Below are 72,089 nucleotides of genomic sequence, written 5' to 3'. Positions count from 1 at the left end.
AACAATAGATTCAAAGATGATAGATGGGGTTAATGTAAGTATCTTTCACACTGTTTTTTGAGCAACATGTCTTTGAGTTTTCACAACAACTACTGCACTATCATCAAATTTTATAATCATTTCATTTCTTCGTTTTAACTCCCTACGAGTACGAACTATCAGTGCCCTAAAACAACTTTCAATTTTTTAAGAGACATGTTGGGTGTACAATTTCCAACTTATTACAATTTTCCTCGCAGTGCCAAGATTACCCCGATTCATACACATGGTGGATAATAGAGAGATGTATTGAGTTGATTTTGGATAGGGCAATCACGCCAGTTGACCCCGACTCCCCTCCACTAAAATCCTCAACTAAGAGTGAGGGTAAGGCGAAGAGCAAGTCATCTGGAAAGACAAGTAAGGTAAACTCCAAAAAGAAAGAAATGCCAACATCCATCTCCTCATCAACCTAAAGAGAAGAGACCCCCCTGTCCAAGTCAAATTCTTCGAGCAACCAAAGAAAAAAGCCACTATAATGAGATTAGATATCTTTGCAGAAAGTGATGAAGAAGTTACAAAGCTAAAAGAAGACAAATAGATTCAAATGAAGTAATATCCTTGTATATTTACACTTCAATTTTGTAACTCTTGATTCAATGAAAAGCTTTTTGTCAAATGTAAATGTCATCAATGTTTTCATATTTATGGCTCGAAGCTTACAATTTTGGGAGGCAAGCAACTCATACAAGAGAAATAGCATTTAGCTCTTTTCCCAACTGTTTTACCATTTACTTTGAACTTATATTCAGGGGATGTACAGTCTAGCATCTCCAAGGTATCCCTTAAATCTTTAAGACTCCAATTGGAAGTGATATTTACCTCCTTTTCTATAACTTGCACCTTAAGTTTGAAGGGCATGCAATCTATATCAGAATCCAATGGAATCCAGATGCCTAGTTTAAGTTTGTATCTCCTATAATCAAAGCCCAAAGCAAGAGTTTGTCGTGCTATATTATAACACACAGACAAGGACCGGGGGCATACAATACATCTCATGGTGTTGCCTTTATGGTCAATCTCTCTAGATTTCCAAAGCCTTCCTATAATGTTATCTAGTTTTTCTTCTGCAAAATTTCTAGTTAGCCAAGATACTTTTGTTCTTTATAAGTTTGCTATTTTGAAGTAGCCACAAAGATATGTAAGGGGATAAACCATGACAGCCGTATTCTTCTTGAGATCCTTCCAGCTGTCATGGACTTTTAAATATCTTGACATATTTTAAATTTCAAACTATGCATCATTGCCTTATCAAGAACTTCCCAAATTAGATATGAGAGACTTGGCAATGGCAAATCCTCGATATGTCCATATGTACCCTCTCTAGACGAAACCACATACTATGCATAATATATAAAAATTCTTCTCTCACTAAAAGAACCGATGGTCTCATCAACATAGATAATTTTTTGTAAATGCCTTATAAATCGCATTGAAAGTTCCATTCAAGCTCTCCACAGGTTGTCGTTCAATACTTGTTGACGAAAATATATCTACAGCCGAGAATTCAATATTAATACTTGCTAAATGAAAAAAATATCACATATGTTATCAACTTAAGACTTACAATGTGTCTGCTGGCAAACACATTCTTTAGGAGACAAGTGCATATCCTTGGCCATGTAAACATGTTGCACTTTGACCAACCACCCTTCATGTGTAATTTTGAAAGCAATGATATGCCCCTTCCAGTGATGTTTTATATTCTCTATTTTTTTTCTTTTCACCTTGTAAGAGCCTTTGCAAGAGGGCAACATGATAACCCAATCATTTATGAAAAAGGTTTTGGGCTCACAATTTCTATCTACTCCTTGGCTATAGATAGTGCAAGAGTTTATTAAACAAGAAGGGTTCCTTTTGGATGCCATACTTAGATTGAATTAGTAGAGAAAAGCATTCATTGAGAAAGGAAAATGAGGAAAGAAAGAAGCTCACCAACAAAGGAGAATGAACTAAAAAGGAATATTAAGAAGAGTAATGAAAATATATTGGGGATGCCAAAAGCTCCTGACTTTTAAAAAAGCCATTATTAACTTCACAACATCTTTATCATGTCCTTTGTCAGATTTTATAAGTAAATAAAGACTTTGGAACTACCAAAACATGTCAGAATTTGGAGATTTTGGCTAAAAGAGAGAAGAGAATCACGAAGTGGACTCTATTATCTCCAAAAAGAAGGAGACAAGAATACCATATTTTTACATACGTGGCAAACTCTCTTTGGCCCTTTTCTTAATCCCTGATTACCAAAAGTGCATTTTTTGAAGTGTTTTTGGCCCTAATGTGCACTTTTTAGGGTCTTCAAATCACCTACTAGATGCCACTCTACTTTGAATCTTCCAAATCCTTCCATGTTCAAGATTCTCTTATTCCTTTGCTCATAATTATTTGGGGTATATTTTTCTTGTGGAAAATCCAATGCAAGGTTTCAAAATTCTTGGATATAACTTGGAATATACACATAGTATAGGCATGTGACACAAACAATAGTATTAGCATAAGTAAACTTCCAATTTAAAATGTATTGCTCACCTCAAAGGACCCCAAGGATAATATATTATTCTCAAACTAGACGCTAAACCATTTTGGATTGTGGATTGAGACATCAAGCTTGAGTAAAAATTTTAGGAGACTATCACATTCATCAGGAGTCACCTCAAATAATTGAATAGTATGATCATAGGACCTCCAAGCTATAAAATATATTGTTGTATTTATTGTAAACTATCACCTCCCTTGGTGTCAAATGATATGTATCTTTGATATGAAATGGAGCTTCGTGAGTTGTAAAACTTGATCATTCACTTGTTTTCACATTGTTTTGAGTGATGTTGGCAATATCGATCCTTGCAGGTTGGACTCCTTTATCTTCCTGAAAAGAGACTTGTAAAATAGTTGTGTGTCCCTTGCTAGATATATCTACCTTATCAAACAAAGCTTGCATATCACTTGAACTAAGTTGACTCCCTCTTAGGAAAATCTCAATCTCCTGTTTTGCAAGATTTTGGTACTTTGGATATTTCAAGATTGCTTTGATAGCTTCCTTATTTAGAAGCATTTTAAAGTGTTCAATTGATGCTCCCATGCTTGAAGTTGTTTTTTCATTGGGCTATAGGATATCACTGTATTCACAATAAAAAATATTCAGCTATCATAAATTACTTTATAAATGCTTTATGAGATGGTGAAAAAAGTAAGAAAGAGCTTACTTACTTCACTACATGTATTCTTTTCTTAATATCACCTCTTTGTAGCTTCACGTCTTGAATATTTTGAAGTTGCTTGCAACCTCGATACAATTTGTTTAAGCCTCGATTGATCTCTCTATTTCTCTAGCTCTAAAATAGTCTCCTTGTTCTATAGTAATTTGTGCTTACATTGCTCTAATGTTTGCCTCAAAGAGGCTTTCTCCTTCTCTAACAAATCTTTTTCTAACTTGTGTACATTGCTGATGGCATCCAAATGTTGAGTGTATCCTAAGAGGCAATTATAGCAATTTTCAATGAAGCTTACTAAGGATGCAATATCTTTAAACATAGGCACATAGTTATGCAAAGGATATTTTGGATACAGTTTTCCACCAATCCATAGATCTATACTCCTCTTTTCTTGCAACCTATAAAGTTCATTGGATGTAGAAGACATAAGATAGGGTTTGTTTTTCTTACTTAATGGCTCATACTCACAATCAATCTCGACATGGAGGTGATATGCCTCTCTCCTATATCTCTTTGATTATGATTTCGACATCGTTGTCTCCCTTTGTGATGTTGATTCCACCCCATCCATCTCCATTCGTGGTGTTGATTCTACCCTAGCTATCCATGTTCATTCCACCCCATCCATCTCCATGTGTGATGTTGATTCAACTTCATCCATCCTTGTTTGTGATGTTTGTGAATTTTCTTTCAAAAAAATGAGAGAGAATATATGAAAATCTTCCAAACGTAATGTGGCGGCACAACTCAAGGCTTCACATAGCCTTTTGGCTCGTCTTTTGATAAAAGAGACTATGTCATTAATTCCAATCGATTCAGATATGAGCCAACAAGTTTTGAGCACTGGGCACTTAATTCCAAAAATTGATCTCTAAACTCTTAATTAAGGCTAATTGACAAGTTAAAGGCTACGGGCTAATTTGTGTATTTTAGAAAAAAGAAAAAAATCTTGAAATTTTAATTGATTCTTGAATTACCTCTTTCTATGCTAAGGTGGAATATCTTACAAGGCCCAAACTTGAGTCCAAATCTCCCCTAATGGATACATTTGGACCCAAGTGGTTGGGGTATTTTGGGGTCACTATCAGAGCTCATCACCTTTGACTCGAACTTGTACTCATCATCCTCACTAGAAGAGGCTATCTCCCCTAGTGGTAGCAATCTGAGGCTAATTCCACTCCAAATAATCGTGTGATGCAAGGCTGAACTAATCCTACTTGCTCATAATCTACCACCTCTAGGCATTCTAGCCAAGCTCAATCACAATCTACCTTGGAAACTCCTTTATTCACTCTAAATATGTTGACCTCTCAGGGTTTAGTGTTTGTTATGATTTTCTCAATCACTCTTTCATCTGTGTCATATTCTATGGTTTCTACTTCCTCTTTGCTTCCCTCATTGATGAAACCACAGTCTTTGTACTCATTTTTGGAATCCTCATACTTGGACTGTGTCATTTTTAGGGTTCCTATTCTCAAGATTTTTCTCACTTGTCATGAGAGTCCAGCTATATGACATGTTTAAGTCGTGCACCTTAGTCCATTGCCACTCCTTGCTTTCCACGAGATCCTTGAGGAACTTTAAGTTTGCAGCTGGGTTGCTAGCTAGCTCACTTGAGAGATACTCAAGGATTTTATGGAGTTCCAATTTGTTAGTTGGAACATGATAGGTTATTGGTATTGGTTGGTTGATGGAACTCTTGGCCATCATGCATCGGGGCATTGTGATGGGTAGGTTTGAGGTTGTCGCTTTGTTGGACTTACTAGTTGAGTCCACACCTTGCCTATATTCATCCTCATCATTCGAGAATGGGAGGTCAATGGTTTCCAACACATGCATCCGGTGGTGCTCATCCTCAGGACAAGGGATGTACTTTGTTATAGGTCCATTCTCGCTTCTAGCCTTTGAGTCACCTGTTTTAGTATGGCAGAGATGGCACATCTAGGTCCACTGGTGAGGTTTTCCAAGTGTCCATCGCTACTTGGATTTCTTTCGAAATATTGCCTAAGAATATTAGGCCATTATCCCAATCCTCTATTCCTCAGCATTCCTCATCTAAGGTCTACCTAGCAAGATATCATAATACACTCACTTCATGACTATGAAGCTCACAAAGAATTGGATTCCCACTATCTTTAAGGGCCAATTCTTTAGGATTCTTAAAGGTCTAACCTTCTTCCATTCACTAGAGTGACATTGACTCATGAAGTTTCTACCACTGGGTTTCATCGAGCTTGTAGGACTACATGACTAAGTACACTAGCTCCTGTTCATGTGTCTATTACCCCCTTTTGCATAGTATCTCCTAGGTCAATGATAAGTAAGACTGCATGCATCTCAGTGCCTTCCCAAAAGGCATTTACTTGTGGGGACTTAGATGTTGGATTCAATGTTAGGCTTGGTATGGGAGTTACAGCATCATGATTAGGCAGGCCTTGCAGTTTATATTTATCAATTTGTTCTACCCATCACTTCAACCCTTGCCATAGTGTAGGGTTTTTCCTAAAGGATTCCCCCAATGAAAACGTCACAAGATTTGATATTAGTATAGTTAGCAAGTCATCAACTATCTTTCCCTCCTTTGCTTCATGAGTTTCTTTCCAATGATCTTAGATGGCCTATCTATTCATGGTATCCATGCTTTGCCTATGCAAGTGTGTATGTGGTGGTGTTGCATCTCTTACTCTCAAGTATGTGTGGGAGAGACTGGTGGGCTCATGGTTGAGAGTTAATTGATCTCATCCTCAATGATAGGTTTTGTATCTTGCAAGTGAGCTTATGTTTTCTTTGTCCATTCCTTAATCTTATCCATAGCCTTTAGTTGTTGGTTGGGGTCAAACCTTAGCACTTCCATTCTTCCTCGTCTTCAGAGTAGATGTTTTTGCTTCTATATTTGTAACATTCTTTCCCTTTGTTAAGTTGGTCACACTTTTTTTTAAGTGTCATTTTTGCCTCAAACCTCTTTCTTCTCCTTCATCGTCTCTTCTTTCCTACAAAGAATGCATCTAGGTTGCTAGATCCAGGCAATGAGATATCAACTTGCTTTGTTTGGGCTCATGTCATGCCATTTATGGGGGAATGGGTGTGGTGTTGTTGTCAAGTGACTCAATATAAAAGAGTTTGAGGGACACTGATGGTATGATTGCCAAAGTAGTGGAAGGTTTCCACGTAGGACAATTGACAAAAAAGTGTGTAACTCAGCATTCAAGGCACCTCAAGTTGGCCTTCTCTCTATTTGCTTGCTCCTTTTGAGGGAAATGAGATGAGATATGCCATGGATCGTCCAACACGCTATGGGATCATGGTTCTGACCTCCTCCTAGGACTCTATCGCTTGCTTCGCCTAGAGCCATGATCAGTACATGCCTAAAGTCCATCACTATGGGATTACCCTCCCTGTCATAAGAGAGATAAGGGTTCACAAATGAGTCTTCCTCCAATGGTTCCTCTATGAAGTACAGTGGAGTGTGGTGCTTTTGTTGGATGGGTTACTATAGGTCTTGGTAGTCTAGGGATTCTTGTTAGGTTGATGTTGATCCTTGGAGTGGCTAGCTTTGAATCATTAGATGCAGGTAGGGCCAAAGCAGCCCCCCTTCCTAACTAAGGTTTCTTAGCTCCTGGATAGTATGGCTAAGGTTGCTGGTATGGAAACAATCTTGGAAATTGGCAATGCATAGCATCATGCCCGAATCTTCCATAGTTGGGACAAGGTAAAGATCTAGGATTAGGACATTTGTATAGCAGGTGGTTCCCTCCATAGTGCATACATTGCACATGAGGTCATATTGGCCTTTGTCTTGACTCTTACAGTTTGGTTAACTTAGACTTGAGCTCTCTACTATCGCTTGGGTCTAGTCAACATTCTTTTCTTTATCTTGATTGTTGAGGGCTATGCATTCCCTAAGTGCTACAATTCTCTTGGCATTTCTAAACGTGTTGCTCCCTTGTTACATAGCCCTAGAGCTTCTATGGGTATCTTTGTTTGTCTCCTCGCATTTGGGATGACTCCTAGCTAGCTAGCAATGATGCTGCAAAGGCTATGCATTCCCTAAGTGCTACGATTCTCTTGGCATTTCTAAACGTGTTGCTCCCTTGTTACATAGCCCTAGAGCTTCTATGGGTATCTTTGTTTGTCTCCTCACATTTGGGATGACTCCTAGCTAGCTAGCAATGATGCTGCAAAGGCTGCCCCACTTTACTCAATGCCGATGTTGTCCAACAATGGTTGTGAGTAGCTCACTCACTGTAAGATCGGCTTCTAAGGCTCTCTTCTTATTGATCGGCATTTCCTCCTCGGGTAAGTTACTCACATGAATATATGTGTGCATCACCTAGGTTCAAAACAATGTATTTTTTAAATACTAGTTTTGTACTTTTTTTACATACAGAAGGGTGTAATATTAAGGGGTGATTTATAAATTGAATAGAAAAGGGTTATGTTTTATTGAGGAAAAATTCATAGACAATGATATTTATAAATAGGCTTTGAACACACATGATGTAGAGGATATACATATAGTAACTTCCCCAAGATTGCCTCCCATTCTATTTCTACCTGGGATGGCTAGGATTTTATGAACCTTGTTGAGCTCTCTCTCTCTTGTCAAAACATTTGAGCCCTTTGCTCCTAGCTATAGCTCACTATGCACTGCAACGTGATCCATCCTAGCCTCCTCTCCTCCTCAAGGTCGGCTATGGTATTAGTTGTTAATGGTCTTTCATGATGTGATATCCTTGTCTGCTAGTTATATTGTGTGATAAGTCACCGGATCTTGTATGGGTACCCTGCCACGTTAAGGTCAAGATCAAGATCCAAGGTCAAGATTGACTTCATTCTCATTCAAGCTGGCACCATTTCCATTCTAGCCCCAGGAGGAACACAAAGAAAAACATGGAATCTACTGCAAGAAAATATATCTTGTATCATCAACAAGCATGTTCTTCATAGTTTAATCAACCACAATAAGAAAAACAACATCAATCTTCTCAAATCTTCATGCATCATTATATAGCGGTTCTCCCACGGATTTATTATTCATATTATTCATAGAAACCATCAAAAGAATCAAAATGACACAAAAGAAAGATCAAATTTGATTGGAAATCATCGCATAGTATTCATGTTTTATCATCTTCATAGTCTTCGTAGTCTCTCTCTCTCATGTAGATACAATGTTTCTCATAGAAAATTGGTTCTCTCTCTCTCTCTCTCTCTCTCTCTCTCTCTCTCTCTCTCTCTCTCTCTCTCTCTCTCTCTCTCTCTCTCTCTCTCTCTCTCTCTCTCTCTCTCTCTCTCTCTCTCTCTCTCTCTCTCTCTCTCTCTCTCTCTCTCTCTCTCTCATATGCTTTCTCACAATAATACATTGGAATAATGAAGAATAACCATCCATAATCCTTCTTTGGTCATGGATACCCCAGGTATGTCTGATATGAAGAGTCACCAAAGCTACTACAGTATCCTTTTGTAGTTCAACAATGTCACCATCACTTTAGTCTTTACTTGAGTCTTCAATAGCCACCTCTTCCACTTCTTTGAGTTATTTTGAACTTGTATTAATCTCTCCCAAGACTAGAAAACTTTTCCAAGCTACATATTCATCCCACAGAATACTTGCAGAGGCATACAGGACAAAAACAGAATAGAGATAGAGGCTACAGAAGGTCTATAGTACCATATAGAAGGTCACATTCAATCTTCACTTGAGTCTTTAACAATTACCTCTTCTTTGAGTTATTTTGAACTTGTATTAGTCTCTTCCCAAGACTAGCAAACTTTTCCAAGCTACACATTCATCCCACAGAATACTTGGAGAGGCATACATGACAAAAACATAATAGAGATAGAGGCTCTACATAAGGTCTACAGTACCATATAGAAGGTCAAAGATGTAATATCTCCGCACAGTAAAAGTTAGTAATCACTTTGACCTTATGGTTAGTTCAAAATATTAGATTAATATAGCGGAGATATTACATTAATACTAGTGATTAATATAGCGGAGATATTACATCTTTGAGTCACCAAAGCTACTACAGTATCCTTTTGTAGTTCAACAATGTCACCATCACTTTAGTCTTTACTTGAGTCTTCAATAGCCACCTCTTCCACTTCTTTGAGTTATTTTGAACTTGTATTAATCTCTCCCAAGACTAGAAAACTTTTCCAAGCTACATATTCATCCCACAGAATACTTGCAGAGGCATACAGGACAAAAACAGAATAGAGATAGAGGCTACAGAAGGTCTATAGTACCATATAGAAGGTCACATTCAATCTTCACTTGAGTCTTTAACAATTACCTCTTCTTTGAGTTATTTTGAACTTGTATTAGTCTCTTCCCAAGACTAGCAAACTTTTCCAAGCTACACATTCATCCCACAGAATACTTGGAGAGGCATACATGACAAAAACATAATAGAGATAGAGGCTCTACATAAGGTCTACAGTACCATATAGAAGGTCAAAGATGTAATATCTCCGCTATATTAATCACTAGTGATTAATACACCTTATGGTTAGTTCGAAAGTTAGTTAGTCAATTAATAAGTTAGTAAGGTTACTAACTAAAGACTAATTAAGGTAAAAACTAATTAATGTTAATAAGTAAGGATTTTTATTTAATTAAAAATATTTTATTTAAAAAATCAAGAGTCGTAAATCCAATATTTTTCTCGGATTGATAAGGACCGTAGCCACCCTTCACGTAAGTTATAACGTGGACGAGACTTATGAGCTATATTAATCACTAGTATTAATGTGTATAGTTTGGGATGATCCAAAAATATTAGATTTTGGGTCAAACTAGTTTATTTTAGATATTTTAGATATTATCCAAAAAAAAGATATGGAGATTTCTAGAACTAGATGTCATTTAAAAGAAAAAGCAAGTGATGTTTTAGTTAGTTTGGAAATTTTATAAAAAGAAAAAAAATAAAGAGAGGATTTGTGAAATCGCGCGCGCCACGATCGCAGTACACAGGAAGTAGACATCACTTTGAACAGAGAAAAGCAGGAGTGAACTAAGAGCTTTCTAATCAAGTATCTTGGAGTTTTACCCCCCTTTTGGAGCCAATGCAACCATCAGATTTATGATCTGAGCATCAAATCACTGAGTCTTCTAAGAGCCCCTCTATCTTGTTCTCAGACTTATCCCCTCCTCTCTAATTCATTATAAATATGAGGCATGGGGAGGCACAAGGGAGCATAAGGAGACCCCAAAAGGCTGCAAGGGAGAGGGAGAGAAAGAGTATACCCCTCCAAGAGATTGTGAGAGAGAGCTTGAGAGAGAGAGAGAAGAGTTACCCCAAGAGGCTGCACAATTTCCCTCTATCTCGATCCTCGATTTAGCCATCTTCTCTTTCGCTCTCCCATCTCGAATCTATTCCACCTTCTTAATCTCTTGAGTCTACTTGCAACGATGGCCTCCAAGCGAAGAATGTTGCATGCGGATGACAATCCTACAACCAGCAACAGAGCTTCGGGCGAAGGCATCACTATCAATCCAATTGCGGTACTTGTCATAAGTAATGTATTTTCAAATTGATAGATGCTTGTTTTAATGCTCGCAAGAGATGCATTAGGCTTCGTACATTATGGTGCTAGAATAGGTCATTAAAAAGGATAAATCGCATCTCAAATATTCAAAGATGAAGTTTGTGAAGTGCTTGTATCAAAGGGAGTTAAATTGCACCTAGTTGCTATGTGATGAATCCATGCATAGCATAAGCAACATATGGGACACTAAAGTATTGAGCATCAATGAGTCTTTGATTAATCTTTACCGAGGATAATATTGTTTAAAGTTTGCAAATGCATATACATGGTACATACATGGGAGAGATTATGTAAACTTTACATCGATGACATGCGACTCCTTGCCTTAGGAGAAAGGAAGATAAAGTCAAGAAAAAATGTTGCATAGTAGGAAAATACTAAAAGTTAATTGTCACTTAGAGAAGAGGCATAAATGCTCTTGCTAGATTGATTAATTTGCATTGGAATGATAGGACTTACGTCATGTATAGTATTGGAACCTTTAGCATATGCCTTAGGCTAAAGGAGGGAATATTAAGTAAATTCTACTCTTTGGCCCAAGGGGGAGAGCGAATATGAGATGGAATTATTGTCGCGTCTATTACTGTATTGTTTGGGAAAAATACAATTAGTTTTGTTGGTCGATTGAACAACACCCTAAATGTTTTTCTTTCAATCAAGGGATTGTTGTCATTTTTAGGAGTTTAATGTGTGTGGAGTCCTTTCCTTTTAGCATGTTCATTTGTGACAGTGGGTATATTTTATTAAACAAATTAAAAATGTGTGTGTAGTGTACACAAGCGTATGCTTCATGAACGTCTGGTTCATTTTAATTAAGTTATATGTGTATAACATGGATGGCATGAAAAATGTGGTCAAATGGTTCCTTTTACAATTAATTGTGATGTTTGGTGCAAGTTTTAAAAAAAAAGAAAAAAAAAGAGATATTTGGAGGGGGTGTGAATGCAAGTATATCTGAATGCGCACACAAAAAATCAACTAATATGGCAAGGAAGGATCATGACCATGATGCAATATAAAATACACTCCAACTAGCTGAATTTTTATAGCATAAGGGAAAATACCACAACACCACGTGTATTTTGTTCGATTTATTTTAGTCTTTTTTTAATTTTCAAAAAATATTTGATTACATTAGATTTGGGATTTTTAAAAAATGTATATGCTATTCAATCATGAAAGCAAAGGTTGAAAATTGATCATGAGAATTGACTAGATTTTTTCAAAATTTTAGGTGATTTTTTACTACTTTTGAATTTTTAATAAAAATTTTGGACTTTTGTGAGGATTTTATTTTTAATATATTGTTTATTTTTATTTTTCAATTGATATGCATGGTCAAAATTTTTAAGAATTTTTAGATTTTGTTTGCTATTTTTTGTAATTTTTCTTATTTAATTTGAATTTTTATGTTTGTTTAACATTTAATTTTTAAAATATTTTTGCAATTTAAATTTACCAAAATGCGTGTACCCGGGGTTGGGGATTGCATGTGAATCAGCACAACTAGCCCACCATCGCATGGACAAGACCATACAGGCATCTTCCATGTGAACGACTGTGAAACGGCACACATGGTGAAACCTACATGAAATTTACTACAATCCCATGTGAATAGCAACTTTGGAGGTGAAAAACAACACACGCTTCAGTGCACGATGGGGGGGCTACACTGAAAGTGTGTGGGGGGGGGTTGATTTTTTTAAAAAAAGTGGAGGTTGGGACTATGGTTTGGGTGGGGATCGTGGGTAATAAAAATTGGGGGGGGTTAAAGGGATGGGCGGGGGGAACAAAGGGATGGGGGGTGGCATGCATTAGGGGAGGGAGGACAGTTCGAAGGGGTGAGTAAGCGGCTTATGGATGGCTAGGGGGAGGAGAAGACAATGCCGGCGGCGAGCACATGACAGAAAGGCGGCGCAAATGTCTTTGCCTGGCAGGGCGACGGAGAAGGCGTAGGGTGCGGGCGAACGGTTAGTGGGATTGGTGAGCAACAAGCGGGGAGGGCGGAGAGAAGTAGGTGATCGTTAGGGCGGCTAGGCGGCGAGGAGGGGGATGAGGTCGAGGAGCTCCCGATCGTGTGGGTTGTCGAAGAAGGGGGAGACTGGGAGGGTGTTGCAGGGGTGGAGGCGGGGAAGGAGCGAAGGGAGGGAGGGCTTGCGAGGTGAGGTGGGTGCGGAGGAGGAGGGGGAGGAGGAAGAAAGGAGGAAAAGGAGGAGGACGGGAAAGAGAAGGAGGTGGGAGAGGAGGAAGGAGGAGAAAGAAAGGAGGAGGAGGAAAGAGAGAGAAAGGGAAGGGAGTAGGAGGAGATCGTAGAAAGAGAGAGAGGGAAGGGAGTGGAAGCTGGAGGGTAGGGGGGATGGTAGGAGAGAGAAAGAGGGAAAAGAGAGAGAGGAAATGGGGGGAGGGTAGGCGGGACGGTTGGGGAGGGGGAAAATTTGAGGTTTTTTTGTTTTTAAAATTGTGTGGTGTTTTTTTAAAAAATCATGTGTAAGAAAAAGAAGTGTGCCTCAGTTCCGTGCATCGTAAGGTGGGGGTAAAAAAAATTACCATGATGGGATCAAATAGGACCAACGGAAGCATGCATGGACCAAATGTGACAGATTGAAGCTCCAACACGCACGATGAGGTAAAAATTGATATTCACACAGAAAAAGAACAAAACATGAATGAAAATACATGTAAAAATTAATTATAAAAAATCTATTGATCAAAGCAAAGTGTGGAAAGAAGAAAAAATATCTAAGATGAGACATTGCATAGGCCTAACAAGTCAGAATATAGTCTCGACACGAAGAGGACTTGTTCGCATGGAAGAAATGAAAAAATAAAACCCAAAACTGTTATAAAATTTTTATTAAAAAAATAAAAAAGTCAAAATGGAATGCAATAAGAAGGAAAAATGTTTGGGTTGATGAGTTGGATAGAGCTATCAAGTCAAAGTATGGTTCTGATGACACATGGGGTGGTTCGTATGGAAAAAATGATAAAAATACACATAGAAATTCGAATAAAAATTAATTCCAAACAATCCATCAAGAATAACAAGGGGAAGCAAAAAGGAAAAATATCCAAGGAATTGTGGACAATAGGGTTGTCAGGTCAAAATGTGATTTTGGTGGAAGAAATGCACATTCACATGGAAAAAGGGGCAAAAATACACAATTAAAATTTAATAACAAAAAATGGGTAGGTCGAAAGGAGGGGGAGAGAAAAGGAAAAATAGCCAAGGCGACAAATAGCTTGAGGCTATCCAAACTTGATGCCTTTCGGACAAGAAAAGAGGACGTTCACATGGAAAAAATGCAAAAACTACATAAAAATAAACCCGCAATACGTAAAAATAAATGTTCACCAATCTTGGCATAAAAAAGATGGGCTATAAAAAGTAAAAGTACTTAAAATAAGGGGAAGATTTGAGTTATCACATCAAATTATAGTTCTAGCGCAAAAAATGTACATTCGTATGGAAACACGTCTTATTCGTGAAGTGTTCTTTAAAAATTAATAACTCGTGAACCATTGCTCGTAACAGAGGGACATAAAAGGGAAAAGTGGCCAATTGAAAGGGATGAACAGGGCTATAAGGGAAAATTGCAATTTCAGTGAACATAGAGTGTGTTCACATGGAGGATAAGCCAAATAGTGAAACAATCAGAAGGGCAAGAGAAGACCGCAAGAACATGATAAAATAGACCGCATGGGTGGGAAAGGGATCCCAATAGGGCATAAAGAGAATACAATATCCCTGTAAGGATCAATTACCAAGGTGTTCATAAATGTATATATCAAGAGGCGCAAGGATATGTCCCCACACTTAAAATGAGAACAGATCGATTTGACTAATCAACAGGGGCCTAATATGTGACCATAACCCATGCCCATATGTCTCCACACTTAAGACATGATATACACACAAATGAACGCAAGGGGTAGGGTTAGAAATCCTTGGCACATTTAGTTGATCGATGTAGATTGTCATCGACATGCGTTGTTGGGAGTCAAAGTCATCCACAGGAGGTATTAAGGCTTGCCACAATACGCTTTCAAAAGGGCAAGGATATATAGTAGTACCCAAGGAAGTAGCGTTGTTGATGAAAACCTGTAAAGAAGCTACTTTCCATAGCAAGCCTTTAAACTAAAAATATAAGAGGTAGACATAAAATGCCAAGAAACCATAGCCAAGGTGGCTAGGCATGAAATGGTATTACCGATATTGGTTGAGAATCAAATGATGAGTGGCTGCAGCAAGGCATGCACCCCAAGCTATGGTGGCCAAGAGTATTCACCCTCTTAGATGGTGGGAGATTGAGACCTCAAACAAGTAATGTTTGTAAAATGGCAAAAAGATGCCCCACATGTTACATCTCCACCTTTTATACTTAACCCTAGCCTACTCTAGACTAAAGTGACTTATGGTTTATTACAAGCCATCCTAGCCTAAAAGAGCTTTGTCCTCAAAGCTGAAATTACATTGAGTACAAGGATGGAAACAAGCAAGAAGGTAGAGTAGAGGTTGCATAATCCATGATAAACTCCAAAAGATGATCTTCAATAAATGGTCTTCATAGGGTAGGAGTAACTATCATGAAACAAAGAGCAGGGTTGAATAGGGTAACTGAAGTAAAAATGCCCATAACTGCAAGCTGAAGTGTCCAAATTCAGTGTTTGAGGTGTAGATACAAAATACATAACCCAAAGCATCAACCTATACCTTCAAACCCATATTTTGATTGCGTCAGGACAATTTAATTCATCACAGAATTTCTATACATCAAGCTGTCTCATGTTCCAAGACACATGAAATCATCCCAAAATCAACCCGGATCATAAGGAATCCCCAAAAAATGGTTGTCATCCATCAAAGCACTACTAACCTCACCCGAAAAAAATGATAAACCATCATCAAATCTTTCATAAGTGAGGTATTCTACATAATAGTTATTATCACCTCCAGGATCAAAAGGATGTGATAAATCCCATCCATAATCCATAGATGCATCCATGTAAATCCCTAGATCATATGGGAATGAAAAATCATCAGCATTATCGTCAACACCTCCATAATCCAAGGTATCATCCCCATAATCATGAAGATAGCCTGTTGAATCATTATCATAATCAATACGCTACTAAAAGTCATCATCTACATGAGGTATGAGCTGCTAAAAATCATCATGTAATGATTTCATATCCTCAATGCTTGTTTGGTCAATTGAATCTTCTTCAGCCCTTTCATCTTCAGCATTATATTCATTGTCATATGCATCATCTTGGTTGATTGCATAGTCCTCTTGATCCTCACTGACATATACATGCTCTTGCTCTTCATTTACAATTGCATCTCTTGGTTCTTCATCTTGGTCACTAAAAACATTTTCTTCTTCTTGTTCTTCTATACATCATTGATCATCAACTACATGTGTTACATGTATGGCATTTAGAGCAATTCGCCCTTGCTTCCCATTTACATCTTCAGCATGATTTTCAGTATAGGCATCATCTTCTTGCTGCCCATGACTATCATGTCCTTGCCCCACATATACATCTTCCATAGGGTCTTCCAAGACAAGAGCTGTAGCAAAATGTTTGTTCCTACAATAACCCTCATGATTAGGTGACCAATGCTCATTACACTTGTAGCATATAAGTTGCCTTTGCATTTCCTTCAATTGTTGATGAATAATAAGCTTGCTTCTAATGCCATGAGGAGTATGGAACTCAAGAACAACTGATACATTAATATGCTTTGCCTTGCATACATTGTCATGCCCAAGAGTGTTTTGCATTTATAACATAGGCCCTTAGAAGTTATGATGTCCAAGATATGACTTGACAAGTAGATGCCATGTACAACATTGAAAGAAAATTGACAGACATTTTTCCCATCTATCAAATGATAACCATAACCATGAGCTTGCTGTCCATGGTTTACTGCATAAGGCTACACATAAGCATTTCCAATCCTTTGTGGCTGATGATAAAACACTTGTGGTTGAGAAGAAGAAGTATCCATAACATAGGCATACTCATATACTTCTTGTCTATTCATAGGGACCTGAATTTCTATAGGAGCATTTGATTGCAGCTGCTTCCCACTCATTGGATGAAGGCAAGATTGATTTGAATGGAGGCTTTCCCCAAATGGTTGATCATAAACATGACTATGATTAACATGCTATTGTTGCCCAAAAGAATTAAGGTCTGAATTGGCATAATCATCATGGTCATAACCATATAAAGAATGTTGCTTGTAAGAACTATGCCCATACATTCCATCTTGTGCTACATATTCATGTCTAATCATGCCACCGTAATCATATCCATAACAATTCATTGGAGTAGCAACTGATCCCAACATATGCTGTCCATAGACAATACTTCTACTTGCATTAAAGTCTCCAATGCATGAGTTTGATGGTTCCCAACATTGCTACATAAGGTACAAGCACCATGTTGTCCATAAGACCCAAGACATGCATGATTTTCCATGCAACCATCAAAATTTTCATGTTTGTCACCCCTGTAGTACATGTTGTCCATAGTGACCTGCTGAGCCCAGCTCTGGCCTCACTTGCAGCTATGGCAATTTTCTTCTAATGCTCCAAGCATGAATAAGTGTACCAGCAATTACCCTCAGGGTTGTGAGATTCATGCATGAATCTAGCAATGTTGCCCATGCCAAGGCCTCCATTGATCACATGGTATTGGACGAGGTCCCTTTAGTGGCATCCTGGTAGGACCTCCAAATTTTCGCCCAAGATCTTGTGAAAATGGAGCCCAAGGCTCACAAATGTGTAGCTCAATATGCTTTGACACAGATTCAACTTCGTGTTATTTCTTTTTCTCATTAGAATGAAGCAAAAGAGTGTAGTTTATGCCATCCCACCACTTGAAGCAGTTCTAATAAGCTGCAGTAAAGCTAATCCAATAACCACAAAGATGAAGAAGCCGAGCATAATGGAACTGACAAGGTACTAGCTGCACTCCTCTAGCGGCTCAAGAGGGCAAATAGGAAGAAAGCTGTTCTGATACAACAATTTTTAAAAAAAAGAACTTGATCCAGAACTTGTTCATGATCCTGAATTGATTACTACAGAATAACTTCAGGTTTTGAAGAAGGTTGGGTATGAAAACAAAAATTATAAGCAGCCCAAGATGCAAGTGACACCAGAAAATACTCTCACAAAAAGAAAGACTCTGTTCAAGTCAAAGTATCTTCAGTCTCAATGGAATCAATTAATGAGCACATTGAGAATCTGCATACTGAACTATGAACATTGTGAAGAAAACAAGAAGTGGTTGGATTGCTGAGTAATCTTGACTCTTTTAAAAAAAAGGAAGTCAACAAGCCAGATATGAGTAGCACATCTCAAATAGAAGTTGAGCAAGCTACTATCCAGAACACACCTATGGAAGAATTTACTGAGGTGTCATCAAGTGGGGAGGAGGATGGTACTTTTGACTGGGCGTCAGATAGTGTGGACGAAGATGAAAAAGCTGAGCTATGCTTTTTTGAGAATGCAACTAGCATAGACAATAAAATACATTGGCATATCTGCTTTAAAACTCAATCATAAGTCAAGTGTAGAGCACACATTCCCTCCTGATGCCCTCCCTTAAAGTTGACTGCAATAGTTGCTACTTGCAATGTATCTTCATGATTCAAGAGTGAAGATTAACTCCAAATGAACAAGCAGTGACTCTATTTTATGATTTCCCTGTAGCGAAAGTCATTTTTCTTAGAGTAGAAATCAGTGCAAAATGCGCTGAGTGGAGCTACAGATCTATTGCACTGAAGCCTGTCCAATCATATTTGCCCTTCCCCTTGACATATAGCTACACAAAGATACCCAAATCCACTCCCATCAAGTACCAAGAGGATGAGTTCTCTCCATTTGGCCACTTTAAACCAAACAAAAGTCCTCTGAAATATGGTTTGTTTAGATGTACTGAGTGATTAATATTGATCCAGCTTTGCTCAAAACTCAATCAAAGGTCATTGTCAATCCCTCACCCTGCTGCAATCCTCAAGAGGCAGCAGCTGATCCACCATCACCATTTACTCCAAAGATAAAGTGGCCTGATCTGCTGTTATCATTCTCCTAGCAAAAAGAAGATGAAGGGAGAGGCAAAGCTTACCATGGATCAAAATCCATGCTCTGATACCAATGTAAAGAAGTTAATTCCCACAGCAAGCATTTAAACTGAAAATACAAGAAATAAACATAAAATGCCAAGAAACCATAGCCAAGGTGGCTAGGCATGAAATGGTATTACCAATGTTGGTTGAGAATCAAATGATGAGTGACTGCAGCAAAAGGTATGCATCCATTAAACACTCAATCTTGATAGTCACTCATGTTGGATGATAGATCAGTCACTTGCCCCATAACTCACATCACTCAAGGAGAATGATTGGAACCTATATCTCACGCTCAATTTGAAAATTGACAAGAGGGATAGTTCAAAAAGAGTATGCGAGTGTGCGTAGTTGATAGTGTATCAGTGCACTCCAACCCATCTGGCATAAGTGCAAGAAAGAAGGCCAAGGAGCCTTGTAGTGTAGTGCAGTGAATAGAGTGATGTGTGTGTAGTGATGGTGGAGGCTCATTCCATATGTGCATAGGAAAACAAAAATGTACCCGATGCCAATTGTTGTAACATCCCTCGATCCTCATCTCTCAATTGATGAAAGGGAAATCAATCACGCTCAGCCTCCCCTCTATATCACACTCTATTGATAGATATAGGAAGGCAACTAAGTTTCTCACACCCATTGTTGTAGTCCTCACTGCCACTTGTGTATAGGTTATATGCTTGTACACAATTGATGGTGCAACATTGCATCCTACCCTGTACCACCATAGGGTATGAGAAGGAAGGTCAGGGAGTCTTATAGTCTTGTACACATGAACAGATTATGCGTTGTGCATTGAGAGACCCAACCTATGCATATAGCACTCCATTCATACCTCTCATCTCTCTTTTGAAATTAAAGAGTAAAGATTGGTCACTCACCCCACCCTCTGTCTCACACACGTCTGATAAATACAGAGTAGCCCATACTCATATCCCCATCTGATTAGGATGAAAGTTCACATCACTCGAGGGGTTGTCGATGAGGATCGGCTTTGTTAGGTTGATGATGGCGAATAATTTTTGTTAATGAAGAGATGTACCCAAAAAGGAAGCCAATAGATCTGAAACTTCAATTTGCTAGTGAGAGATGCCATTTGTTGTAGGAGTCAGATACACTGATGGAGTTGCAGTATATAGTGCACCAAGGGAGGTGGCTTTAGAACTACATCTTGGAAGGTGGACTAAGAAATCAACTGATCTGGACTATGGGGTGTTGCCACCTTTTCTTGGAATGATGCGTGTTATGATAGGGAATTTCTTCCTTTACTTCCATAATAGATTTGATTTTTTTTCTTTTTTTGTTTCTTTTCTTCCCCTATTCCGGAGGATATTTCAACCTTTTCTAGAAGAACAGGTCGGCATAGGGAGCAAAGTCATTTTCTCCCATGATTGATATATATTTATATTTATTCTTTTTAAAATAAAATTCCAAGAGCAAAATGGCAGGAATACCATGTATATCACAACCATCCTCTGTTAGAAGTTAAGCTCTCCCGTCTTTATGTATGACCGACATCTGTGGCAGCTAGTGTGCAGCTGTCTGCATGTGACTACATTGAATAAGTCAGTTTAGCTAGTCGGTGACATGACTAGAGTTAGTCAGTGAGTTAGTCAGTCTAGTTACACTTACACTAGGTTACTCTTTGTAGTGTGGGTATTTACTCTAGTGTTGAATAATGAAAGAGAAGAAGAAGAACCTGATGGTTCTCTATTAGCTCCATCCCTGTCTCTCTCTCCCCTCTTTAAACATGGTATCAGAGCGGGACTTGGTGGACTCCGTGAAGCTGGAGGAAGTGAAGAGGACCTGACTTAGGTTTTTCCCTGCATTAAACAAGCTGCCATTGTGGGCTGCATGTGAGCATTTGTTCATTGCATACTCTAGGGTGAAGATCAGTGCTTGTGCCTTGTTGGAAGCCTTGAGGAGGCCAAGAAGACCACATCAGAGTGTGTATCACTCAGTACCATCATCATCATCTTCAGAAGCGTGCTGAAATCTAGGTTTGCAGGTAGTGTGAACTGCGCCTGTTTGTTGTCATCATTTGTTGGGCTACACTTCATCAAATCTAGTGTCTTTGGTCATCAAATGCTTGGTTATGTCATGTATGAAGTGATTTGAGATTGCAAGAAGCAAATGCTTGACTTTGAGCTCTGACATGAGTTGAGATCAGAGTGAGCAGATCTGAAAAAAAAAGGCATGCACTGTTGTATACATAGCATACATGGTATATGCAACACATTGAAGAGCTTTGGAAGCTCTTTGACAAGCCCAGAAGCACTTTTGGAGCATAGGTATATGCTGGAGGTCATATGTACGTGTTGTGATCCACTGCAAGCTAATTTTGGCAACTGAAATAATCAGATGTGGAGCATTTCAGACAGGCTAAAAACTATCATTTAACATGGACAACAAGCATTTGTTCTTTACTGAAGCATAGTGTGACATTTGGTGACATCTATGAGATGTATGTACTGACATATGTATGTCAGAATGTTCATGGGTTGAGAAAAGCATTAAGTGCTACTGAATGCTGAAATTTTTGGAGTTGAAGCAAATGTAATCTTGTTTTTTTTTTTTGGCTGAATACAAATTGCAGAAGTAATGTATGACTTTGCTCATTAGAGATAGACAATCTATGGTCACTACATAGTCATGCATTGACCTTGTCATACTGGAGCAAATGTATGGTTTGGTTTGAAGACACTTTGAAGTGGTTTGAAGCTGGTTATGCTGTTTTTTAGTTGACTGCAACCTACAAACAAAACTGTTGATGCTTGTACTTGCTGATTATGCACTGTTTCGTGTTTCTATGCTCATGTCTGGAGTGACATATGTACTTGCAGTCATCTGAGAAGACTTGGGACATATATGACATGTGTGCATGTTGTTTTTGGCATTGAAAGTGCTGTTGTTAATCACAGTTTACAGGTTTAGACTGCATGTTTTTCGACCCTGGCAGTGGATTTGCAGGAGTTCATTCTGAAGCAAGTACACGACATATGTATTGACAGTTATTCCTACGAGCTGGACCACTTGATTGTGGACTATTTTGGGCTAATACTGAGCTGTGGTTTTTTTACTGCAATTAATTGCAGAAAACTATCATCAACTGTAGTGGACTGAACTTAGTCAGTCGGACTTATTGACTTGTAGGGAGTCAGGCATTTGACATACAGTCTGTTGCATCATGGCTAATGCACATGGGACTGATAATATCACGCAAATAGTTGGAGAAAAGCTAGACAACAAAAACTTTGCATTATGGAAATTCAGAATGAAAAATTTTCTGGTTGGTAGAGGATATTGGGACTTATGCACAGGAGATGAAGCAGCTCCTAAATTGCATGAAGCAAATGCAACAAATGAACAGAAGAGAGCTCATAGGTTATGGACTGAAAGAGCATGTAAGGTACTGCATTGGTTTTCACTATGTATATCCGATGCTATGGCTATTCAGATCACTGCCTGTGAGTCTCCGAAGGATGCTTGGGATATACTGATGAGAAATTATGGAACCATGACACATGCACGGAAGATCCAGTTGAAACAGCAGTTCAATAATATGTTTAGAAATGGCAGGAGCATCCAGGTGTATACCACGGAGATCAAGACCATAGCTGATCAGTTAGCTACCATTGGTTCAAGGGTATCAGAAGATGATATGATTGCTGTTGCATTGAATGGTTTAGGGAAAGAATACAAAGCATTTGACACTTCCATCTCAGTTAGAGCAGATCCCCCTGAATGGGAAGAACTGGTTGCATTGTTGCTGCATGAGGAGGTCAAACTTGGCCTAAATATAGGTTCCAGTGCCTCTCAGAGCAAAGACACTGTGTTATACTCTAGCCAGCATGGCAGAGGAGGCAGAGGCCGTGGTTCATATCGAGGTCGTGGCGACACTCGTAATGCCTATGGACAGCAGCATCAGCAGTAGGGAAATTGGCATGGTGCCAATACATAGGGCCAGCGAGGATCTGGTGGTTTTAGAGGTAGGGGGAGATCACCTTGAGGAAGAGGAGGTGGATCTGGATCTTGGCAGTCTTTTGATCAGTCCAACAGGGACAAAGATTGCCATTATTGTGGCAGGTATGGGCACATAGCGAAGGAATGTTACAAAAAGCAGAATGACATGAAGGAAAAAGGGAAACAGCATGGGCATTATGCATCCTCTAGTGGTGGTCAGGATGATCATGTTGATAGACTCTTTGCCATGCAGCATGTGTCCAAGTCTGCGTCAAGGCAGAAAGAGATGACAGGTGGTACATTGACTCTGGTGCGTCAAACCACATGACTCTGCATGGAGAGTGGTTTGATGAGATGGTTGCAGGTACACATGGTCATGTATGTACTGGGGATGACACCCAACATGACATAAAGCATAAAGGGATTGTTCCATTGATGATGCCTGATGGCAAGAAGAAAGGCCTATATGATGTCTTACATGTACCATAATGAAGAATTTGTTGTCTGTGGGTCAAATGGTAGAACAGAATCTGCAAGTGAGGTTGGAAGCGACCATTCCTGAACTTAAAGCAGCTATGTTTGCTCATGACGAGAGTGCCATCAGAGATGTAGAGATTTGGCACAAGAGAATTGGACATGTCAATGTACAGAAGCTGAAATCCATGCAGCAGAAGGCAATCATACTTGGATTACCGAAATTCAAGTATAATGACTTTGGGCATGTGTGTCCTGCATGTCAGTTTGGGAAGCAGGCACGATTTCCTTTCATGAGACATGTACAAAACAACACTAGGCCTTTGCAGTTGATGCACTCTGATGTCTGGGGACCATCGCATAATGCGTCTTTTGGAGGTGCACGGTACTATGTCTCATTTATTGATGATTTCAACAGGTACACTTGGCTGTACATTTTGAAGCATAAAGATGAGGTGTTTGAAGTCTTTAGAGACTTTAAAAAACATGCTCAAAATGAACTTGGCTGCTACATATCATGCTTGAGATCAGATGGAGGAGGTGAATATGTATCCAAAGAATTTGATAGATATCTTGCCAAGTATGGGATCAGAAGGCAGCTCACATGTAGCTATACACCGCAGCAGAATGGTGTTGCAGAACGGAAGAACAGAGTCTTAATGGAGTTAGCAAGAGCTATGCTAAATGAGAAGTGTTTGCCTAATGCCTATTGGGCTGAAGCAGTAATGACTATAGTTTATGTGCTGAATCGCACTCCTACAGCAGGAATACATGCAGTCACCCCTTATGAGAAACTGTATGGTCATAGACCTGACATCAGGCACTTGAAAGTCTTTGGATGTATTGTGTATGTGCATATACTGGATGAGAAGAGGAAGAAATTGGATCCTAAGGCAGTGAAGAGTGTATTTTTGGATATGCACAGGAACGGAAAGCATACAAGTGTTATGTACCTTCTATGCATGAGACACTCATCAGCAGAGATGTAGTCTTTGATGAGTTAGCATCGTGGTATGGGAATCTGGTTGTGGTGCCTACTGATGGAGCACCTAGTATGAATCATGCTGAAAATACTCCTGTAGAGAGTACTTCTATGAGTGGTCAGACAACAGATGTATCTTCTGCAGTGAGTCCTTGGTCAGGACGCTTACGGAACCGTAATTCTACGTCCCCACTGACACGGACATGTCAGTGAGGGGGAGAAATGACAAGGCAAAAGGAAAAGAAAAGGTTTTTGAGGATGTGACAAGACCACTCACAGCAGGCTATGAGTCATCGAGCAGTGACAGCTTAGACAGCGAACTAGGGATTCTGTCTGTTATGACGCTAGGTGCTAGGCAGAGCCGTTATGTGCCGCCTCATGAGAGGCAAGCTCAGAGTGAGCCACAACTCAGGAGATCAGAGAGGATCAGGAGACCTGTTGACAGGTTTACATACACTGGTTATGCTGCAAAGCACTATGCTTACATGACAAAAGTGATGGAGATCAAAGAACCAGGTACTTATGCTGAAGCAGTAAAGGATGAAAATTGGTGCAATGCTATGGACGAAGAGATGAATGCCTTGGCTAAAAATCAGACTTGGGATCTGATGCCACTACCTAATGGGAAAAAGACCATTGGCTGCAAATGGGTCCATAAAATCAAATGTAAGTCTGATGGCAGTGTGGAAAGATACAAAGCCAGGCTGGTTGCTAAAGGATATGCTCAACAGTATGGATTGGATTATGATGAAACATTCAGCCCGGTTGCAAAGATGGCAACCATACATACAGTAATTGCCTTGGTTGCTGCAAAAGGCTAGTAATTGCAGCAGATGGATGTCAAGAATGCATTCCTCAATGGTGATTTAGTAGAGGATGTATATATGGTTCAATCGAAAGGGTATGAGCACCCTGATTTTCAGCATTATGTGTGCAGGCTGAAAAAGGCACTATATGGGTTGAAGCAGGCTTCGAGAGCCTAGCATGCTAGGATCAGTAGCTACTTCCATAGCCTTGGATTTGTTGTTGGCAAGGCTAATCACAGCCTATTCACAAAGAAGACTGACAGTGGCTTGGTAGTGCTATGTTGATGACCTGATAATTACTGGAGATGATGACATGGGAATTCAGCATGCAATGAAGATGCTGAAATCTGAATTTGACATGAAATATCTAGGAGATCTGAAGTATTTCTTAGGTATTGAAGTTGTACCAGCTGAAAATGGTTTATGGCTGATGCAGAAGCACTATGCCATGGAAATGCTTAAGAAGTATGGCATGGCTGAATGCAAACCACTGGATACACCTCTGGATCAAAATGTAAAGCTAGACATGAAAACTGGGGCTGAAGTTGAAGATGTGACTATGTAGAGGCAGATGGTTGGCAGTCTGATTTACTTAACCATCACTAGGCCTGACTTGAGCTATGTTGTAGGGCTGATAAGCCAGTTTATGCAGAAGCCGAGGAAGCCGCACTTGGATGCAGTTAGACGCATCATGAGGTATGTTAAGTCCACTGTAGACTATGGGCCGTTCTATGTCAGAGATAAGCCCTTGACACTGATTGGATACACAGATGCAGATTGGGTAGGATGCTCATTTGACAGACGGTCTACGAGTGGCTATGCTTTTGGCTTTGGTAGCGGCATGATCAGCTGGAGCAACAAGAAGCAGCCTACGGTTGCTTTATCCAGTACTGAGGTTGAGTACAGAGGAGCTGCATTGGCAGCATGTGAGATTGCATGGCTGCTCAAGCTTATGGCTGACTTGGATATACAGGTTGATGCTCCAGTGACACTGTTATGCGACAATCTCAGTAGTGTACTCCTGGCCATGAATCCAGTTTACCATGCCAGGACAAAACACATAGAGGTACACTACCACTTCATTCGAGAGATGGTTCTTACAGGAAAGGTTGATCTCATGCATGTGAGGACTGATGAGCAAGTTGCAGATATCTTTACCAAGTCTCTAGGAAAAGATAAGTTTTGTGGTTTTAGACAGCTACTTGGTGTGCAGATGATGTCTTGAGCTTGAGGGGGAGTGTTAGAAGTCAAGCTCTCCCGTCTATCCGGTCTTTATGTATGACCGACATCTGTGACAGCTAGTGTGCAGCTGTCTGCATGTGATTACATTGAATAAGTCGGTTTAGCTAGTCGGTGACCTGACTAGAGTTAGTCAGTGAGTTAGTCAGTCTAGTTACACTTACACTAGGTTACTCTTTGTAGTGTGGGTATTTACTCTAGTGTTGAATAATGAAAGAGAAGAAGAAGAACCTGATGGTTCTCTGTTAGCTCCATCCCTGTCTCTCTCTCCCCTATTTAAACATCCTTGCCATTGGATTAGCCGAGAAGGGAGAAAACTAGGGGTGGAAGGTGACTGTGAGGGGCTAGAAGAACGAGGCCACCTCAACAAGATGAGTATGACGGCTATTAGTAGTAGCATGAGAAAGAATATAGTGTGATGCCCAAAAGGAAAGGTATTGGTCGATTGTGACTGTCACGATCCCCAAGGAGAAAAATACTTCTTGAGGTGATAACCATTAATTAGAAAGGGATCATTAGAAGCATTGATTGCCTATAGAGCTGAAGGGTTGACAACAAGTACCTTATAGAGGCCCATCCAAAGTTGTTGTAATTTTCTTGGAAACTTGCTAAATCATGAATCATAGGCTAGGACTAGATCACCTTCTTTAAATTCCTCATGCTTGATGAAGTTGTCATGGTAAGCCTTCCATCGAGCCTGGGTTGCCTCCATATACTATAAAGCCATCTTGTGAGTCTCATCTCTAGACATTCCAAGTGCAGGAGATGGAATTCTTTACAGAAAGGTAGTTCCAGCTCTAAAAGGAAAATGGATTTTGTACCATACGCTAGTTTGGAAGGGTGTCTATCCTATAACAGCCAGGTTTTGTATGCTCAGAGGGCCTCTGTAAGTCAATCATCATCCAAATCATGGTGATGTACAGTAATCGTCCTGGTCAACATTGAACAGAGGATGCGATTGGTAACTTTGACCTAGTTGTTGGCCCTAGGATAGTAAGGTGTAGACTTACAATGGTGTATCTTGTATAGCTCTATCAGCTCTTCCATAATCTTGTTGAGAAAGTGAGTGCCTCTATCATTGACTAGCTCTAAAGGAATACCAAGGCAAGTGATGATATTCTTGTATAGAAACAGGGCCACACTATTGCTAGCATCCCTCTTCAGAGCTTTGGCTTCACATCACTTTGTCACATAGTTTGTATAGACCAAAATGTATCTATTCTGCTTCCTTCTGGTTGGTGGATTGATGGGGTCAATGAAGTTGATACCGCACTTCTCGAACAACTTTAGAGAAAGGATGGATTGTAGTGGCATAGCACTAGTTTTGGTAGGCTTTTCCATCTGCTGATAAGCATCACAACGTTTGCAGTAGTCGTAAGCATCATTGTGGAGGGTCGGTCACTAGTAGCCTGCGAGCATAGCATTTCTGGCTATTGTTTCTCCTATAAAGTGTCCTCCACAGGGCTTGTCATGGAATTCTTTTAGAACTATCCTGATCTTGTCTCTTGTAACACATATATGCAATAGTTCATCTTTGTCTCTCTTGTACAGAGCACCACCTACTAACAAGATGTAGGGAGGTGATTCCAATAGAAGCTTCTTTTTCTCACAGTTGGAGATACCAGGAGGATACTGTTGAGTCGCCAAGAGGTTGGCTATGTCTACATACCATGGGGTTACAATCTTGACTAGAAATAGAGAAGCACTAGGGAGGTCTAGGTTATCTTGCTCCTCTTTGTTGCTCTGAGGGATACACGGAACATGATCAACTAGGACATGGGAGCGACCAAGTTTGGTAACCACTTCAAAGTTGAACTCCTGTAATAGAAGGAGCCATCTCATGATTTGGCCTTTCACATCTGTCTTATTCATCAAGAAGGATAGTGTCTTATGGTCCACATAAAATTTGAATTGCATCGATAGGAGGTAGTATCAAAATTTCTCCAAGGCAAACACCATTGTGAGGCATTCGAGCTCCATCACTATGTAGTTCCTTTCTCGATCTATGACCTTATGGCTTGCATAGTAAATGGGTTGGTCTAACTTTGAGGAGCCTTTTTAACATAAGACCACTCCTAAGCCTTCAAGATATGCATTAGTGTGCACATGGAATTCCTTCTTCTAATCAGGAGGTTGCAAGATAGGTGCTTCAATCAGACACTACTTCAAAGTGTTGAAGATTTTGTCGCAATCAGTAGTCCATGTAAACTTTATATCTTTCCTCAAGAGCTTATATAAGGGGATTAGCTGCCTTTTTTGCAAAATGTGCAATGAACCATCTGTAACAGTCCACATGGCCCAAAAATCCCATGAACTATTTGAGGTTGGTTGGTGTGGTTAGAGTTGCAATCTTCTCAATCTTGGAAGGGTTTGTTGCTATCCTTTGTGCAGAGACAATGTAGCCTAAAAGAACTCCTAATGAGACTGCAAAGACACATTTTTTGGGGTTGATGAGAGAAATCCCATACTCTTGACGTCTGCACTGCTCCAAGTGTACCTAATGCTCATAGATTAGGCTATAGACACAAAAGTCATCCATGTATATCTCAATGAAATCATGCAGGTGATTTTGGAATGTAGCCATCATCACTCTTTGAAAGGTGGCAAGGGCGTTATAGAGCCCAAACAACATCACTCTATAAGCATAGGTTCCCCATTCTGTTATGAAGGTTGTTTTGGATTGAGCTTATTCTATTATCTGCACTTGGTTTATCCACCGAATCCATCCAATAGGGAATGGAGCTCATGGCCTACTATTGTGTCTAATAATTGGTTTGTGAAAGGAATGGGGAAATGATCCTTCTTTGTCTTGGAATTTAACTTTCGGAAGTCCACACATATTCGTAGCTTTCCGTTCTTCTTGGGTGTCAAGATTGTGGGAGAGAAGGAAGGAGTCTCACTTGTAGCTTTCTTGCTTGCACAATGGGGGAATACACACAAGGGTGGAGGCTGAAAAACAGTTTTCCTCTTCTTAGTTGTGTAAGCCAAAAGAACTCTAGTACAAAGAAATAGAAGAACCCTATATATGGGTCTCAAACCAAACTCAACTAACTAAGGTGGCATACTAACTGAGCCACGAACTAGAGTAGATAAGGATAGCTATCATGTAGCTATTATTCATGGGCGGTGTACCAACCGCGTCTGCAACTGACAAGTCGGTGACATAAATACACAACGGTCACCCTGGCGTATCACGAGTGGAGCTCGATATCTCAACACTCCCCCTCGAGTTCAATCCCAATTCCTGCACACCAAGCAGGTCTCTGAACTTGCGCAGCTTCTCTGCGCCCAATGCCTTCGTGAATATGTCAGCTACCTGATCCTCTGTGCTGACATAAACTAGATCAATAAGACCTAGTAAAACCCTCTCTCGCACATAGTGATAATGCACCTCAATGTGCTTTGTTCTAGCATGATAGACTGGGTTATTTGCTAAGTGTATACTACTCATGTTGTCACAATAAATGACAACTGGTCCATCTGTAGACTGATGCATATCATAAAGTAGCTTATGCAACCAAGCTACCTCACATGCAGCCATTGCTGCACCCCTGTACTCAGCCTCTGTGCTCAACAAGGCAACTGTAGGCTGTTTCTTGCTGCTCCACGTGACTGCAGCACTCCCAAAAGAGAACACATATCCACTGGTAGATCGTCTATCAGAAATACTACCAGCCCAATCAGCATCAGTGTATCCATGCAACTGTATTTGAACCCCAGTCTCATAAAATAGTCCATACTGCAATGTGGACTTCACATACCTGAGTATGCGTCTAGCCGCATCCAAATGTTGTTTCCTTGGAGCCTGCATAAACTGACTTACCAATCCAACAGCATAGCTCAAATCTGGCCTGGTAATAGTCATATAAATCAAACTTCCTACTATGCGTCTGTACATAGTAGGGTCTTCTAGAAGCTCACCTGTATCTGCGCTCAGCTTCACATTCTGCTCCAAAGGAACTGAAATGGGCTTACAGCCTGTCATCCCATATTTGGACAGCATGTCCAATCCATACTGCCTCTGCAAGAGCTGTATCCCACCTGGTGATCTAATCGCCTCAATGCCCAAGAAATAACGCAGCTCTCCCAAATCCTTCATCTCAAACTTCTGCTTCAATAGCATTTTCACATGAAGGATATCTTCATCACTGTCACCTGTCATAATCAAATCATCAACATAAATGACAAGTAGCATAATACATTTCTCTGTTTTTCTCACATAAAGTGAGAAATCTGCCTTGAAAATCTGAAAGCCAATAGTGACAAGATACTGTCCTATCTTGTCAGACCATGCTCTAGGTGCTTGCTTCAAGCCATACAAGGCTTTCTTCAACCTGCAAACAAATCAGGATGAACAGCATGCACATAACCTGGTGGCTGCTCCATATAGACCTCTTCTTGCAAATCACCATGCAAGAAGGCATTCTTTACATCCATCTGATGTAAAGACCATCCCTTTGATGCAGCCATAGCAATGACTGCTCTTACGGTTGCCATCCTTGCAACCGGACTGAATGTTTCTTCATAGTCAATGCCATATGTTTGTGCATACCCCTTGACTACTAATCTTGCCTTGTATCTGTTCACAGAACCATCTGCATTGTGCTTCACCTTATAAACCCACTTACAGCCAATTGCATTCTTACCTTTAGGCAAAGGTACCAATTCCCATGTAGCATTTACTTCCAAGGCATCCATTTCTTCATCCATGGCTTTCTCCCATTTTTCTTTTCCCATGGCTTGCTCAAAAGAAGTGGGTTCTGGTTCCTGTATCACTTTGACCATATATGCATAGTGGATGGCTGTAAATCCATCATATTTCAGCCTATCCACAGGATACCTAGCTCTAGTAGACCTACGCAAAGTAGGCTCACTTCCAGGTGCTCTCAAAACATCCCTGGTCTTCCTTACTCCAGGTGTAACAATAGAGGGGATACCCAACTCATCATCAATGCTCTGTTCTGAGCCACTGGATTCATTATCCACATAAGAGTGACTTGCATTCACATCAAACATGGGCTGATCAACCTTCTCTTTTCCTTTTCGTGATACCTGCATACCACTATCTGCATTGCTTTGAGAAGATTCTCCTGATCTCAATCTGCCTGTCCATGGTGAAGAATGTGAACCACTACTAGAAGACGCTCCAGGTCCACTAATATTTTGTGACTCCTGCTGTGAATTCTGTGCAGCATTACCATTTTGTGCATCTACATCATCAATCACATTTACTGGTTTATAGCAGCTACTCATCTCATCAAAAACAACATCTCTGCTCACTGTAAACTTACGAGTAGAAGGGTTATAGCATCTATACCCTTTTTGCTGCAGAGAGTAACCAATAAAGATGCACTTCTCAGCTTTTGGATCCAACTTGGATCTCAACTCATCTGGCACATGTACATAGGCAATGCAACCAAAAATTTTCAAATGAGAAATATCTGGTTTCCTACCAGTATACCTCTCCTCTGGAGTCATTCCATGTATTGCTGCAGTGGGAGTCCTGTTCATTATGTAGACTGCTGTAGCAACTGCTTCAGCCCAATAAAAATATGGCAAGTCTTTTTCATTGAGCATGGCACGAGATACCTCTCCAATATGCCTGTTTTTCCTTTCTGCAATTCCATTTTGTTGTGGGGTATGACTGCATGAATATTGCTCCTTTATGCCATGCTCCTGCAGGAACCTTGCAAACTCATTTGAGAGGTACTCTCCCCCTCCATCTGACCTTAGGCATTTTATTTGCAGACCTGTTTATTTTTCAACCATGGCTTTAAGAGTTTTGAAATGCCCAAAAATTTCACTTTTGTTTTTCATAAAATACACCCAAACTTTTCTGCTATAGTCATCAATAAAAGTGACAAAATAATGACAGCCTCCAAGAGATGCAGCTTTAGTAGTCCACACATCAGAGTGGATTAATTCCAATGGCTTCTTACTCTCTTGAACATGTCTAGGAAATGGTTTCCTTGCCTGTTTTCCAAACTGACAGGCTTCACATACCTTATGCATTTCTGCAACCTTGAATTTAGGCAATCCTGCAACAATGTTTTGGGCCTGCATTGATTTAAGTCATTGTACATTAACATGACCAATGCGTTTATGCCAGATATCAATATCTGCAACTACACCGGTCCCATGTGCAAACATTGCTGCACTCAATTCAGACATGTCTGCATCCAATGTAAACATTCTGCCCTTCTTCTTTCCTTTTGCTATCAAGCGACCTTTATTTTTCATATCCTCAACAAAGCATCCATGAGGATTAAATCTGACCTGCAAGCCCTGTTCAACCATTTGACCAACAGAAACTAGATTCTTGGTGATATTCGGGACATGAAATACATCGGACAGGTATTTCTTTTTCCCATCCTGCATAGACAAAGGAATTTTTCCAATCTGCACAATAGGATGTGCAGTATCATCACCAGTCTCCACAAATCCTGGTTTTTCCATTTTCCTTGCATCCTCCATCCATTCTGCATGACCTGTCATGTGGTTTGATGCACCTGAGTCAACATACCATACATCGGTGCTTTCTTCTGCACTTGTCACAGAATTATTCATGTGCTGCACCATAAACAAATGCTCATTTCTATCATCTCCCTGTCTACTAGAAGATGCATAATTCCCTTGTTGCAGTTTTCCATTCATGATGTCATTTTGCTTTTTATAGCAGTCTTTAGCCATATGACCCATTTTACCACAATAGTAGCATTCAACATTACTGTTTGCATTTTGGCCTCTTTGCCATCCACCACGACCTCTTTGGCTCCCCCTGCCTCTAGAGTTACCATGTCCTCCTCCATAGGACTGGTTTTCTTGAGTTTGCTGCATATTCTGATTTCTACCACGGCCTCCTCTACCTCTACCTCTACCTCTTCCAGCATTTGAGTAGAAGACAGCTTCTTTTGAAGTTCCTCCTGAAGAAGATGCACCACCATTTCTCTGCTCCTCAGAAATTAGAAGAGCAAACAACTCCTCAAAATCAGAAAATCTTTCATGAACTGAAATGGATGTCCGAAACTGTGCATAATCCTTTCCTAGACCATTCAAGGTCACTGAGACTAAATCATCATCTTCCACTGGCGACCCAATGGAAGCAAGTGCATCTGTAATCTTCTTCACCTTCATGTGGTAGTCATTGATGCTCATACTTTCTCTTTGCACATTATGCAACTCTTGCTTGAGCTGCATTTTCCTGGCTTGAGTATTTGTGCTATACATTTTTGACAAAGTATCCCATGCCTCCTTTGGCGTACTTGCATCCTGAATATGCACAATCATAGAGTCTGAAATACTGATAGACAGCCAGTACATAACTTTCCTGGCTCTCTCATGCCATGCTTTAAATGCCTGCATTTGCTGTTGATTGGGAACATCAGGAAGAACTGGTTCTTCTTCATTTCCTGCAACAAATTCCCAATATCCTTTTCCCATAAGGAAATTCGTCATTCTGAACTTCCATGCTTGGAAGTTGTTCTTGTCAAGCTTTTCAGTGACAATCTGTGAAAGAGAATCGGATCCCATTACAAAACACTGCAAAAAATTCTGTCACTGCAAAAAACACAGCTTCAGCCTCACAAGGGCTAATCTGCAAAACTGATGAAAGTGGTATTTGACCACACAGTCACTTCCTAGTGACGATTTTGCATCAACAGGCAACAGGGATGATTCTGTAACTCCCAATGTCTCTGCGCACAAGCATACGATGCAATTTCTATAGTAACTTTTCATCGACCTGTAGAACAGTGGCTGCACAGCATAAAACTGGGCCTTTTCCTGAGTGCGTGCAGAAAACTTCCGCCTCCAAAACAGGCCCCGAAATGGCCTCAAATCAAAAAAACAGGCCCCGCAGCATATACTGCCCTCTTGCTTCACCGCGAAGGGCGTCTCAACCTGAGACAATGCACTCTTGCAATTTCCGACTGTGCTACCTGCAGAGATCTGCTCCCAAAACAGAAAAATGAAAGCAACACTGCTCCTCTTACCAGAACACCGCGAGCTTGGCTTGCTTTCTTGAGCTCCTTACCACGAACAAGGCTCTGATACTATGTCAAGATTGTGGGAGAGAAGGAAGGAGTCTCACTTGTAGCTTTCTTGCTTGCACAATGGGGGAATACACACAAGGGTGGAGGCTGAAAAACAGTTTTCCTCTTCTTAGTTGTGTAAGCCAAAAGAACTCTAGTACAAAGAAATAGAAGAACCCTATATATGGGTCTCAAACCAAACTCAACTAACTAAGGTGGCATACTAACTGAGCCACGAACTAGAGTATATAAGGATAGCTATCATGTAGCTATTATTCATGGGCGGTGTACCAACCGCGTCTGCAACTGACAAGTCGGTGACATAAATACACAACGGTCACCCTGGCGTATCACGAGTGGAGCTCGATATCTCAACATTGGGTACCACCACGATGGGTAAAACCCATTCACTATTGGCCAATAAATAGATAAACTCAGCTTTAAGGAGCTTCAACAATTCTCCTTTTAGTAGAGTAGAGTAATTTGGATTCATATGTCTCTATCTTTGCCTCATAGGTCTAGCATCAGGCTCTATGTGATGTTGACACACTGTGGGATCAATCTTCTTCAAATCTTTATATGGCCATACAAACATGTCCAAGTTCTCCTTCAATAGGTAATGCAAGATCAATAGCTCCTCTTTTGGTAGGCTACTACCCACCTTCAGATGACGTTCAGTGCTATTAGCATCCAGGAAAGTTAACTACTTTTCACTTTTCACTTTGTGAATGAAGGTCCCATGGTGGTCTGCTTCTGGATATAGAACTGGCTTCTTCAAGAGAGTGGTCTCATCTTCTGATGCTCCACTAGAAGCAAATTTTTCTTTCCATGAGGACAAGGCTTGCTCCTTGGGATGCTGAAATGGTATTAGGATTGTTTCACATTTAGTTTGGGAATAAGTTACCTCTTGGCTCAAGGACTCATCTTCTAAGGATGCCTCTAAGAATGTCACACAACAAAAACCTTCCGAGTTCTACTTGGGCAGTAGGATTGTATTTATTGGCAAGGTACATCATCATCATCCTTTCTTAAGAAGCGTAGATTAGGGTGATAAGAGTACTATTGAAAGAAGGCTTATTTTGCTTAATCCATTTCTTATGGAGGTTTTTCATATGATGCAATTCATTTACTAATCCAAAGGGTACCAGAGTCATTATGTCCAGCAGCATGGGATCTTTAGCTTTTGTAGCCTTTGGAACATCCTCATTTGTATTCTCTTCAAGTTGGATAGATTCATCCAATTATTTGATTTCATAATCGTCTTTTGCACTATCATCATTGTCCTCTACGGACTCTGTCTCTGTGCGTCGGTAGGGGCTCTATAAGAGAAGAATAGATTCTCTGTTGTATCCTCTACTTTTGCTTCTTCATTTGGCTCTACTCCTGTGTCAGTCTCTATTCTATGCTTTTGTCTCTGACTGTGTTATGGCCATGTAATATAAAGAACAATACATCCAAGCCTCTATCTCACTATCAGAGGTGATTTCAAAAGTCTAATCTTGGGTTAGGCAGCACGTATTCACCCACCATCCACAAGGACCTCGCTTCTTTCGGGAGTTGGCTTACAATGCCCACTGTTAGGGACTGTGTCTCTATTTTCTTGGGAAAGATCTGTTTGACAACCTCTTTGTCTATTGATGTACCATTTGTAACTTCGTTGGGGGAGTCCATTAAGACTTCAATGGAGGTGGATCCATTAAATTTTTGTAAGTTGTACAACTTCAATACCACTTTGTGATGTCCTCTACCTAGGGTTAGGGTTTCCTTGAACCAATTCGTCCATGCTCTTGCTTCAAAAAGCCATGGTCTTCCTAGAAGTAGAGGCTATAAGGTCTTGTAGAAATTAGTTTTTACTACCAAACACGTTAGCCAAGTCTCTCTTGTGAGAGTTGTCTTCGCATATGGGAGAATGCCTAACGGCTTAATTCGACTTTGGTCTACCAGTCTTATTAGCTATTGTGTAGGCTGCATAGCTTGTAACCCTAAATCCTTCATTGTCACATACATAATTATATTAACTGATGAATCTCTATCAATCAATGCATTTGCTATAAAACATCCTTCAATCCAAATGCTAATCTCTGGAGTACCAGGATCCAAGAAGGTGTTAGCAATGTCCACTTCTTTCACAGACTCTAGGGCTTTATTGGACTTAGGGGCAGCCATAGGAGCAATCCTTAGGCCACATTTTCTTGCTAGTATGCTTTTAAATTTCTTTCGACAACTAGGGGACAACATTAGCAACTGTTGGAATGTTAGGTTTGGTTTGAAGGTGTCTAGGTCTTTAACCAAGTCATACTCTTTGATAGGATCCACTAGCTTCTCCAATCGGCTAGGGAATGGGGGAACACCCACTTTTATTTTTCCTGTTTTTTCTAACCATGGCAACACCTACACTTATTATATCACTAGGGGTACTTTTACATCCTCTATCTCCTTGACCTTTGGTCCTATCTATGCAACTGTCAATGTATCCTTCTATACTACTAGACTGCTCTGCATTGTATTATTCTATCCTATATTATTCTATTTCTCTTTCAAAAGATTGAACTTCACTATTCTGGTAGAGAAAAAGTTCTCTTTTGGAATTATGGATTCTCCATTCTTGGCACATGTTATTGCAACAACTTCTAATTCCACCAAGTTGGAGGTAGGTACTTAGATCTTCTATTGGATATCAATGGTGTTGGCTTTCAAAAGAGTTGGATTGGGATAGTCTTTTGCAGTGTGGGCTTTTTCTTTGGGTCTACTGCATAAGGGTTTGTAGTCCATGGACCTTCTAGGGTTTATACAATTTGGTGAGATATGTCTCTTTTCTGTAGCACTTGACTTCTGATCTCTAGCCACCACGAGATTGTCATCCTCTGTAACTTTGAGATCCTTGGACCAAAATTAGGACCGAACTCTCTTGGCTTTGGTCCGATATCTTGGGTGGTCATCTTGGATTTCAACAAGTTGAATCTTGCTTCTTCATCTTTCTTCCTTCTTTTATGCATCTCCTTCTAGAGAGCAGGTACCCCTGGAATGATCTTCCTTAAACAATACGAATAGAAGGTTCCAACGATAGTTAGTTTTCAGGTACATTTAGCTAAATGTCCTTCTTGATGGCACTTTCTACACCATGTATTAGATCGCATCACATCTCTTCCATCTCTTGCAGGACTAGCATGTTGATAGTATTCACCTTCAAAGTTTGTAGCTATTTTATAATCAGATCTATCACAGTTGTTTCTTGATGCTTACAACTAAATTGAACAAATAGTCCTTCAAATTTTCTCCTCCTAGAGTAGTCATAGTAGGATTTTGGAAACCCTCCGTAATCACTGCATAGACTAGTTGGGTTGATCTTAAGGGTCCTCTATCGTTCTGATTCTGATTCACAGCTCCTGTTGAGATGGGTGATTGTTGGTTCCAGTTGATAGGGTTCCACTATTGTTGAATGGCCATTGGGGAAACTGTTTGAGGCCAATGTTGTTGTAGTTGAACCATAATTTGAGGTGCTATTATATGTAACCACTCTAGATTTTGTGCATTGTACTATGGCACTATTTGCATCTGAGGGTAGGGATAGGAAACAATTCTTGGGACTGCATTCGGTGGGTAAACACCGTTCCTAGCATGGGAGGAGGTAAGACTTCTTTTTTTGAGGTCATTGATAGCTTGCTTCAACTTCATCATACAATATTGCACCTTCCACTACATCTTGCAGGTTGACTGGTCTTCTCAACTCTACAAAATTATGAACTTCTAATTGTAGGCCTCTAAGAAAAACTCCCTTTTGGATCCCTTCATCCAAATGATGGTTGGTCCATCTCTTCAGTATGGATTCCATTCTAGAGACATATACTTCCACCCATTCATCAAGAGGGCTACTGACTTAAGTTCATAAACTTCTCTCACATCACCTCTTCAAAATCTTCATGCCTAAATTTAGAAAAGGAAGGCCGACTTCAAGTTTTCCCATGTGCCAAAAGGTTTTGCTACTTATCTCTCATACCATTGAAATGCCGCACCTTTGAAAGTGGCAGGGAATATTGCCAACCAATGCTCGGGGGTTTTGGCATTGTTGGCTACACACGCTACTATGAACTTAGCTACATGAAGATTAGGGTCCTCATTGTACTCTCCCTTCAAGATGGGTAACGAGACTACATTCTTTAGCATGTCATCAATATTTCTAGGATGCATTTGACTCGCAAGGGGACCTTGAGTCGCCATGGGGACTTCTGTAAAGAGTGTTGCAAGGGTGTCAAAGGAGGCTTCTGCTACTAGCTTGTTCTTAGCTTTGATTTTTTTCTTCTCTCTTCTCATGTACCTTTGGACTCATTCTAGTGCTTGCCTCTTGATTGCATCATTCATAAGGAAATTAGCTCCACCTATTTTGTTTGTACTCAACAAAACAGAATCAGAAGGGCTTCAGTATCTAGAGGACTCTCTTGCCAATATTTTTTCTACTTCCTTCTTCTCAACGTCTCCAAATTTGGCTTTCATTCCACTAGAGAGGAGAAGATATTCAATTTTAAATGTATTAAAATTCATTATTTTAAGGATCACCATAGTGCCATTGTCTTGATAATACCAACTTTGAGGGTTCCAATAGCATAGGTTGTGAAGAATACTATGTCTACTAACTTTCAGTGGGTTGCCAATTGGACAAATAGAAGGTTTTCAGTGCACCAAGCATTCCATGTATCTTTCTATTGAGCATTTACGAACAAATTTCAACTCTTTTCCTTCTTGTTCTTGTGAACTTCGACTGAGTACAAATCCTAAAGCTTCTTCACGATCTCCCACTTGATGATGTCTGGAAATTATTCAATGAAGGTTGAATCTTCCAGGGATTGTAATTCTATCCATTTTTACTTTGCTTTTCAAATTTGTGAAAACCAATTGACTATTGTGATACCACTTTCTGTAGCTTCGGAAAACATTGGGATCAGTCTATCACATAGAGCCTGCATCAATATAATGACATGCTTCTGCCACCACTAAGGGACACACTCCTTGTAAAAAGTGGCTTTGGTCATGAAAATCTCCAATTCTTCAACAGTTGCAATGATTCTCCAATTTTCCATTACTTTTATTCCTCTTCAATAGTGCCACTTCTTCCATTTTCAGCCTCTGTTAGTGCTTATTGATGGAATTTTTCCCTGCATGTGTGCATTCTCATTCCAACCCCAAGAGGAACACAAAGAAAAATGGGGAATTTACTACAAGAAAATCTATCTTGTATCACCAACAAGCATGTTCTTCATAGTTTAATCAACCACAATAAGAAAAACAACACCAATTTTCTCAAATATTTATGCAACATCATATAGCAATTCTCCCACGGATTTATCACAACAAAACTTCAATAAATTCTTCATATTCTTCATATAAACTATCAAAAGAATCACAATCACAAAAAAAAAGGATCAACTTTGAATAAAAATCATCACATGGTATTCATCTTTTATCATCTTCATAGTCTTCATAGTTTATTTCTCATGTAGATACAATGTTTCTCATAGAAAATTGGCTATCCCTCATAATCTCTCTCTATCTCACACATATGCTCTCTCACAATACTACATTGGAATAATGAATAATAAACATACATAATCCTCTTTGGTGGTATATATCCCTCCTAAGAGGTATATTTAATATGAAGAGTCACCAGAGCCACTACAATGTCCTTTCGTAGCTCAACAATGTTATTGTCACTTCATGAGTCTTCAGTAGCTACTGCTTAAGAAAGGATGTTGAGAATGCAAGCTCCGCTCAACAGGTTCACTCATGAATATATATGTGTATCATGTGGGCTCAAAATAAGGTACCTTTTATATACCATTTTTATACATTTTTTACATCCAAAAGGGTATCATATAAAGGTATTATTTAGAGATTGAATAAAAAAGGTTTCTATTTAATTCACAGATATGGGTATTTATAGATAGTCCTTGAACACATGTGATGTAGAGGATATACATAAAAGTGAACTTTGACGAGAAACTTAGTACTTGTGTATGTGAAAGTACTCTATGTGTTAGAGATTTTATGGTATGAGAATATGGATGTAAGTGTTCAAAGATAAGAGAGACAGAGTGGAGCCAAAGAGTGAGCACTCAGCTCATCTCATTCATCTTCATTATTCAATCTCTACTAACATGAAAGAGATAGTACAACTAGGTTACCACTAACCATGACTAACTGTGGTTAGGTCAACACCAACTTATTTAATGTCCCACACATGAGTACAACTAGGCACAGTTGTAGGTAATGTCAGTCACACACACATACATATGAGTAGTTGAGCTTGAAGTCTCAACACTCCCCCTCAATCTCAAACTAACTGTTGAACTTCAAGTAGCTTTCTAGATAAAATTCTCTTTTACAAAGTGATTTGGTAAAGATATCTACTACCTGGTCTTCGGTCTTCACATGCAACAAGTCAATCTTCCTTGCAAGTACCATTTCTAACTTTGCTGTCCAGTTGTACCCCCAAGTCATTCAACAGTTTCATCAACCAAACTGCTTCACATGCCGCTAATATTGCACCCCTATATTCCGCTTCCGTGCTAGATAAAGCAACGGTAGGCTATTTCTTACTACAACTGATCATAGTGCTACCCAAACCAAATGTATAACCACTGGTTGAGGCACAACTAGCCCAATCAGCATCAATGTAACCTATCAAGTCAACGGATTTCCCATACTCATAAAATAGCCCATAATCCACAGTATTCTTCGCATACCGCATAATCCTCCCAACTACATCTAGATGTGGCTTACAAGGCTTCTACATGAATTGACTGATCAACCCCACTGCATAACTCAAGTCAAGACGAGTGATAGTAAGGTAGATCAAGCTACCCACCATCTATTTATACATAGTTACATTCTCTATTTTAGTCCCAACATCAATTTCCAGCTTGGCATTTTGATCCAAGGGTGTCTCCATAGCTTTATACTCCGTCATGCCATACTTCTGCAACATATCATGAGCATACTATTTTTGCAATAGCCATATACCTTGTGGTATAGGTATAACTTCAATCCCAAGAAAATAATTTAGCTCTCCAAGATCTTTAACTTTAAATTTAGCCTCTAGCAATGATTTAATTTTAGCAATCCCTTGATCATCATCTCCAGTGATGATAAGATCATCTACATAAACCACCAAAAAAACATAACCATGATATGTCTTCTTCGTGAATAGACTGTGATCTGCATGAGCTATCTAAAATCCATGCTACTGTAAATAACTTCTTATCCGAGCATTCCATGCTCTCGGTGCTTATTTTAGCCCATATAAAGTTTTTTTAAGCTTATACATATATGTTGAAAAATCAAGATGAACATGGCCTTCACACTTCTTCAAGAAATTCACCATTCAAAAAAGCATTTTTAACATCCATATACCATAATTTCCAGCCCTTAGATGTTGCTAATGCAATGACCATTCTCACTGTTGCCATCTTGGAAAAACTGGATTGAAATTCTCTTCATGATCCAAGCCATACTGTTGTGCATATCCCTTTGCAACCAGCATGGCTTTATACTGTTAGTGAACCATCTGACTTGCATTTTACTTTGTAGACTCATTTGCAACCAATGGGTACTTTGCATTTAAGTAACTTGATCAAATTCCATGTTTCATCTTCAGCCAGTGTGCTGCATATTCTTCATCCATGGCAGCACACTAATTCTCATCTACAAAACTGCATTATCAAACTTCATAGGTTCTTTGAAACCTGTTACTCTAGTCATGTAAGCATAATGACGGGCTAAATATCCACTATATATGTCAACCTGTCAATTGGTTTTCTAACTCTTTTAGACCTTCTTAACTGCGGTTTACTTTGAGCTTGCCTCTCATGAGGCAGCACATACCTGCTATGTCTTACACTAGGCATCATAACTAAAGGTATTCCCAACTCACTGTCCAAACTGTTATTGCCACGTGACTCATATCCTACTGTAAGCAGACTAGTCACATCATCAAACATCTTTTCCTTTCCTTTATCCAATCTCCCCCTCACTGACATATCCATGTTAGTGGATGTGGGAGTATGATTACGCACTCATCATGTCAAAGGACTAACTGTAGATGAAGCATCACCTATAGAACCACTTAGAGAAGTACTCACTGAAGAAGAATTTTCAGCATTAGTAGTGTTGTGGATGATCCATCAAAAAACACTATAGTAGGATTACCATACCATGAAGCTAGCTCGTCAAAAACTACATCTCTACTGAGATCAAGGTCTCATGAGTAGACAATACATAACATTTGTAAGCCTTCCTTTCTTGTGCATAACCCAGAAAAACACTCTTGACAACTTTTGGATCCAATTTCTTCCTCTTTTCATCAGGAACATGCACGTAAGCAATGCAACCAAACACCTTAAGATGCTTAATGTCAAGCTTGTGCCCATACAACTTCTCATAAGGAGTTACATCATGAATCCTGGCTCTAGGAGTTCTATTCAACACATAAACATTAGTAACCATTTTTTCAACCCAATAAGCATTTGGTAAACTCTTTTCATTAAGCATTGCCCTTGCCGATTCCATAAGCATATGATTTTTCCTCTCTACTACACCATTTTGCTATGGTGTATAACTATAAGTAAGCTATCTTTTTATACCATATTTGGTAAGATACCTATCCAACTCTCTAGATACATATTCTTCGTCTCCATCTGATCTTAAACATGAGATATAACAACCCAGTTCATTTTCAACATGCTTTTTGAAGTCTTCAAAAGCATCAAACACCTCATCTTTGTGTTTCATTATGTACAACCATGTGTATCTACTGAAATCATCAATGAAAGAGACATAATATGAGCACTACCAAAAGAAGCATTATGAGACAAACCCCATACATCTGAGTGTACTAATTGCAATGGACGAGAACTATTCCTGACATGTCTCATAAAAGGAAACCTTGCTTGTTTCCTGAACTGACAAGCAGAGCATACATGTCCAATATCATTGTATTTGAACCTAGGTAATCCAAGTACAACCTCTTTTGCTGCATAGATTTCAACTTCTGAACATTTACATGGCCAATATGTTTATGCCGAATTTCAACATCCCGTACAAATCCATCATCCTGGGCAAACATGGATACCTTCAATTCCGGAATAGATGCATCCAACATAAACATTCTACCATCCCTTCTGCATTTAGCAATCAACTTGCAGCCATTACCATATTCCTCGATAAAGCATCCATCCTTATTGAATCTTACTTTCATATTTTTCTCCAACTAACAAAATATGTTTAGTGATTGATGGTACATGAAGCATATCATGTAGAATCGTTTTCTTGCTGTGCTGTCAGGCATAAGCAATGGGACCACACCTGTATGCTAAATATCATGTTGGGTATTATCCCTAGTGCAGACGTATCCATGAGAGCCTACAACCAACTCATCAAACCATTCTCCATGGGGTGTCATATGATTAGAGGCCCCTGAATCTATGTGCCATTTTTCATCTCTACTTTGCTTAGGCACATTCTTTGATACATGTTGCATAGCAAACAACCTGTCTCCCTGATCATCCTGAGCACCACTAGAAGATGCATAATTTCCATGTTGTCTGCCTTTTTCTTTCATGTCTACTTGCTTCTGATGACAATATTTGGCAATATGCCCATATCTGCCATAATAATGGTAGACTTTTTCCATGTTAGACTGCTCATTATTTGACTATCAAGATCCACCACCTCTGCCTCTAGGTGATCTCCCCCTACATGCAAAGCTGTCAGATCCTCGATGGCCTTGCATATTCGAGCTATTCCATGCATTTTGCTACTGCTGTCCATAGGTATTTTGAGTGTCTCCTTGACCTCGAAAAGAATCATAGCCTCTACCATGCTGGCTAGAGTAGATAACAATGTCTTTGCCTCTTGGGGAAGTTACTATATGTATATCCTCTATATCACGTGCGTTCAAGGTCTATTCATAAATATCCTTATCTATGATTTTTTCTTGAATAAAACATTACCCTTTTCTATTCAATCTATAAATAACCCCTTTATATTATACCCTTTTATGTTAATGTACTCCTTGCCAAGCCGATTCAATGTCACTGCAATCATATCATCCTCTAAAACACTAGACCCAATAGTAGCCAACTGGTCGGCTATGGTCTTTATCTCCATCGTGTATGCTTGAATTGGTGCGCAGATCGGTCGCAGATAGCTCACGTAGTGAATCCCTGAAGGTCCCCAAGAACAATGAACTCTACCTTTTTGCACAAAAACCCATGTAAAAGCATGCACGACAAGAGGCAAGAGACAAATTGGGTTCAATCTCCCCCATGCCTTGTGTGAGCGCTTCACAAAGCATGTATTTTATGTATATTTCAATCTTCATGCTCAATAATAGCCCAATTACAAAAATATGACAAGCTTTTAGCTTTTAAGTTTGCTTTCTACAAAAATAGGAAAATAAAGCTAATGGACGGTGCCCATAGAGTCTGGCACGCCCAATCTCAATGTCCAAATAGAAATAACATATCCGGGCGCATAAGCGCATACAAAATAATAATCAATAATCAATGTCTCAATAGACATAACAAAATATAGGCGTGGCGCCTATCAAAATATAGTCCAAAGGTCGAATACTCGCTAGACTCCAATGCTTTCCTCCGCCACTGCTGCTATCTCTACACATCAACTGAAGCATTCACAATCCTTAGTAAAATAATACAATTAAACCGACAAAAGTGAATACCTAGCAGTCTTCAGCTACATAAATAAATCAACTGGTTAGAAATGAATCCTAACCTTAATTTATTACGAGTGCGCACTCTAAACTCATAAACGTTTATTAATTTAATATGCATTTTGCGGAATCACCCGCTATGGAATCACCCACGTACACACTAAATTAATGAAACGCCCGAAAAGGATAGGCGTCCCCATCAACTTCTCGCACAAAGAATCCTCTTTGTGTATGAGCCCCGGTCATCTAAGTTTACGGAATCCACCGTAGAACCTCACGGAATCCACCGTGGAATATGCCTCCTGGCATCATACCCCCGGGGTGGGATAGCAATTGACCTCAATTGCTATTAGCTCAATGTGGAGCTAACAGAGTGGGGAAAGCATTTAAGTCTCTAGCGTGCATCCATTGTGCTTCCTCTACAGGATGGTTCTTAAATTTCACTAGATATCTAGAATACCTTCGGCCAGTTCTAGTGGTCATGTAGTCAGTGTCTATGATGGCTTCTGGTTCAAGTATTTCAGTCTCTTCTTCTAGTAAAGGTGGGTTTTCATAGACAGGGTGGATAGGTAATTGGCCTCTAAATGGTCTCAATAAACTAATGTGAAATGTATTATGAATTTTTCAATGAGATGGCAATTCTAATTTGAATGCATTATCATTAATCTTATGAATGATTCTAAATGGTCCATAAAATCTAGGAGCTAATTTGACAACTGGATGTCTATCTACACTTTACAGTCTACGCTTTTCTATTCTAAGCCAAACATAATCATCAAATTTGAAATTCATTGCTTGTCTTTTCTTGTTGGCTTGTTTGGTATATGATTGTTGGGCTTTAGCAATCATATCCTTAACCTCATCAAAAATACTGTTATGCATAGTAGCAATATCATCAGCACTCTGAATTCTATTAGACAAAGATGCAACAGGTGTAGATAATCTATATCCATAAATGACTTCAAAAGGTGCTTTCTTTGTAGATGTGTGCGGTGTATTATTATATGCAAACTGTAATAAATGCAAATGAGTATCCCATGTCTGAGGTTTAGAGATAGTATATGCACGTAAAAGATCTAAAATGGTACTATTTGTGGCTTCTGTTTGTCCATTTGTTTCTGGATGAAATGCAGATGAGAAATCAATATTTGTGCCTAGATTTGCAAACAGTGTGATCCAAAAATTATTACAAAATCTAGAATCACGATCTGAAATAATCACTTTTGGCAATCCATGGTTAGTAAAAACAGTTTTCAAAAATAACTGTGCTGCTTGTGATGCTGTTAAAGTTTTCTTACATGCAATGAAATATGCTTGCTTACTAAATCTATCTACAATTGTCCAAATCATGTCATGGTTAGATTTAGTATTTGGTAAACCAGTAATGAAATCCATAGAAATATGTTCCCAAGGTTTAGATGGAATAGACAAAGGCATTAGTAATCCATACTGTTTACCATGATGTCTCTTTATTCTTTGACAAATCAAACATTCAGAAACGAAATTAGATACATCTGCATCCATATGCGACTAATAAAAATCTTCAGTTAACATGCGTAATGTAGAAATGATACCTCTATGACCTTGATATGGGGGACAATGAATTTCATTCAAAACAAATGATCGGAATGGAATAGTAACACACAGTCTCTTTTCAAAGAACATAAATCCATCATTATATGATAATGAATCAACAGGAATGAAATTTTTTGAACTAATTTTTGCCAATCAGAATGAAAAGTAATATCCTAGTGGTATGTATCTTTCATAGCAATCAAAGAATCAAAAGATATGATAGAAATATTATGAATTGCAGGTCTTCTACTCAATGCATCAGCAACTACATTTTCTTTTCCAGGTTGGTATTGAATGATAGGATGAAAACTTTGAATGAAGGAAGCCCATTTGATATGACGGTCAGAAATTTGGGGTTGGCTAAGTAGATGTCTAATGCTTTGCTGGTCGGTCTTTATCATGAATTCTGAACCCATTAAATAATGCTTCCATTGTTTTAATGCTTGTACAACTGCTAATAGTTCCTTGTCATAAGTGGAATATTTGAGCTCAGAGGGTTTCAGCTTAGAACTAGAATATGCTATTGGATGGTTGTCTTGCATTAGTACGGCTCCTATTCCTGATCCGCTAGCATCGGTCACAACTAGAAAGAATGGTCTATTAAAGTCAGGCAATTGTAGAACAGGGGCATTGGTTAATGCACGTTTCAGTAAGTCAAAGGATTTCTGCTGAGTTTCAGTCCATTGATAAACAATTCCTTTCTTAAGAAGTTTGGTTAATGGTAAAGCAAGTAATGAAAAATTACGTACAAACTTCCTATAGAAACTAGCAAGACCAAGGAATGAGCGTAATTCATGTACATTTTTAGGAACAGGCCAATGCAATATTGCATCAATTTTCTTAGGATCAACTTTTATTCCTTCTTTTGATACAATATGACCTAAATACTCAATTTCTGTCTTAAAGAATTCACTCTTTTCAGGATTTGCAAACAATTGATTTTCTTTCAGTAATTGAAAAACTAATGATAAATGCTCATAATGCTCTTTTTCACTTTGACTGAACACCAAAATATCATCAAAGAAAACAATCACACAATATTGATATTTCAAAAAAATACGGTTCATCATTCTACTGAAAGTGGCAGGTGCATTGGTTAATCCGAATGGCATGACTAAGAATTCGTAATGGCCAAACTGTGTCCTGAATGCAGTCTTAAATATGTCGGATTTATCTAGCCTCACCTGATGATATCCAGACTTAAGGTCAATTTTACTAAATATAGAATATCCTTGCAGTTTGTCCATAAGGTCATCAACTCTAGGTATAGGATACCTATTCTTTACAGTGATCTTATTTAATGCTCGGTAATCAATACACATACGATAAGTATTATTCTTTTTCTTGACTAAGAGTACAGGTGCACCGAATGGAGAACTGCTAGGTTGAATTAAGCCTCTATTTAGTAATTCTTCAACTTGACTCTGGATTTCTTTTTGCTCTATTTGATTGTGCCTATATGGTGCTTTGCAAGGTGGTTGTGTGCCAGGTATTAGATCAATCTTATGGTCTTCTGGACGTGATGGTGGTAAACCTGGTGGTAGGTCTTCTGCAAAACAGTCCTTAAAATATGCAAGAAATTCCTTATGCCTAGGGTGCATATGATTTTCCTTTGCGTGCAATTCATTCACCCAAATGAGATATGATTTAGTATTCTTGCGTAGTGCACGTTTTGCTTGAGTATGCGAAAGCAGTGGAAAAATATGAGATGCATGCATACCATATAATGTAATAGATTTTCCTTGAAAATTAATATTCATTGTGTGCGTGGAATAATCTATATTTGGATTATGCTGGTGTCTCCATGGCATTCCTAAAATAATGTCGCTTGACTGTAATGGAACAACTAAGAAATTTCTTCTTTCAATATATGAACCAATTTGAATTTCTAAATCTTGTACTTCTTGTGTGCCATTGTACCTAGTGCCTAAAAATGCAGCTTTTATGCGATAATGCGTAGGTATAGTATGCAATTTTAATTCCTTTACCAATTTTGCTGAAATAAAGTCATGGGTACTACCGTCATCATGCAATATAGTTCTTTCTTTTCCATGCACCATACATTTCATAGTCAACAATGAATGTGAAGTAGGCATACCTGGTAAAGTGTCGGAAGTAGTAGTAATATCATCCTCTTCTTCAGTGAAATCCGGCATATCCTCATGTTCGTCTTCGTCCATGGCTCCAAGGTAGTTGATATGTGCTGATGGCTTCTTTGAATGACAATTTGCTGCGAGATGCCCTGGCTGGTGACACTTGTAGCATACTATTGGTTTGGCTTTTGTTACATTATTTGCAATGGCTGGAAGTCTGGGTACATTTGGATTTGCTTGTGGAATAGGCTTAGAATTTGGATTGACAGTGGATGGTAATGCAGGTAGTTTAGGCCAATTCTTGCGGAAAGATGGTGATGAGAAATGACCTGGATTAAACCTTCTAAAATTGGAATTGAATTGTTTAGATCCATAATTACCGTTGGCTTGGAATTGCTGTGGTCGTCTATCTCTTCCGCGTAACTTATCTTCAGTGTCGTGAGCTAAGGAGATGGCGTCTTCAAGGGTAGCAGGCTTGAACATGTTCACTTCAGCGTAGTAATGTCCAAGAAGTCCAGACATATACTTCCGCTTATGTGTCGTCTCTGGTACGTCTTCAAGCATACGTAGCTGTAGGAGTGCATTCCAAAAACGCTCTGTATACTGTGGAATAGGCTCACGATCTCGCTGTTGAAGTAAATCCCATTGCTTGATAGCCTTCTCATGAAATTGCGGTGGAAGGAAATTTTGCATGAACTTCTTCTTGAAATCTTCCCAAGTAGCAGGACATTCTATGCTCTTGCGGACTACAGTCCACCAAAGTGATGCTCTGTCTATCAGATGATTAGTAACACACTTGATTTTATCTTTTTCGGAGTAAGTTTCCTCATGGAAATAGTCATCAAACTGGCTAATGAATGATAAAACAGTCTTTCCTTCTCTTATGCCATTGAAAGTGCGAAACTTGAAACTTCGTTTACTTATCTTGGATTCCTTGCGAATGGTTTGTGCTTCAAGAGTGGCATCGATGGTACGTCGAATCAAATCTTCAGCTTGAGGTTCTTCTTTATCGATGGACGCTCTTTGTAGTTTTGTCAATTGCGCTTGCAATGCTTGCCTAGCTCTTCGCTCTTCTTCCAATTGTAGCATGATTAAATCCAGCTTTTGTTCCATAGTAGGCTCTGGTAGGTCGTCTTCAGCCATAGGATCATCCATATGTGGGGTAGTCATCCTGTAAAACTCAACAAACCTTTCTCACTCAAAATCAGGTTAGCGGGATGAGCGTAGCTCAAATTTGGGGTTACAAGGCTATGTATTTTTTTTTGGGTATTTCTTCTTCAATTTTCAAAAATTCTGCAATATTTCTGTCTCCGTTTGCTGAAAGTACTTCAACGAACTTGTAGATAGGTAGAACAGCTTGCTGCGAACAACTTTCCAGTTCAGAGTTTTTGCATACGAACAAGTCTTCTAGGAGTTTTAAGCACTAGTCAGTTCTGATTTAGTCTGACTTGCAGAGTTGCAAACTTAGCAGACTTGCAGAGTTGTTGACTTGCTGAACTTAGGCCGACTTGCAGAACTTGCAGAACTTGATTACCGTCGACTTGCAGAACTTAACTTCAGAAGTGCGGGACCTGGAGTTTGCCGACTTGTCTGACCTGTGTAACTTGCAGAAAGCTTTAAGCTTTAGTGATTAAGCTTAAGCTTTAATAGCTTAATGGAGGACTTAGCAGGCAGCGTCGATTCCCTGAGGGGGGGGTCCGTTTTTTTCATCGCACGGAAATTTCGGGGATGTCTTCTGATACGCCGTGGTGATTTTGAGAGGTCTTAAGCTTCCCTTAAGCATATAAAGCTTTGTAATTAAGCTTTTAATTGAGAAGATTAAGAATTTTCTCACTGTTTTTCAACGACTTGTTGATGGAGATGAATGCGTGGTCCTCCGACTGCAGAGCCTGGTCCTTCGCGATCTGACAGTGGAAACAGGGGTTCTTGATCGCCAGAAGTCTGACTGTATCGACGGTTCGCGACGAGATTGACTGTAGAGTCTGTTTGTTCCTGGAGCTCCGCCTTCACTCGAGATTGGTAGCGATTGGAAGCTCTTGATCTCTGCTACGCTCTGATACCACTGGTGCGCAGATCGGTCGTAGATAGCTCACGTAGTGAATCCCTGAAGGTCCCCAAGAACAATGAACTCTACCTTTTTGCACAAAAACCCATGTAAAAGCATGCACGACAAGAGGCAAGAGACAAATTGGGTTCAATCTCCCCCATGCCTTGTGTGAGCGCTTCACAAAGCATGTATTTTATGTATATTTCAATCTTCATGCTCAATAATAGCCCAATTACAAAAATATGACAAGCTTTTAGCTTTTGAGTTTGCTTTCTACAAAAATAGGAAAATAAAGCTAATGGACGGTGCCCATAGAGTCTGGCACGCCCAATCTCAATGTCCAAATAGAAATAACATATCCGGGCGCATAAGCGCATACAAAATAATAATCAATAATCAATGTCTCAATAGACATAACAAAATATAGGCGTGGCGCCTATCAAAATATAGTCCAAAGGTCGAATACTCGCTAGACTCCAATGCTTTCCTCCGCCACTGCTGCTATCTCTACACATCAACTGAAGCATTCACAATCGTTAGTAAAATAATACAATTAAACCGACAAAAGTGAATACCTAGCAGTCTTCAGCTACATAAATAAATCAACTGGTTAGAAATGAATCCTAACCTTAATTTATTACGAGTGCGCACTCTAAACTCATAAACGTTTATTAATTTAATATGCATTTTGATCACCCGCTATGGAATCACCCACGTACACACTAAATTAATGAAACGCCCGAAAAGGACAGGCGTCCCCATCAACTTCTCGCACAAAGAATCCTCTTTGTGTATGAGCCCCGGTCATCTAAGTTTACGGAATCCACCGTAGAACCTCACGGAATCCACCGTGGCACGGAATCCACCGTGGAATATGCCTCCTGGCATCATGAATGCTCTTGCCATTTCTGGATATATTATTAAATTGCTACTTAAGCTATATCTTCCTTGCATGTGTGACATTACCATAATTTTTCATGAGTGTATCCCAAGCATCTTTCGGGGAACGATAACTAGTAATATGCATAGTCAAAAATGCACAAAGAGAACCAATTTAGTACTTTGCTAGATCTTTTCGACCACTGTCATTGATCTTGTGTTGGATTCCATTCAGGTAATTCGAGTTCAGTTTTAGCTTATCAGCAACAATTTGGGTGATGTTATCAATGCCCTGAGCATTTTCCATACTACAGCAGACAATTTTTAATCAATGCCCGACTTCTCACCAACCAAGATGTCTTACTAACCAATTTCAACCTTCAACTTTTATGACAATTTTTTGCAACAAAATCCTTGCTGAAATCACAATATTTCAATCCACAAACATGTCAGATATATCCACAATCAAGTGGCACTGCATGCATGTACATCAAAGCATGTAGTTGCTGCATACTTTGTGTACATTCAATCTTACTGATAGTAGAGAAACATATAGTCTGCAATTAGTAACTAGTAAATGACCAATAGCCTTTTCTCAGTCAAAACAAATATATTTATGTGTCAAACATGCCCCAAAACATCCTAGACATTTGCTGCTATATACGTGAGTCCATATATGACCTTTGGGCACAGTGTAGTACATGAATAGCAAGTACAAATGATAAATATCTTCCTGGCTAATAACATTCAGCCAATATGCAACCAAAAAAAGGGAAATCCAAGCTTAAAAGCTTCCCAAATCATATCATACATATGCCAGCACATGTAGAGACCAAGACATGATCATACCGCCATTTATACATGCCTTGTCTTTAAGAACCAATGTCATATAACTCATGCATTGTTCATGTACAACCAATAATCATGTCAATGCAGTTGTTTTTAGGTCCAAAAGTCAGTATTCAATGCTCTTTTCAATTCATACAACATCCAACGTACATATGCCCATAATTAGGGCCCATAGATACTATCCAATGTCATAGATTGCTTCAAGAAGTAATAGATACTTGATGTCCATAGTTCAAGATAGATTTTCAGTCTGTTAAAACCTTCAAAAGTTGATCATTTGATACTCCAGAACTATGCTCAAATGCATAAGAATAAGGCTATATACATTGTTAGGATGAAAGCCACCAATGCCTTGGAACCACTTGTTGTTTACTGCAGTAAATAGCCAGTCTGCACAAGTCTATGCTAAATATCTCAAAATCTATGAAGAATTTGAAACAACTTTCTTATGCAAAGTTGTAGACACATTGAAATGGTCAACAATTGTGGCCTATTCCTCCAAAATCCATTTTTGTAGTAAGATATGGCTTTTGCAAAAAAATGAGTTGCAGGCACAATCTCCTTTGATGTTCTTTTTTAGATCTGATGTCTTTGATGTCGAATGGCCACTCACAAGTGCTCAATGAAGCCTTACGAAGCTCCCAAACAAGCCACAACAAGCTCTTGCATAAGCACAAAGCATAAACCCTGATGCATACCTTGACATGAACAATGGCAACCTTTCTTCTTCAGCAAAGACTCTTATCTTCAAGCTCTAGATCCAGACTCCTTCAATGCCATGCTCCAGAGAGCCCATTCATGTTGGCTCTGATACCATGTTTAAAGATAAGAGAGACAGAGTGGAGCTAAAGAGTGAGAAGTCAGCTTATCTCATTCATCTTCATTATTCAATCTCTACTAACATGAAAGAGATAGTACAACTAGATCACCATTAACCAGGTTACTACTAGCCATGACCTAACTGTGGTTAGGTCAACACCGACTTATTTAATGTCCCACACATGAGTACAACTAGATACAGCTATAGGTAATGTTGGTTACACACACATACATATGAGCAATTGAGGTTGAAGTTTCAACAATAAGGTATGGAGAGAAGTGTACCATACATAACTACACATATATAAAGTGTTGGGATTAAAAGCACATGTGCTATGCTACCATGTATTTACTTCACACATCGTGGCTATACACCTATATACTACAGGTGATAGGTGCCCATCACTTTCACTTTATTCTTTATTCTTTCAGTGAGACTATTGAATAAGGAAAGGCCTATCACAGATTGTGACTATTGGAATTCTCACATAGAATGTCTCTCTCTCTTCCTCTCTAACTTCATTCGCCATAGCTTTTTCTTAGTTGTGGCTTTTGCTTGTGTGCTTCCACTTAGAGTTTATCTTTTAATTGATATCATAGACAACCATTTGAGGAGTTTCTTCATCCTTTGTTTCAGCCATGATTCAAAGCTTTAGCTCAAGATTTCATGGCAATCATTGTTTCTTCCTCTTGAGGTATGTATTGAGCCTTCCCTTCTTGAGGTATGTATTGAGCGTATTCTCCTATCAGATTGTAGAATTGATTTAATGCGAGACTTGATACTACTTGTGGTCACTTATGTGATAACTCAACGAGTAATTTTTAAAACATTTCAAGCCTGAATTTTTTTCTTGATATGAAGTGTTATGGTGGGAATATTACATCCTCTCCTTCTTAGAGGAATCGAGAGGTCCTCATCTCGAAAAGAACTGGGAAAACTATTTTTCTAGAGTTGTCTCTTCTATCCAAGTGGCATCTTCCTCAGGACAATCTTTCCACTGGATAGGATACTCTCTAATGGTTTTGTTTCTCAGAGGTTTCTCTTTTACATCTAGGATCTTATTAGAATGGATTTCAAGGTCTCCTTGACTAGGCATTACGATTTGCTGGTCACCAAGAATATGATCTTGATTTGCTACATAAGCTTTCAGAAGACTAACGTGAAATACATTGTGGACTTTCATATGATCAGGAAGTTGCAGTTTGTAAGCATTTTTCAGGCATTAGCTCTTAGGCATTTGAGAACCTTATATGGTCCACAATACCTTGGACTCAACTTTTTGAACTTTCCCAAATGATAGAGAACCCTTCTTTGGGCGTACATGGATGAAAACCATGTCTCCGTCTTGGAAGATATGCTCTTACCGTCCTAGATCAACATAAGCTTTCTGGTGATCTTTGGTAGCTTGGATGTCTTGTCTGATAGTTTTGACTTAATCATCCATGTCTTCTAGCATTTTCTTAGAAGCCTCAACCTTTAGTGTTGGATCAGAGAAATTCAGTGGCGTCAAACAATCTTGCCCATAAAATGCTTGAAATGGAGTCATTTGAATACTCTGGTGATATGACACATTGTAGGAAAATTCTACTAAGGACAAATACTATATCCATCTTGTCGATTCTCTGGAACAATAATCTCTCAGTATATCTTCAATGACGTGATTAAACCGCTCTGTTTGACCATCAGTTTGGGGATGGTAAGCTGTGCTAAAGCAAAGCTAGGTTCCAATTGCTTCAAACCATTTAGGAAATCCATGAAGCCTAAAGATTTCTTTCACAAACAATCATGCAATATCTGAAGCTTTGTAGTTGCTCTTGACTGGGATAAGATGAGTGACCTTTGTCAACATATCCACAATCACCATGATTGAGTTATACCCTCCTTGAACAGAAGGTAAGCCAACTACAAAATCCATACTGATGAACTCCCATTTCATTTGTGGAATGTCAAGTGGCTAGAGCTTGCCTGGAATTTTGACACGCTCAGCTTTCACCCGCCGCTGGCAACTTAGGCATTCACTAACATATCTGAGTACATCATGCTTTAATCTTTCCTAGTAGTAACTTTTCCTAACTGCATTAAGAGTTTTTTCATAGCCATGGTGTCCTGAGAACGGGGAGTCATGGGCTTCCCATAATATCTTCTATTTCAGCATTTGACTGAGGGGAATGCAGAGCCTTTGTCCTGAAATAGACAAGTCCATCATCTACAATGAAATTTTGGTATTTGAATCTGAGCTTAGGATTAGTGTCCTTAACTAGGATTTCTCTAAGCATTAGCTGATACTTAGGATCCTTATCTACCTCTTCTTTGGCTAGCTCAATGACTGGATTACTAGGCATCGATATCATGGTAGCTAAAGTCTCTCCTTTAGATGGCTCTTCCATGGTAAGTGCATTCAAAAAAGCTTTACGACTTAATGCACCATCAATCACATTCTCTTTCCTAGGCCTGAACTTTATTTCAAAAGAAAATTCTTGTAAGACTTCAATCCACCGACGTTGCCTCATGTTGAGGTCTGGTTGAGTAAAGATCCATTTGAGACTTTTGTGGTCAGTGACCAAAGTAAATTTGCTTCCAAGTAAATAGTGTCGCCACAATTTGAGATCATGGATCATAGATAACAGCTCAAGATTATGGGTGGCGTAATTCCCCTCATGAATTTTCAGTTTCCTTGAGGAATAGACTATTGGATGACCTTGCTTCATAAGCACAGAACCTAGTGCAAGAGAACCTGCATCTGTTATGACTTCAAACTCTTGACTTAGGTCACGTAGCTTTAAAATGGGTGATGTTACCAAACTTTTCTTGAGCTACTCAAAACTGGTTTGCTTAATGGGCATCCACATAATAGCAGCTTGCTTTTTTAGCAAATCAGTGAGAGGTGTAGCTATTAGGGCATAATTTTTTATGAAAATTCTATATCATCTAGTCAATCCTAAGACACTTCTCACTTCCTTAATTGTCATTGGAGGTTGCCACTCTTGAACATCTCTAACTTTGGCTAAATCTACAGAGATTCCTTTAGCAGATACTATGAATTCGAGATATTCCATCTGTCTTTTGAAAAAGGCACACTTCTTTTTCTTCGCATAGAGCTTGTGCATCCTCATTGTGTCCAGCACAATGCACAATCGCAGCTCATGATCTTCATCTCTCTTGGAGTATGTTAGGATGTCATCAAAGAAGATTAGCGCAAACTCATCAAGATAAGGTCGAAAAATGTCATGCATTAATCTATTAAATGTAGTAGGGTCATTGGTAAGACCAAAAGACATTACAAGAAATTCAAAATCACCATGTCTGGTATTGAAGGCAGTTTTGGGGATATCTTTTTCCTTGATCCTTATTTGGTAATAACCAGATCGGAGATCAATCTTGGAAAAGATTCTCACCCCTTGCAGCCTATCAAGTAGCTCGTCTATTCTTGGGATCGGATATTTATTCTTGATTATTACTTGGTTTAGACCTCGGTAATCAATGAAAAGGTGGAGAGTTCCATCCTTTTTCTTTTGAAATAGTACTGGGGCTCCCCATGGCGAATTACTAGGTTTGATGTATCCTTGATGCAGTAACTGCTTGAGTTGCTCTTTCAGCTCAATTGATTCAAGAATAGATATTTTATACGGACTCCTAGCGATTGGAGCGGCTCCCAATTCAAGTATGATCTCGTGATTGACTTCTCTTCGAGGTGATAATTCAATCAGCTCTTCTGGAAAGATGTCATCATATTCCTTTAGCCAATATGGCTTTCTCTCGTCTTGTTTATTATGCTCAACCTTATTTAATTTTATGAGAAACATAGGTAATCCTTTTCTTAAACCTTTTATTATGCGAGATTATTTGGCTAGCTGAACCTTGGGTTTTCCTGCCTCACCTTGGATCATCACTGTTTTGCCCTTTAGGTTTTGAAAAGTCACCTAGCCTTTTCTGCACTGAATATGTGCGTCATTGGGGATTAGCCAATCCATACCCAATAGACATTCGTAGGCCCTTAAATTCATGATCCTAAATCCCATTTCAGAGAGATTGCTTCCCAAGCTAAATGTCACTTTGCAAGTTTGCTGAGTAGATAGGATTTCTTTTCCATTAGCAAGTTCCACAAGTAACCTAGATGTAGGTATTGTGTCTATATCTAATTTCTTGGCACACTTTGGTGATATGAAAGAGTGTGTGCTTCCACAGTCAATCAGAATTTTAAAGGACTTACCCTCATATTCTGCTGGTGTTTGAATCACTGAAAACTAGTGATTTGGGCCTTTCTTATGGAGGGTGGCATGAATTGATGCCCTCTCCATATTGACTTCCATGGTTGGGTTTCCCTCTTCTTCAAGTTCTTTAAGAATTACAGCAGATGCTTTTCCTTTTGCAATTGAAGCTTGGTCCTGACCTCTGACTGTCCTTGGCAAGGAATTTGGCCAAGCTTTGGGCATTGTCTTTTAAAGTGGCATGGCTATAACAATGGAAACACCTAGGTGCTCTTGAATTACTTCCTGTAGAGATGAAGTTTTTGACTGCAATTGTTTTGGCCCTCTTTCCTTGACCAAGTTGATGTTGACCTTGGGCTTACTTAACATACCCCCGTGAAGTCCCTTTGTTTTGATTCCAGAGCCTATTATTCCTTGGCTTTGACTGAATCTCCTGAATAAGAGGTGTTGTGCAAATCAAAACATCTTGCAGATCAGTTGGGCGCATAGATTCAAGGCGTGTGTTCAGAGGAGCATTAAATCCGTGATAAAACTTAGAAACCTGCTGAGCAATAGTCATGGAAGACACATATTTAAGCAGTGAGATAAACTTTGAGTAATACGCCTACACGCTCATTCCCAGCTGTCTTAAGTTAAAGAACTCATTCATTTTTAGTGTGTGATAAGCTGGTGGAAAATATCGACCACACACAACTTCTTTTAGCTTTTCCCAGGTAATGGCTATCTTAGCAAGTCCCTAGTCTTTACACCACTGTTTCCACCATAAGCATGCCTCACCGGTCAATTTCAACTTGGAAATCATAGCCTGATTAGCAAGGGTAGTTTCTATGGCAGTAAAATAGTCCTCCATGGTCTCAATCCAAATCTTTGCCTCGGCTTCATCATCTTTGCCCTTGCCATCAAATTCTGATGGCTTAACTTACTTATGGAGATACTTCTTCTCCTGAATTTTAGTCAGACTAGCGATAGCTATATTTGTCAAGATTGTGGGAGAGAAGGAAGGAGTCTCACTTGTAGCTTTCTTGCTTGCACAATGGGGGAATACACACACAGGTGGAGGCTGAAAATAGTTTTCCTCTTCTTAGTTGTGTAAGCCAAAAAAACTCACATACAAAGAAATAGAAGAACCCTATATATGGGTCTCAAACCAAACTCAACTAACTAAGGTGGCATACTAACTGAGCCACAAACTAGAGTAGATAAGGATAGCTGTCATCTAGCTATTATTCATGGCCGGTGTACCAACCGCATCTACAACTGACAAATCGGTGACATAAATGCACAACGGTCACCCTGGCATATCACGAGTGGAGCTCGATATCTCAACACTCCCCCTCGAGCTCAATCCCAATTCCTGCACACCAAGCAGGTCTCTGAACTTGCGCAGCTTCTCTGCGCCCAATGCCTTCATGAATATGTCAGCTACCTGATCCTCTGTGCTGACATAAACTAGATCAATAAGACCTAGTAAAACCCTCTCCCGCACATAGTGATAATGCACCTCAATGTGCTTTGTTCTAGCATGATAGACTGGGTTATTTGCCAAGTTTATACTACTCATGTTGTCACAATAAATGACAATTGGCCCATCTGTAGGCTTATGCATATCATAAAGTAGCTTATGCAACCAAGCTATCTCACATGTAGCGCTGATGCATATCATAAACTAGCTTATGCAACCAAGCTACCTCACATGTAGCCATTGCTGCACCCCTGTACTCAGCCTCTGTGCTCGACAAGGCAGCAGTAGGCTGTTTCTTGCTGCTCTAAGTGACTGCAGCACTCCCAAAAGAGAACACATATCCACTGGTAGATCGTCTATCAGAAATACTACCAGCCCAATCAGCATCAGTGTATCCATGCAACTGTATCTGAATCCCAGTCTCATAAAATAGTCCATACTGCAATGTGGACTTCACATACCTGAGTATGCGTCTAGCCCCATCCAAATGCGGTTTCCTTGGAGCCTGCATAAACTGACTTACCAATCCAGCAGCATAGCTCAAATCTGGCCTGGTAATAGTCATATAAATCAAACTTCCTACTATGCGTCTGTACATAGTAGGGTCTTCTAGAAGCTCACCTGTATCTGCGCTCAGCTTCACATTCTGCTCCAAAGGAACTGAAATGGGCTTACAGCCTGTCATCCCATATTTGGACAGCATGTCCAATCCATACTGCCTCTGCAAGAGCTGTATCCCACCTGGTGATCTAATCGCCTCAATGCCCAAGAAATAACGCAGCTCTCCCAAATCCTTCATCTCAAACTTCTGCTTCAATAGCATTTTCACATGAAGGATATCTTCATCACTGTCACCTGTCATAATCAAATCATCAACATAAATGACAAGTAGCATAATACCTTTCTCTGTTTTTCTCACATAAAGTGAGAAATATGCCTTGGAAATCTGAAAGCCAATAGTGACAAGATACTGTCCTATCTTGTCAGACCATGCTCTAGGTGCTTGCTTCAAGCTGTACAAGGCTTTCTTCAACATACTGTCCTATCTTGTCAGACCATGCTCTAGGTGCTTGCTTCAAGCCATACAAGGCTTTCTTCAACCTGCAAACAAACTCAGGATGAACAGCATGCACATAACCTGGTTGCTGCTCCATATTGACCTCTTCTTGCAAATCACCATGCAAGAAGGCATTCTTTACATCCATCTGATGTAAAGACCATCCCTTTGATGCAGCCATAGCAATGACTGCTCTTACGGTTGCCATCCTTGCAACCGGACTGAATGTTTCTTCATAATCAATGCCATATGTTTGTCCATACCCCTTGACTACTAATCTTGCCTTGTATCTATTCATAGAACCATTTGCATTGTGTTTCACCTTATAAACCCACTTACAACCAATTGCATTCTTATCTTTAGGCAAAGGTACCAATTCCCATGTAGCATTTGCTTCCAAGGTATCCGTTTCTTCATCCATGGCTTTCTTCCATTTTTCTTTTCCCATGGCTTGCTCAAAAGAAGTGGGTTCTGGTTCCTGTATCACTTTGACCATATATGCATAGTGAATGGCTGTAAATCCATCATATTTCAGCCTATCCACAAGATACCTAGATCTGGTAGACCTGGGCAAAGTAGGTTCACTCCCAGGTGCTCTCAAAATATCCCTAGTCTTCCTTACTCCAGGTGTAACAATAGAAGGAATACCCAACTCATCATCAATGCTCTGTTTTGAGCCATTGGATCCACCATCCACATAAGAGTGACCTGCATTCACATCAAACATGGGCTGATCTACCTTCTCTTTTCCTTTTCGTGATACCTGCATACCACTATTTGCATTGCTTTGAGAAGATTCTCCTGATCTCAATCTGCCTGTCCATGGCGAAGAATGTGAACCACTGCTAGAGGACGCTCCAGGTCCACTAATATCTTGTGAGTGCTGCTATGAATTCTGTGCAGCATTACCATTTTATGCATCTATATTATCAATCACATTTACTGGTTTATACCAGCTACTCATCTCATCAAAAACAACATCTCTGCTCACTATAAACTTACGAGTAGAAGGGTTATAGCATCTATACCCTTTTTGCTGTAGAGAATAACCAATAAAGATGCACTTCTCGGCTTTTGGATCCAACTTGGATCTCAACTCATCTGGCACATGAACATAGGCAATGCAACAAAAAATTTTCAAATGAGAAATATCTGGTTTCCTACGAGTATACCTCTCCTCTGGGGTCATGCCATGTATTGCTGCAGTGGGAGTCCTGTTCATTATGTAGACTACTGTAGCAACTGCCTCAGCCCAGTAAAAATCAGGCAGGTCTTTTTCATTGAGCATGGCACGAGATACCTCTCCAATGTGTATGTTTTTTCTTTCTGTAATTCCATTTTGCTGTGGGGTATGACTACATGAATATTGCTGCTTTATGCCATACTCCTGCAAGAACCTTGCAAACTCATTTGAGAGGTACTCTCCCCCTCCATCTGACCTTAGGCATTTTATTTGCAGGCCTGTTTCTTTTTCAACCATAGCTTTAAGAGTTTTGAAATGCCCAAAAACTTCACTTTTCTTTTTCATAAAATACACTCAAACTTTTTTGCTATAGTCATCATCAATAAAAGTGACAAAATAATGACAGCCTCCAAGAGATGCAGCTTTAGTAGTCCACACATCAAAGTGGATTAATTCCAATGGCTTCTTACTCTCTTGAACATGTCTAGGAAATGGTTTCCTTGCTTGTTTTCCAAACTGACAGTCTTCACATACCTTATGCATTTCTGCGACCTTGAATTTAGGCAATCCTGCAACAATATTTTGGGCTTGCATTGATTTAAGTCGCTGTACATTAACATGACCAATGCGTTTATGCCAGATATCAATATCTGCAACTACACCGGTCCCATGTGCAAACATTGCTGCACTCAATCCAGGCATGTCTGCATCCAACGTAAACATTCTGCCCTTCTTCTTTCCTTTTGCTATCAAGCGACCTTTATTTTTCATATCCTCAACAAAGCATCCATGAGAATTAAATCTGACCTGCAAGCCCTGCTCAACCATTTGACCAACAGAAACTAGGTTCTTAGTGATATTCGGGACATGAAATACATCCGACAGGTATTTCTTTTTCCCATCTTGCATAGACAAAGGAATATTTCCAATCTGCACAATAGGATGTGTACTATCATCATCAGTCTCCATAAATCCTGGTTTTTCCATTTTCCTTGCATTCTGCATCCATTCTGCATGACCTGTCATGTGGTTTGATGCACCTGAGTCAACATACCACACATCATTACTTTCTTATGCACTTGTCACAGAATTGGTCATGTGTTGCACCATAAACAAATGCTCATTTCTGTCATTACCCTGTCTACTAGAAGATGCATAATTCCCTTGTTGCAATTTTTCATTCATGATATCATTCTGCTTTTTATAGCAGTCTTTAGCTATATGACCCATTTTACCACAGTAGTAGCATTCAACATTGTTGTTTGCATTTTGGCCTCTTTGCCATCCACCACGACCTCTTTGGCTCCCCCTACCTCTAGAGTTACCATGTCCTCCTCCAAAGAACTGGTTTTCTTGAGTTTGCTGCATATTCTGATTTCTACCACGGCCTCCAGATCGGCCTCCTCTACCTCTGCCTCTACCTCTTCCAGCATTTGAGTAGAAGACAGCTTCTTTTGAAGTTCCTCCTAAAGAAGATGCACCACCATTTCTCTACTCCTCAGAAATTAGAAGAGCAATCAACTCCTCAAAATCAAGAAATCTTTCACGGACGGAAATGGATGTTCGGAACTGTGCATAATCCTTTCCTAGACCATTCAAGGTCACAGAAACTAAATCATCATCTTCCACTGGCGACCCAACGGAAGCAAGTGCATCTGCAATCTTCTTCACCTTCATGTGGTAGTCATTGATGCTCATACTTTCTCTTTGCACATTGTGCAATTCTTGCTTGCTGCATTTTCCTGGCTTGCGTATTTGTGCTATACATTTTTGACAAAGTATCCCATGCCTCCTTTGGCGTACTTGCATCTTGAATATGCACAATCATAGAGTCTAAAATACTGATAGACAGCCAGTACATAACTTTCCTAGTTCTCTCATGCCATGCTTTAAATGCCTGCATTTGCTGTTGATTGGGAACATCAGGAAGAACTGGTTCTTCTTCATTTCCTGCAACGAATTCCCAATATCCTTTTCCCATAAGGAAATTCGTCATTCTAAACTTCCATGATTGGAAGTTGTTCTTGTTAAGCTTTTCAGTGACAATCTGTGAAAGAGAATCAGACGCCATTACAGAACACTGCAAAAAATTATGTCACTGTAAAAAACACAGCTTCAGCCTCACAAGGGCAAATCTGCAAAACTGACGAAAGTGGTATTTGACCACACAGTCACTTCCTAGTGACGATTTTGCATCAACAGGCAACAGGGATGATTCTGTAACTCCCAATGTCTCTGCACACAAGCATACGATGCAATTTCTACGATAACTTTTCACCGACCTGTAGAATGGTGGTCGCACAACATAAAATAGGGCCTTTTCTTGAGTGCGTGCAGAAAACTTTCGCCTCCAAAACAGGCCCCGAAATGGCCTCAAATCAAAAAAACAGAGCAACCGAGGGCTAAAGCCTCATCCCGCGGCATATGCTGCCCTCTTGCTGCACCGCGAAGGGTGTCTCAATCTGAGACAATGCACTCTTGCACTTTCCGGCTGTGCTACCTGCAGAGACTTGCTCCCAAAACAGAAAAATGAAAGCACTGGTCCTCTTACCAGAACACCGCGAACTTGGTTTGCTTTCTTGAGCTCCTTACCACGAACAAGGCTCTGATACCATGTCAAGATTGTGGGAGAGAAGGAAGGAGTCTCACTTGTAGTTTTCTTGCTTGCACAATGGGGGAATACACACACAAGTGGAGGCTGAAAATAGTTTTCCTCTTCTTAGTTGTGTAAGCCAAAAGAACTCACATACAAAGAAATAGAAGAACCCTATATATGGGTCTCAAACCAAACTCAACTAACTAAGGTGGCATACTAACTGAACCACAAACTAGAGTAGATAAGGATAGCTGTCATCTAGCTATTATTCATGGGCGGTGTACCAACCGCATCTACAGCTAACAAGTCGATGACATAAATGCACAACAGTCACCCTGGCATATCATGAGTGGAGCTCGATATCTCAACAATATTACCCTGGGTTATCATAAGTTTCACAAATTAGTTTAGTGCTTTAAAAATTTCAAATTTATTTTTCCACATTAACATATCTTACTAGTTTTGTAAAACAATAATGGGCCAAAGAGCATAATATTTTTACAAAATCTAGTTGTTGTGATCTTTTATTATCAGTAGTAGCCGTATGCTATGATTTTTACAACTAAGGGATATTTACAAATGGTAGATCTTTACAAGTAGAGATACATTAGCATCGATAGGATAGGCCAGATGCTATGTACAATTTTCAAAACAAGATATCATTATATCTTTCTTTTTCAGGGATGAATATCAGTTACATTCATGTAGAAGAAAGTAGGCCAATTGTTGTCTATGTCCAAAAACCTATACTGTGGAAATGGCAGATCTGGAAAGCCATAGATACGGTAATCTCGATACTTGCGACGTCCTTGGATTATAATCCTGTCGATTGGGATAACCTTCAATACCTTGTCATAGACATAACGGTCTAGACGTATCTATCGACCACTGGTAATCATAAGTGGATTCCTTCTGGATGGACAAAAGATAAAGACCTCAACTAATTTTAAATTTTCCATCCATTCAAGGCATTTTAGATTAGTTTGCATGTTGAAGAATCGATTGGCCTCGATGTAACAATAATGCTCATCCCAGAACCATCTTCTTTCGCGATTCATGGGGGACGGATTGTATAGGTGATCAAGTATCCTCATCATTTCTCTTCCCCACTCGTCATCCGTGGAGTTTAGCGCAGATGTGTACATTGCTCGAAAAATGAGGAACTGGTTCTAGGCTTCATTATTCTGCCAAAGTTTATCCCTTAACAATCGTCAAATTGATTATTACTTGGAATAGTTAGTCTTAAAAACCATACATATTTTTAATTTCAATTATGCCATGATACCACGTGTCACATGCCTACCTAACAATTCCCTCACAGCACGTTTTAGTGGTCCATCGGGGAGCTATCCTAGATGGCTTCGCCTGACACTTGTGAGAATGAACAAGGTCTATCGTCTAGGTTTCCCAGAGTCCACCTCGTAACGGAAGGTACCAGCCGTCCCCACGAGGATAAACCTACAAGCTTGAGGTCCTAATTTGACAACTGAGGTCTTGATGCATCAGCTAGCTCCATCAAAGGTGTCTCACAAGGGATTCTTGTCTGACTAGAGCGATCGTAGTTACCCTTGGTTCATGGAGTGCAACATTTTTTTCCAATAACTAGTTAGGATTCAAGGAACCTTAACAGAGTTCTGGCACAGCCGCCGCACCTTTCCCCTAAGATAATTACTGATCAAGGTGTAACACCTGACCCTATGTAAGTCAACACTCAGCTTTACTTAATTTTTCCTAATTAATGTTTTGTTCAATCTCTTGAGAGAAGCTCCCAACTTATCGGAACCACCCATCTATGTTAGATATGATCAATGCCCCACCCTCATTAGGTGCCACCAATGGTCCATGGTGCTCAAAGTTGTAAGGCCCCCACTATGAGGAGAAGCCAAATGTGAGCCCGGACATTGGTTGTCTTGACTTGTATATCATATGAGGTCTATGTGACTGGATGAAAAAAAGGTGGCTGTTGTGGGTCTAATCTTTGGGTTAGACGGAGTGGTTAAGCTGGTAGCAACTCGAGGTGCATTGCATCGAGTTGCGGGGTAAGGGAGTTAAAAGGGGCCCCTATTTTGGGGTCCAGGGGCCACGGAAGCAGCCCTTGGCTGGGGGTCCCAGGGGGGCCAGCAGCCCCCATGGTGGGGGTCCGGGGGCAGCGCGCCCGGCCTGATGGTAAAGGAAATATTCCCTGGAATATTCCCTGGCCGACTAGTGGAGACTCATATGGTAGGTCGGTCAGGCCGACCTAACAGCCTTCGCGGGCTATAAAAGCTAAACCCCTTCACAGCCATCGATCACTCATCTTTCACCCAGTCAGAGTTGTTGTTCTAGCTAGCCTTAAGCTCTTCACCTATCTTCTGTCTAGATCGCCATCTAAGCTTCACACAGTGGAAGCGCATGGGTGGAGAGAGCCATCTTTATATCAGTTGTTTGGAGCTAAAGAATTTACTGATTCTCCTCTTATCTATTGTGTACTCTCTATCTCTTTCTCAGATTCTGTTCGCTGCGCCGTGTAATTTTTACATGGTACTAGAGCCCAGGGGGCTCTAGAGATTGGAGAGTGTGCAAGAGGCAAAGGCTTCAACAGCAAAGAGAAACTATGTCGACTTCTGGAAGCGGTTCTGGCGCATCAGGAAGCGATGCAGGAGGTGGTGCTACTGTATCGGCTATTCAAACACTGAGGATTCGTCCACCAACCTTCAGCGAAGGCAAGTTAGATGGTACAAACTACACCGTGTGGAAGTTCAAAATTACAACTATCCTTGATTCTTATGAGCTTCTGGAGACTGTGCTGGGGACTGACGCAGAACCACAGCCTACCCCCGACCCATCAAATTCTAGTGTGATGATTCCTCCGAATGCAGATCTTCTACAAGCTTGGAAACAAAGGAATGCAGATGCATTGTGTGCCTTAATTACAAGCTGTTCTGACTTTGATTCACATACAACCAAAGCGTCAGAGGCTTGGAATGTACTAAGGAGTCAGTATGAAACACGAAACCAAATAAGGATTCAAAACTTGGATAATCAACTAGCAGCGGAGAAGTTTGCTGAAGGAGAGACAGTTGAAGCATTCATCACTCGGATTAAGAATCTGCACGACCAGATGGCTGGCGCTGGGATACAAAAGACTAGCGAAGAGCTAGCTCGGAGATGTCTTCGGATTTGTCCACAAAAGTTTGATGGACTAGTAACTGCCCTTAATACTCAGGTAAGACCTCAAGCTTTGACTTTTGAGGAGTTTTGTGTATTATTGATGGAGGAGGAGTTGAGGCTGAAAGCCCGAGAAGGAAGCAACAATGGAGATGCTGCATTCTCTGCCAATGCAAAAGGCAAAGGTGGTTCCTCCACCAAAAATGATGGTGACAAAAAGAAGAAGGGCGGCAAGAAGAAGTTTCAAGGAGAGTGCTTCTACTGCAAGAAGAAAGGACATGCAATTGTAGATTGTCGTGTCAAGAAGGCAGATGAAAAGAATGGTACCCTTAAAAGTAAAGGAAAAGAGACAGCCAATACGGCTGAAGCAGAGTTGGAATTATTCATGGCGACCATTGAGGAAGTGTGCTCCTCGGCACAAGAAGAATCTACCACTGACTCATGGGTGTTGGATAGTGGGGCCTCCCGTCACATGACCAACAAGAAAGGTCTATACAGTTCTATGTAGCCTCTACAAGAATCCATCACTGTGACGGTTGGAAATGATGCTAAATGTCCTGCTACGGGCACAGGTACTATTTCTTTTGTTGCTGCAAATGGTGAAGTCAAAAAGCTTTCAAATGTGTTGTATGTTCCCAAAATCAGGAGAAATCTCTTATCAGTTTTGCTGCCATAACTGATCTTGGTCATGAAGTGAGGTTCAAGAAGACAGGTGCAGAAATTCTTGATAGTGCTGGCACAATTGTTGGCAAAGAAGAAAGAAGGAACAACTTGTATGAGCTAAGTGCTCTTACAGCCACCGCTGGAGTGGGCACAAGTAAGCTTTGGCATGAAAGGTTTGGACACATCAGATTTGAGTGTTGAAGGAGATGCAAAAGCAAGGTATGGTTGCTCACCTACCTACAATAACTGAATTGAAGGAACCATGTGAAGCTTGTATGATGGGCAAGCAACAGAGAAATACATTTCCACAAGAAAGCAAGAATAGAGCACAGGCTCCTCTAGAGTTGGTGCATGCTGACTTGTGTGGTAAGATGCCTACACAGGCCTTGGGGGGATCTTCTTATTTTATGTTGATTGTCGATGACTACAGTAGGAAGATGTGGGTGTACTTCCTTCGTGATAAGGCTCAAGCTTTTGCTAAGTTTAAAGAATGGCTAAAACTTGTTGAGAATGAAACAGGGAAAAGTGTGAAGAAATTTAGAACAGATGGTGGTGGTGAGTTCAACTCAAAGGAGTTTGAAGGCTTTTGCAAGAGCAAAGGGATCAAGCGTCAATTGACGACGCCTCACACACCTCAGCAGAACAGTGTTGTGGAACACAGGAATCGCACCATTGTGGAGATGGCAAGACGCATGCTAAAGGGCAAGGGATTGCCTAACCATTTTTGGGCTGAAGCTATTAATACTGCAGTCTACATTCTAAATCTGAGCTACACAAAGGCTCTCAAGGGAAAAACACCTCATGAGGCTTACACAAGTAAGAAACCATCTGTCTCACATTTCAAAATTTTTGGATGTGAATGTTATGCACATGTTCCAGATGAGAAGAGAAACAAGTTAAAACCAAAAAGTAGAAAATGTATCTTCTTGGGTTGTAGTGATGAGCAGAAGGCTTACAAATTATATGACCAAGAGGCAAAGAAGATCATCGCGAGCCGTGATGTGGTGTTCAAGGAGGAGCCGTATACAGTGGAGGAGGAGAAGGCAAGTTCTTCCACTTTATCATCAAGCGAAGAAGTAGTCCACTATGAACCTGTCCTGAGAGCTATCCCTATCCTTAAGGAGGAGGAAGCATTATCTTCAGATGATGAGGAAAAAGTTCACCAACCTGACATCACCCCACCGGAAAATCCATTTACACGCTGGGTAAAGCAGCTCTATGACCACAATAATCCTATACGTGCATATGTTGAGGAGAAGGCAGACGGATCAAGGAGGTCTCAGAGAATAGAGGAGCAAAGGAGGGCTTCTGCTCACATAGTCAATATGGCCTTGATGGTTGAGATTATGAGAGAAGTAAAGGAGCCAACTAACTTAGAAGAAGCACTTTGGCCGATCCATCATGGAAGGCTGCTATGCAAGCGGAGTATAACAGCATAATGAAGAATGACACTTGGGAGCTAGTGGATCGACCAGCAAAGCGGAAGGTTATTGGCACCAAGTGGATCTGGAAGGTAAAGTACAAGGCTGATGGTACCTTAGAAAAGTACAAAGCTAGACTGGTTGCCCAAGGATTTTCACAAGTTGAAGGGTTTGATTTTCAAGAGTCATTTGCCCCAACTGCCAGAATGACCACGATTCAACGGTACTTGCAGTGGCTGCCCACAAGAAGTGGCCAGTGTACCAAATGGATGTTAAGTCAGCGTTCTTAAATGGTGACCTCAAGGAGGAGGAGTACATGGCTCAACCACCAGGGTTTGAGGCCCCCCATTTTGAGAACAAAGTGTGTAAGCTGAAGAAGGCATTATATGGGCTGAAACAAGCCCCCAGAGCATGGTATCAGCAAATAGATAAGTTCTTTTTAAACCTAAACTTCAAAAGATGTGCCTCAGATGCTAACTTGTATGTTTACAGGGATGGTAAAAAGTCTGTAGTGATAGTCCTATATGTGGACGACCTTCTTATTACAGGTGACTATGAAGACATGATCAACCAAACTCGAAAGGCTTTGAGTTCTGAGTTTGAAATGACAGACTTGGGCTTGCTGCACTATTGTTTGGGGATTGAAGTCTGGCAAGAGCCAGGAAAGATCTTCATCTCTCAGAAGAAGTATGCATGGGAGATCTTGAAGGCATTTGGCATGACCGAGTGCAAGGAGATAGCTACACCTATGGAGGTGAATGTAAAGTTATCTGTCGAGGATACACCAGCACTAGCAGACATTGGGAGGTATACGAGGTTGGTCGACAGTTTGATCTACTTGTGTAACACCAGACCAGATATCAGTTTTGCTGTTGGTGTTTTGAGTAGGTTCTCAAACAAACCTCATGAGAGTCATTGGAAGGTTGGGATGCGGGTGCTTAGATACTTGAAGGAAACTCTTGACTATGGTATCACATACAGTTTGTTTTGCTGCATGTGAAGCCATATGGTTGAGAAGGATTCTATGGCATATGGGAGTGCAGGATGAAGAACCAACTGTACTGAGATGTGACAATCAGAGTTGCATCGCCATTGCCAAAAATCCAGTGTTTCATGCACGCACCAAACATATAGAGATCCAGTATCACTATGTGCGTGATTTGATGGAGGATGGGATAGTGGAACTGGTCTACTGTCCAACAGAGGAGAATGGAGCAGACATCTTCACCAAAGCACTTACGAAGGATCTGCTTCAATTCATCTTCAGAGACTCGGCATTGGGCCAAGGAGATAGTTCACCTATGGGTGGACATTGAGGGGGAGTGTTAGATATGGTCAATGCCCCACCCTCATTAGGTGCCACCAATGATCCATGCTGCTCAAAGTTGTAAGGCCCCCACTATGAGGAGAAGCCAAATGTGAGCCCGGACATTGGTTGAGTCCTGATTTGTATATCAGATGAGCTCTATGTGACCGAATGGCAAAAAGGTGACCGTTGTGGGTCTAATCTTTGGGTTAGATGAAGTGGTTAAGCTGGTAGCAACTCGAGGCGCATTGCATCAAGTTGCGGGGTAAGGGAGTTAAAAGGGGCCCCTATTTTGGGATTCGGGGGCCGCGGAAGCGGCCCCTGGCTGAGGGGTCCCAGGGGGGCCAGCGGCCCCCCTGGCTGGGGTCTGCGGGCAGCGCCCCCGGGCTGATGATAAAAGGAATATTCCCTAGAATATTCCCTGGCCGACTAGTGGAGGCTCATATGGTAGGTCGGTCAGGCCGACCTAACAGCCTTCGCGGGCTATAAAAGCTAAACCCCTTCACAGCCATCAATCACTCATCTTTCACCCAGTCAGAGTTGTTGTTCCAGCTAGCCTTAAGCTCTTCACCTATCTTTTGTCTAGATCGCCATCTAAGCTTCACACAATGGAAGCGCACGGGTGGACAGAGCCATCTTTGTATCAGTTGTTTGGAGCTAAAGAATTTACTAATTCTCCTCTTATCTGTTGTGTAGTCTCTATCTCTTTCTCAGATTCTGTTCGCTGCGCCGTGTAATTTTTACAATCCATAGGATGGATCCGTTAGGGATCTCACCCACCCACCTCCCACAAATGGTTTTCTTTAGTTTTCTAATTACCTATCATATCAAGTTATGACATATGAAATCACCTTTGTTAATTAACCTGTTATAATAGGTTCCTTCACATAATTTTACGACACAACACAAAGACAGAGAAAAATAATCTTTTGGCAAATTTAAACATATTTATTTATTAGTTCGCAAAGTTGTTTACAATGACTTTTCCCTTCTGCCTATGCAGAAGATAAAGCCTCCGTTCATCGGAAAATCCCTTCTGTCTATGTAGAAGAAAACAAATCCTCCAAGATTTTTGTCCCTTCACTAGTACATGGCACTCTAGGATGCCATCCTGATTCGCGTGAGGGTCAGGCAGTTCTTAGGAGCGATCGAGAGATTTACGACCAGAGCCCCCCTAGCATTCACGTCTCCTTCTACCTAAGGGACTCCTCACCGAGCGACCTCTCGCCGTCGGGGCTGGTCCAAAGCTCCTCGCGGAGGTACAAAACAATTCTCCCTTGGAGTAGGGTTCCGCGTCTAGCCGTGGGGGAGGCATAGTGCAATCTTTCCTCTTATTATCCTGATTATATATTTACAATCAGATCTAGCTGTGGCAAGCACAATTAATCTTTCATGTGCAACCATCAATGCATACACAAATCAAAAAAAGAAACAACAACAAGTGCTTTTAGCATGGGAAGCAGCCCCACCCAAATCTAGGGTTTCTCTTTTAAGGTTCCACCTTAATCACAGGGTTTTGCTTCCTACTTGCAACTCTTTTTTGGGATCCGCAAGTTATTTCACGAATCTGAAGTGTATTTTATCCTTATGAAAAATTTGGTCTTTTTTCCCTAAAAGA

Source organism: Lygodium microphyllum, chromosome 20 (genome assembly GCF_053477565.2).
Source record: "Lygodium microphyllum isolate KBCC chromosome 20, Lygodium_microphyllum_v1.1.10, whole genome shotgun sequence".
Classification (NCBI taxonomy): domain Eukaryota; kingdom Viridiplantae; phylum Streptophyta; class Polypodiopsida; order Schizaeales; family Lygodiaceae; genus Lygodium; species Lygodium microphyllum.
Note: the sequence above shows the minus strand (reverse complement) of the source record.